At 47.3% G+C, this 54,026-nt stretch overlaps 1 protein-coding gene across 1 annotated transcript; it reads right to left on the reverse strand.

Moving 5' to 3' along the window:
* Positions 1–526: 526 nt before the first annotated feature.
* On the reverse strand, positions 527–27,351 carry LOC142596921 (glycine--tRNA ligase; the record flags this gene model as incomplete). The annotated part of the gene is made up of 16 exons (XM_075727374.1): positions 27,277–27,351; positions 23,548–23,649; positions 20,522–20,624; positions 19,267–19,408; positions 18,164–18,252; positions 16,650–16,726; positions 14,744–14,889; positions 13,566–13,715; positions 11,816–11,978; positions 10,925–11,089; positions 8,148–8,259; positions 7,464–7,605; positions 5,508–5,593; positions 3,167–3,276; positions 1,676–1,769; positions 527–751 (listed from the first exon to the last, which is right to left on the reverse strand). Coding segments are annotated over exons 1-16 (1,966 nt in total), but the record flags the coding sequence as incomplete, so codon positions are not given.
* Positions 27,352–54,026: the final 26,675 nt, after the last annotated feature.

The following is a 54,026-nucleotide window of genomic DNA, read 5'->3' on the forward strand; positions in this document are numbered from 1 at the left end:
TCTGTACTGTGCCCATACTAGCAGAGCATGCTTAGGGCAGGTGTGGCTTTTGGGCAATGGTTCACCAGCTTCACTGGTGCTGCACAGGAAATACCGGCAAGACGCAAGTTTTGAGGAGTTATGTCTGCGCTGTGCTCTGCCAGCCAGCCTGTAGTAAGCAAAGATCTTCTGCCTTTTGGTGCCTGTTGGTTCAGAGGAGCCCTGCCTCTGAAACCCAGACACAATCCAGCAAATGCATTTACTCAGCAGCCTTCTCTCAGAAAGAGGCACTCTAAAGAGCAATGCAATCAGCACAAGGCATGGCTTTCAAGTAAGATCAACACCTCTGCATCCCAGGAAAACAAAAGCCTCTCCTCACTTTAGCAGCAGGACCAGCATCTTCTGTTTGACCAGTATCCCTTCCCTGGGGATTTCTCAGAATAGCTGAATTGCCTGTGAGAGCTGGAGGCGGCTCCTGCATAGAGCAGAGTCACTGCTGGATCACAAAGAGCAGCTAATGCTCTCCCCTAGCCTGGAAGAAACAGACTTGGCTCTGTCTGCAGCCAAACCCTGCCCTTTACCTCGGCTCGGATCTGACGCATCGAGTCGCGGTCTCTCAGGGTGGCAGTGTGAGGTGTCCGGTTAACGGTGTCAAAGTCGATCGTGATCCCAAAGGCCACGCCAATCTCATCAGTCCTGGCGTAGCGCCGGCCGATGGACCCGGAGGAATCATCCACCTTGTGAGAGATGCTGTTCCTGGTGAGTGCTTCAGCTGCAAGAAGCAGAGAAGGGGGGGGATCACCAGGACTCGTTACATACTCAGCAGGCAACGTGATCCTAGCAGTGCCCTCCCACATCCTCATGGCACTACCTGGAGTGAGGCACCATGCGTCCTGGTTTCAAGCAGCATCTGGAGACCCTCATTTTGACAGAAGATCCAGTGTTCCAGTCCCTGCCAAGACTACAAGCTCAAACCCACCCCACAGGTACACCGCTACTCTCACAGCTCTCCACATTGCATCACTCGATTCTCACCCGAAGAGCAAAGTCACCGACTTCAACCCATCAATACAGTCCCACAACTCTGCTCTAACTCAAAACCACGCCAGCCTTACACACGTGCAGGGGCACGTCCAGCATGGGGAGGTGAGGTCCGGAGCAGAACTGATGCCGACAGCAAAAACCACTGTCTGACATGCAGTCTGTGTTCCTGTCCTTCATGAATTCACTTTTAGATGGTACCAGTGGGCATTTTGACAGAATGCTTGGAGGCTCAGCAGCTCTGGGACCAATTCAATAAATTAGCTGGCCAACAAGAGCAAAGAAAAAACTTTATTCAAAATAACAACCCCCCCACCAAAAAAAACCCAAAAGCCACACTGCTCCTGACAGCTTCTCCTAAGCAGTGGGAAAGATTTATTTTTGACAGAGAAGGAAAAAAAAAGAAATGTCTTTTACACTGCAAACCAACACAGGGGAGTGCAGGGAGTTGGGTGTTTTGAGGCTAGACTGAAGAGTCTGATAGATACCCAAAGCTGGCTGATACCAACCAACTCAGCTGGTTTAGCTCTATGGCTCTCCCTTTGCACATGACAGCCAGGTGATTCCAATGCTATTTTCTCCCTATAGCACTGAGGAAGAAACCTCTCCTCCCAGTGCACATCCCCACTGGAGCCACAGTGCTTAATACACTTACATAATTCCTTGACAAAAGGCATGAATTCCTGATTCTGGCTTAGAGGAAGAACAGAGCACTTGAACGGTGCTACCACAGCTGGGAAGCTGAAGAACTAAGGAAAAAAAGAAAAAGCACAAATAAGTAACAAGTTTAATGGTTAGGCCAGATTCTTAGAAGGTGAGAATAAGCTCTGACTGAGGTTGGAGGCAGGGTGAGTGTTCCAGGGGAGTAGCTGGCCTTCTGTAAGACATCAGCATTCAGGGCTCCAGCAGTAACACCTCACACCGCTGAAGCAAGATTGATTTTCTCCAGCTGTCCTCCACTCCCCCTTCCCTCCTGACAGCTAAATGTTACCTCCCCCCAAAAGCGGTCTACCAGAGCCCTCCCTGAAGAAAGTGAGCCTCATTTGAATTAAAGAAAAATGAAGGGTAGAGGGCTCTTTCCAGGAGATTCAGTCTTATGCATAGTCTAAAGGGAAGAGTGCTCACAATCATCTCACTCCGTTTGATTCCCATAGAGAGGCCACACACACAGAGCATATGCAGCTCAAAGGTTTTCAGATCCCTCCACAGACACCCTCAGAAAACACAAATGTGCCAAAAGTGGGGGTGGGGAGAGTGGGGGGAATCTTTCCTGGCAATCAGCAAGGCCTGTAAGGGTACAGACATAGTGCAATTGAGACGTACCACAATACAGAGCAGCCCAGGCTACACAGAAAGTAAATGGGTACCAGGAGGATGATAAGTCCAATATTTTAGACTTCATGAGCAGTTTGTGATTGAAAGGCAACTGTGTCCTAACTCTGGGCTCCTCAATCCTGTTCCCCCCTACTCGTAACTGTATCACATCCTGTGGCAACCAGAGCCACTAAGGACCACTGTTATTTTTCTTTTCTATAAACACAGTCTAGCAGCCAGAAACGATGAACAGGAACCAGCATCAAGCTTACAGCCAGCTTCCCACAGGCCACCTGCAATGGTGCAGAGCATCACAGTTTGGGTACTGGCTGGAACAGGCTGGCGGTCTGTATGTAACACACGCTTCCTCCTGGCCCCTGCTACAGCAAAGTTTCAGGCCAAGTTTTTAGGGATGCCCAGAATCAGAGAAGGTTGAATTTCATGGGGGACTGAGGAAACAGTTAGCCTACTGTCTATCTCGCTGCATAGAGCTACGATTCTAGGAAAAGCAAAGAGACGAAATAAAACACTGAAGAGACGCCTTTCTCTGAGTGATGGGACATTGCAAAGTGTGAATCCAGAAGGAGGAATTCCTCACCCCCTTGCCAGTAATACAGCGAGAGCCTCATAAACACACAGCCCCAGAACGCTCTCAATGCACATGTATAAACGACACGTATGCTGGCAAAACCAGCAATTCAACAGCCCACCTGGGTTCTCCCATCTCTGCTGCGTATTGTGCAGTCTTATTTTAGCCCCTCCCCTGGATGTTAGGGAAAGGCAAATGCTTGCAGCTGGTTTTAAGCTGAGGCCCAGCCACAGGAAAGCTCACCGTTCTCTGCTCGTCTCCTTCCCGGATGTGGAATGTGTGTTCAAATACTGTGTACATGATCCTCCCAATACCAAATGAGGGTTCAATTACATTTGGGATGATTTCTTCCACTGGAATACAAAAGAACCCATGTCATCATTAAAGAAGAATTTACACACACACACACACACAAAAAAAAAAAAAAAAAAAAAAAAGAGATGTGTTTGCTGAAGTTGCCTTTCTGCTCAGAAGTTATGATTACATGTTGCTGAGCACATGGAAATAAAAGGTTAAATATTTCTGCTCTAAATACAAATACCTGAAGTAGAGATTTGGACTTAGTCCACGTACAGAATGTATTTAGGCTGTAAATAACAAGTCAGGGCCCCTTCTCTGGCCCTGAGAGCAAACAGCACAGCACAACTTGCATCCACGCAGATAAACCCTCTTCCACTTCACAACAGCGAAGCCTCATCCAAACCGTTCACTGGGAACGGTCCCTGTTCCACACCAAGCCACAAACTATGTCCAGGCATTGTCTGGGAGAGTGCTACTTGGCATGGACCAAAACCGTGCCAGGGAATATGCTAACAATTAAACAGCCTGGATGATGGCAGGGTAATGTTCATTCCCTGTCCCACTTTGGTTTAACATACAGACACAGCCTCAGTATCCAGCATTCTGAGCAGAGAAGCATGGAGCTTCAGATCCGATTCAAATTCCAGCAAAGACTCCCTCTGTATTCTTGAGTCGTTCAGCTGCCTGCTTCAATGCTGCCACCCTCTTTATTGTCCATCCCCCTGCAACGTATCACGAGAGTGGCAAAGAATGAGAGTCAACTAGTTAGTGTTTGCAAAAATCCTCAGAAGACGTGATGTGCTATGCTATTATATACCCATCATTCTCTCCAATCCTTGCCACACGTCTGTCAAAGAGGCTTTTCCCTCCCTCTCCCCTCTGTGTGTGAAAGGAGCTCAGTGGACAGCTGCCCTGCTCAGACAATGCAGCTTTTTAGAAAAAGCTCAGATAGCAACTGGAGAAGAAACAACAATTATAGGCATCAGCTGCTTTTGAAAATCAAGGGTAGAATCCAGCTCTCCAGCACTGCACCCTGATTTGCCTCCCACTCTATGTCTAGAGAGCCAATCCTCCTCAATGAAGCACCTAACCCGGGGTGGGACTTTACCTTCCAAAAGGATGGTCTTGTTTTATTTGTGCACTGACCAACCAGTTTTCAAGACAAGAGAGGGAAACCATAAGCTTTGCCTCCTGCTTGCAGACAGCAGCCGAACTGCCAAATGTACAAACTTAAAGGAAAACCAGCAACTGGGGTTCTACTTGCTGGCCCCCAGCAATACTACAGTCACCAAGTTACAACTCTGATTCCTTCTTTGAAGTTGTGACAAAGCAAAGCCTGGCACAGCAGCAGCATGTGCTGAGTGAAAGACACATGGACATCTCAAAGGCTCAGAGGCTGCAAGAACAAATATATTCTGCACGTGCTACAAGTTGCTCTACTCCTTCCTAGGAGCATTTATCACATTTCCAACCTAGGGCAGGACGATCCACTAGTTAGAGTATGAACTGGGGAAAAATCTACCTCAGTCTCCAGCTCTGTCAAAGACTTCCCAAACGACCTTGGGTGAGGCGCTTACAGAGCTGGCTGGAAAGACAAGACTTCTTTGAGGAACTAAATCCATGCATTTTGGCAAGTTACCTTCTAGCCCCATTTCCCACATCAGGACAAAAGCTCTGTTGGAGACGCAGTCGCTGACCAAAGCTGATGTGATTATCAACTACCAGAGGAACTGACTGGACCTGTCAGCTTAAAGAGTCTGGTCAGCAGGGCAGCCTGGCGAGCTGGCAGATGCCGGAAGACTTGACACCAGGCAGTGGAGTGACATCAGGAGCTCTGAGCACAGAGATCTGCCTGTAGCCCTACCAACAGACTGCCACGACCCATCTGCTGCATTGCAACGGACTTGAAGATGAGAGCTCCCAAAGCTGGTGCACTCTCCCCAGCTCCTCCATCGCTACAGCAGCTGATTCTTAGCACCACGTGGGACCTTACAGATCCTAGAATATGCAACTGAAGCATCATGAATATAATATGCCACCCAAAATCTCTTAAATGGGTTACTGAACAGACAGACGAAAAGCATCAATGGTCACTGAAATCCCACTGCTACGCAAAAGCTTTCCAACTCTCTTACTGTCGAATTTCAAGGAAATAACATTTGGTATTTTTCCTGTGCCACTGTACTATACTAACAGGATAATGCAACTAATAAAGTTCACATTTAAAATGTATCCTGATGTGCCTCTTGTTTTTGATGATCAAACAACAAAGATACAAATTTACCATGTAATGTTTTCTGAAATCTCTTCACAGTAACCATGTCCTTTGTTAATTTAAAAGTTTTCCCTTCAGTTTCCACAGTGAATTCCCTGCAAAGGAAAAAAAAGTCACTTAAAAGCTACAGCAATAAATAAACAAGTTATATTTCCTTAATTGCATTGATTGGTTGACTTTAAGAGTGGGACGACAGAAGCCAGGGCAAATCCCAGAGATCAAAGAAACGTGCCATACCCATTAAAAGAAATTTACGTTAATAATAAAATTACTACAGCTACATTAAAAGCAACCATCTTCATAATCACAGTGAACTTCGTTGTGGTTAGCAGCCTGAAGCAAACTCAATTAGGAAATGGAAGGATCTCAGGATGAAGCATATACACTAAAAGAAAGAAAACGTAGGCACACAAAACAGGCGTTTGCTGCAGACTGTACCTCTTGTCAAGTGCACGGACTTCTCATGAAAACCAAGTTGTGTCAGAAGGTACCGTGCGTTTTGACAGATACCAAACAAAAGGGAAGATACAGCACAGTTATTTTATTGTTTATTTCTAAAGCTTTTGGTATTACGGTCTTCTAAGTACTTTCTCTTGCTCCTTGCTAACCTGCAACCAGCACACGCTCCTTGACGAGGAGAACTCAGGCTGTATTGACCTATCCCACTTACAGGAAGCAAATGTCTCCATTATTATGCATCCTAACAGAAAACTGCTGCTGTAAACCTGAGGGCTTCACATCATGGATTTATCCAAACATGGTCATATGAAAGGCAGGTCTAACCTACTGACACTGTCAATGTGTACTCAAGCAATGGCACCCTCCTTGTTGAAGCATTCAGATCGGCATAATACAAAACCCAACGTGTTTAAGAGACGTGTGTGCTAATCACCTGCATTTAGACCCGATACCAAATGGGCTGAAGTTTATAAAGGCTTTGCTCTGAACACAGCTACAACTGGATGCCGAGTTTCAACACAGTCATGATTTGCAGTCCACTATCAATTCAAACCCGGGATACTGCTTATAACTCATCTATTGAATCATTTCAGTGGGATTCTGGATGAACTAAGTTCACTTTCTTCTGGTTTTGACGTGTGTAAACATCACCATATTCTGCAACAGTCTCTCTCCCCATTTTGAGTGCTACTGTTTTTTCTACACTTTCACATTCCTAGAAATGTAAAAGAAATAAATCTTAGCTCAGGGGGAAAAAAACCAACCAAACAAAAAAGATGTAAGTGTTACCACTCTGGAATGTATTCTTTGCTCCTACACCTTGTACCATGTCAAGCAGGAAATAAGGTTTATTTTTTATTATTGCACCATTAGCCTTCTCATAACATATACAGCTGTTGGCCTGCTTCAACCAAATTTGACAACTGCAGAGATCTCCTACATTTTCAGTTCCTGCTTGTGTTACGAATACAGGCAGACAGGTCGAGGAAAAACATACAATTTGCTGCCCCAGTAAGTCAAAGGCTGTAACAGGTCCTAAAGCGTATCATAAAACACTGGAGGATACTCACACAAGTTTTGATTCTCATTTAACTATTCTGTTCCATCACTCACAAAATTATTTGATTAATTTTAAAATAAGGTTCAAAAACATCTGCCAGCCCTGGTCAACTCTCAAACCAGAGTAGGGAAGCTGGTAAACACTTCCCATGTCACTGAGGCGTCTCTCTTATGGGATGATCCTACTAAAGCCAGAAGCTCATTCCCAGGCAAATAAACAAATATTTGAATACCGTGGTTACAAGTTTATGTGCATATATCAGAGATGTGTTGATGGATGACCAGCAATGACTTGGCAGAAGGCACAGCACTAAAACATTTCTGATGATCCACTCAGCCTACTCTCACGAGGAAGCTGGTTTCAGGCAGCTCAAATTAATCCAGAGGCACGTTGGGAACCCTCATCAGAGGTGTCGGAGAAGGGTACCACACACACAGCCAGCTCACCCTTTCTCACTGAGCAGCTGCTCCATCTCGGTGATGTAACACTCATCACACATGGAAAGGTATTCCATCACCACCTTTGCATCCTTCTTATAAGCTTTGCCAATGGCTCCCTTATTTGCCTCAAACTGAACAATGTTGACTGTTCTGTACGAGGCAGTTAAGGAGTTTGAGACGACAGAATGCAGGGCCTGGTTCTTTTGCTATGTCAAAGCTAATTGCTACACAACACAAAGAATCTCCTCTGCTACTAGATTAAGGAACTTCAAGAGAGGGAAGGAACGATGAAAAATACTGAAGGGCAGAATGTCACAAATTTTGAAAGAATACAACTTTTTTTTTTTTTTTTAAACAAGTACAGCTAGCAGCAGAACCATGCCATGACATGGAGTAACTGGGATAGTAGCCCCACATTCACATTTAAACCATGCTTCACAGTCAAAACAGAACCTAGCATTAAGCTAGGAAAAAAACAAGCACAACAGTAAATCCCCTTTGCCCACCTGAGTAAAGTCACCCACATGCTCAGTTCTTTGCAGGTTACTTCCCAAAGTCATGCTGGTCTGTAGCTCTAAGTTTCCCTCTTTAATTTACAGATGTAACTTAAAACAGAGCTGCACAGCTCTCCAAGACATCTCACCGTCAAATCACTTTAAGTGAAAAGAGAATCTGCTTTATTCTGAAAGGATATAGGTTCTTTGAGAGGCTTCTCAGCTATAAGAGGAACTTTGGTGGCACGAGCATGGCAGGAGAGGTCATAGCAGGAACGATCAGCACAGCCAACAATCTCAATCCAACCCTGAAAAAACAAAAGTGGAAGCTTTCACCAACTCTTTTTTGTCCACTTAACCATCAAATATGTTTATTCACCCTTAAGCCCTCCCTGCTCCCATGACTGTTTCTTCTACATAATTAGCTCTGTTACAATAAGCAGCCCTCACTCACTAGCTGCTCCTTCATTTGAATGATTCCGTTTGTTTCCAGCGGAAGCGATCAGTTACCTAACCAGCGCCTGTGTTCAGGGCCACGTTTTCCACATGGCTTGGCAGAACGCAGCACTGTGCCAATAGCTTGGGGCTGGGGCCAGAGCACACAGTCCTATCACTCACATGCTATAGGCACACGAAGATACCATGCCTTCAGGGCTTTCCTGCTCTGCAAGTATAGAACAGACAGCGGGCAGCCAGCCACATTAGAATGGCCAAAAGCCTGGCTTATGAGCTAGTAAGACACAGATCATATGCAAGGGAAGCACTTCTTTCAACATTTCGGCATGTATGGCGAGGAGGAATCTCAAAACACCATTCAGGCACACGGAATTGATGAAGCCTTCCAACACTTGTAGCAAATACAACCACCACCTGGATTTTCTAAAAGACAATCCCATATAAGAACAGGCACATCAGCTGCTTTCCATTTGCTCTGCCGTATCAGGATGGACATACAGGCAGCCAGATGCTGTGTGCTTTTCCAGCCTGCAGCGATATTGCAAGGTGTCAGGAAAGGTATGTGAACAGAAAGGTATGTGCCGGAAAAACCGTGGTGTTCTAGAACACCTTGGGGAATTTTTACACAAATTAAACCATTAAGGTACTACAGGTACTTCTCAGAAGGTTTGTGTAATAACTTTATAGAATAGATTTTAAACCATTCAGCGCAGTTAACTTCTTACTACCGAGTGCTGCAAGTTGGTACAAACATTTTTGGTCAGAGTTAAGTGACAAACCAAAGCGTGAGTCTTAGCTCACAAGGTGGTTTTGTCATGCCCCTGGGATTGCCGTCTTCACCTCTGGGTTAGGCTGTTGGACATACTGCTCTGTGAGTGTTGTCCTGATCCATGACAAGGTTTGCAAAATTTATTAATCTTATTTACACGGTACGACCCACACACGTCCAGCCTGTTTTGAGTTGGCTGGGAAGAGAGGCTGTGAACTTATGGAAGTCAGCTAGCTACATCGAGAGGAAGCCAGCCACTCCCTTCAATCATTTCTACAGGTCTTTTCTATATGAAGACAAATCACTCATCCAAGCTGCAGGAATTTTTTTTTTTCTCATCTGAAGTTTGGTGGAATTTTACTGGCTGCTGTTGCTCTAACTAGCTGTAATGAAACGTCACTAGTCATAAGCCTGTTTCAGCTCCTTAAAAGAAAAGAAACAGAGAGAGAAAAAAAATAAACCAAAACAAAAAAAAGCCCCACATGGACACAAACCACCAACCACATACAACCTCCTCAGCCCTAGGCTGTAGGAGGTTCTTCCTGCCCATAACTAAGGCTGGCTGAACCATCTGAAGCCTTGACCCGTTCCCTGTGTGGTCACCTTTGGGCTGAGCATGCTACCAGTTTGGCTGTCAAACTGGTCAGGAGCATGGATGGGGTCTACTCATATAAGGGTCACGGCAATGTCAGAGACTAACCCCATAGACCTCAGCAAAATCCCTTCAATCTTTTGATCCTTTATTGGAACTAGACCACACAGAGTTCTCTAGATATTTTCAGGAATCTGCACATACCCTAGACTCCTTGGAAAGGCTAACCAGGCAGAAGAACATGTGCTTCACTACATGAGGGAAAAATAATGAAATAACTTTTTTTTTAAACTCAGATTTGACCTAAAAAGTAGATTCTGTACCCTTAAAGAGGGGAATAACTTCATAATCAATACAGTCTAGTTACTATGCCTTCTAATACATTTTTTTTTTTAAACTATCATTCCAACTCATAAACTTGGCTGAGACTTAACTGAGGAGGCTGAAAGCTCTCCAAGAGAATCTAAAATGAGTCTAAAAGCCTCACCCCTACCTACCTACTGCTGGTTTACCTGAAAGAAAAAACCCACACATTTTTCAAAATTCAGCCAACAATATAAGAGAAAAACAAAGCACCCAACAAGGCGTGAACTGAAAAGCTCTTAGTGACTCAACAGGAAGATAAAAAATCCTTGGGAAATTTTTCTCCCAGCACGAGCTGTCTAAACTGGCGGGAGGGAACTCTCATTTCTCACAGCTTGGAAGTAGGAAAGGAAGAGCAAGCATTCTAGCAGGAAGGAATCTGCCCTGTAATAATGCCTCCAGCAAAACAAATCCTTCCCCACTGCTGTTACAGGGGTTACAGTCTTTGGAAAGCACCAGGACCTTTCCTTTAATTCCAGATGAAATTCAACCAGCACCATGTCCACAGGCAGCTTCAGGCTCCACCAAAGGAGTCTGAAGCATGGACCTACAAACAAGCACAAACAGTTCATAAACTTTGTGCAAGCCCGCTGCAGGGAGCTGACCTGTCCCCTTAGTCCTGGGTTCAGAGTATTTCCACTGCAGTAAGTGTGTTCATAACAACGTGGGGCTGGACAGAAACATCAGACTCATAGCCCTAGTTTTAAAAAACAAGGAATAAAACGGAGCCCCTTCCCGCACTATCAACAGATCCAATAGGGAGTGCCACTTGCTGTTCCACTTTGCCACTTACATACGATGTTTTGGACTCTGCATCCCAGCAGTCACAGGCATAATGAGCCATCTCATTCTCCATATGCTGTCGGAAGCGCAGCTTCTCTGGGGATACACCGACCTTTGTAAGGAAGAGGTAGATTCTGCCAATGAAGTAACCAAGAACGGAGTTATTGATCACACCCTGGAAAAGGAAAAAGCAGGAAGAAAGAAGAAAAACATACAGATATTAATTCCTAAGGAAGCAACATCATGACTTATACTTCTGCAGACAACCAGACATGTTACAGACAGAACTTCTTGCAGCTGCCTGTGATGAAGTACTGTGTCTCCCCTGAAACTACTACATCTTTTTAAATTCACCTAGTGCCACTGGCAGTGTCTCCATCTGAACAAAACAGTAAGTTGTTATTACTCTAGGACTCATCACTGTCTCTGAAGATTACCTACTGGAAAATACCCCGCTGCATCCAACAGCGCAGTCACTGGTATTACAACAGTGCACGGGAATTGCAGTTACGGCTCAGGACCCCACAACAGCTGTACCCTACAGTTCACAGCTGCAATACAACAGGGGGGTGGTGTTCCCATATACTGATGGGGTCAGCAGCTGAATATTAGATTCCCAGTCACTCCCGAGCTTTTGGCAGATATTAGTATTCCTTACTGTTCCTCTCCCATTAGCTAAGTGTGAAGCTCAAACTCTAATCACTGTCCCAGCACCACCTGCAGCCTTTCAATACTGACAACAAGGCCAAGCTTGGAGCTCAGTCACACCGATTCACTGAAGAGAACCAATTCTTAAATCTGGGAGCAAACCCCAGCTGGCACCAACACAACAGTTTGTAATTTAGCCTTGAGAGCAATGTTCGAAAGAGCAAGCTCCACGTGCTTGCAAGAGGAACGTTACCTGCTGGACGGCATCTCCCAGCCGCATTACATGGGCAGACTGCCCGCTGACCTGGGCCTTGGAAGAGTACAGGAGGATGTTGAGATCAGCCACGTTCTGAAATTTAGGGTGATTTTTCTCACTGGGATCCACAAAGTGCTCAATTTCTGCCATGGTGAATTCCCTAACAGAAACACAACCAACCATCTGTATTAAATATTTTCTGTGCTAGCCACAGCCCCTCTAATAAATGATTCCGCTTCAGCCTCTCACAAGCAAGTCAGTAGCTTAAAACCATATGCAAGCCCAGAGCCAAGACAATGTATAGGCTGGAACATGAACCAGTCTCGACACTGGATTTAGTTTCATCTTCCAATTCCTAATGAAACTTTCTACAAATTCATCTAGAGATCTCCAGCCCATGGTTATCACTACTGTGATCCAGAGCACAGACTACTACCTTTGGAAATACTTCCAAAAGTTCTCTGGAGTTTCTCCAGACTGATGTGATGCCCATATGAGAAGTACACATTTCCTACAGGGTCAGTGAAGACTAATCCACTGATTAACTCAGTAGCCTTAACTGGTATTAGAGGTGCCCAAAATAGCTACATGAGGTGATAATTTCATGAAGATAATGATACAGCTACACTGACCAATGGCATACATTCTGTTTTAAGAACTTGTCTTTAATACATCTATACTCACACACTGATTCGCAGCCTTCTTGCTCAAAATCACTTTACATTGAATTAGCTTATTACCAAGAACCTTTAAAAAAGCTCTAGGTAATGATTAACCTTAAATCACAGGCATCAGGATGTAATTCGCTATGATAGCATAATAACAGAGTCTCCAATAGATGTGCCACAAGCGTATAATTTATATTTGACTGAAAATGCATTTCAATGAGAAAAGTTCTCGTTTCCAGACATGCAAGAGAGAACAGGAGGACTGAGAAAATTCCGAAGAGTTCCCTTAGTGTTAACAATGTCATTGCCTCTCAGTGACATTTATGGCACCGTATTAATCAATTGCCAAGTTTACAACGTGTACTGCCTGTGTGTATGACAGAACCACACTGACTGTGCACGGGAGCTCTTGTTCCAAATTAGACAGAAGAGACTTCTGTTCAGAATAGTTCAGTTAAAATACAGATACTATCCTTAATGAAATGCAATAATCACTTTTATCCCGAGACAGAAAGCTTTGAAAGTAATTTTCAGTAACCCTGAGCTTTTCTACTTGACTGATCTTGGGACCCAAACACATGTCCTAGATCAGGTTCTCTCCCAACTTCCTCTCTGTAGTAAGTTGCAGAACCGCAGAATCTGCAGAACTGAGGCAAGGAAATACTGCTGCAAGGTCAGTCACATTTTGATTCCAGATTTCAGTTTTAAAGTAAATCGCATGAACATAATTAAACAAGCAAAGCTGTATGTCCTGTAGACAACGCAGCTACCTTTAATATGATTCATTTAGATTATGATGGAAGCCAAATTTTTTTAGTAAAACTGAGTTTAATCTAGGTGTTTCTAATACAACAGCTATTTCAGAGATCCTACTTCTCACCAGCCAGGCTTAGACAGAATTCCACAGTTAAAACATTAACCGAGTTCTTTGCCTGCAAACCCTCAGACTCACTAGGCACATTATCAAGTCCTCTGGAAGAAAGCACTAACGTGAAACAATCATGTACAAACACTGGAATAAAAAGGAGGTGCTACCTGCTCCCAGGTACCCTTCTGCTGAAAGAGGAAATTTGCAGTACCTCACTCTGATAAGGCCGGAGCGGGGTGAGATTTCATTTCTGAAGGAATTTCCAATCTGGGCAGCAGCAAAAGGCAGTTTGCCTTGGTTAAACTCCAGAAGACGTTTGAAGTTGAGGAATATTCCCTGTGCAGTCTCTGGCCTCAGATAGCTGAAAGGAGAGGGGGGAGAGGAAAATTCAGCAAGATAAAAAGGTGGGGAAAGCAGCAAGAAAAGAAAAATACAGTTACTACAAAGCTTAAAGGTGGTACTTTTTCCTCTCGAGTCTTTTAACTCCAGACACAAAACAATGAAGCAACAGACTGAGGGGAAAAAACACAAACAAAAATCAGCTGCAGCCCGAACACAGCACTCCACAGTTACTCCCCAAAGTAAACTGGATAACTTGGCTGCTTTTGAGATGCAAGCATGGAATGGAAAGAGGTGTCCGAATGAAATACAGAAGCCAGTTACATCACGGAGGTCAGAACATACCCTCCTTGCCTTTCCTATGTAGGCCTGAGCTATAGCAGGCTGGTTACAAATGAGGATTTTGCAGGCAAACCATGACTACACCTCTGCTGTTACACAAACTGTGAAGTGGCTTTAGTGTAAGGCCACTACAACTCCTACAGTGATTTGAGACTTCCACAGAGAATACCACCTACACAGATTATTTCATATACTACACTGGAGAACACATACGACATGTATCTCCGATCCCATCCCAGAACGTATGCAAGAATCATATTCTCTTCAATAGGGGTTTCAGTTTTAGTTTTGGAGACCCCAACTCGAGACAATAGCCTCCACATTCCCATACACTAACTACCAACCCCTAGTAAATGATGCTACCACTGCATCACCCTGCTAAGTAACTTCATCCTGAAACAGGTACACTGAAGCAGGTTCTCTACAGCCATGAAGTCGCTGACAACTGGGGACCCAGCGTTGACTGGCTTTATGGAAACAACTCCAACCAGCAAGGGCATAGACATGATCCACATAGTCTGCAGTTCCTTGTTCCTACCTCTCACAAGAGTACAAGGAATGCCAAGCTGCCAGAGCAGACTGGGACTGAAAGGCAGGGGAAGGCCACTCAAGAAGAAATTGCCTATTTCAATCAAGACTTCATTTTTATTCCAAGCAATGCAGAATATGAAGAAGAGAGAGTGTAAGCAGAATGAGATTAGTACTTACCCAGGCATGTTTCCTCCAGGCCCAATGGAGGTCTTGAACATGAGATTGAAAGAAACAGGAGGGGACAGGTCATTCCCAGTGATAGGTGATTTCACGTTGTAGTTCACAAAAAGATCTGAGAGTTCTTGCTGGCCGTAATTGTCCAACTGATATTAAAACAGAGGAGAATTATTTTAATTACTAGACAAGATAACAGCAATGAATTATGCCATTTTCATCTTTTACTGAGCATGACCCACAGCTCTGAATCACCTGCCCAAAGTATTCCCTTTTAACCTAGATTTTCAAGCAAGCTAAAGTTTAAACCAATGATAGAAGCATACACTGCACATCTGCAAACTCATTTTAGTAATAAAGGTCCACGACTCATACATACCACAGGAAGTCTGAAGTCTAGATAGAAATGAAAGCACTGAGCATAAGAGTGGGTGTAAAGCAGAAGAAAAGTCATTGGGACTGCATCACCACCCACCAGTAGCTTCTTTTGAACAGTTTCAGCTAAAACATGGGGAGCAGTGTGTTGGGAAGGAAAAAAAAAAACCCAGCAATGTGAGAGAAGAAAGCTAAAATTTCTGCAGTGCTTTGTCTGCATTCATTTCTCTTTCTTCTGCTGCACGAAACACAATATTCAAGCTATGCATTAGATGCTCTCTTTTAGAGCTGTTCCGCATTTTAGTTAAATAGAGCAAATCTGCAGCACAAGGATTCTTGGTGAAAGATTTTCCATTTGCTCTGAAAACAATTTGGTAATGACTGGGCACTTTTACAAGTCGGATAATGTCAGCCCCTTCCAGGACCTCACCTCCCCCTTTCTCTGGAGGACGGGAATCAAGCAGTAGAACCACAGATCTAACTGCAACCTAACTGCACAAAAGCCACAATTTCTGGCATTATTTTGTGCGTTTATGTACTAGCCTTTTGCATATGTATATTTAAAAATAGTTTCTAGATTTAAGTACCATAAAGGATCTATACTGAACAGTACAGCAATGATTTAACACTCAAGTTTAAAATCAAATGAGCTGCTTCTCTTTAATTGTCATGATCCTTCATATATCAGAGAAAACTCAAGACAGGAGATAAAAAGAGTTTATTAATAGAGGGATTCCCCTAAAGGACAGTCAAAGTTCAGTGTTGCAGTATGGAAAACCTAGTGACAACTGCTCAGTAATGCAATACATTGAAAAAAAAAGTTGCTCTTTCTGGAAGGAAATATTCACTCTATGCATGGCTCTGGAAGCATTTATCCTAGAAGTCATGAGAAAAAAAACATTAAAAACAAAGAAAAACAAATAAAAAAATAAAGGCAAATGTCTGTACAGCTGCTCAGGAATGTCAGCCTGGAGCACCAACTATTCTCAGAATAAACAAAGGAAAAATCTGTGCAGGGTGCTAGAGACAGAGGAACAAATCTCAAGTGCTTCAAAGTCAAGACAACTTTAAAACATACCAATTCAGTGCTAAGGTGACTCAGAAAAACCCTGACAAAACTTCACATCAGTCTCCGGTCCTTTGTATCATAATCCCACAATGAGGGATTTACAAAGGTAAAGGGGGGGGGATTCAGAAGAAATAGGCTTTTTGCAGGGTGTGAGGTGGAACAGAGCAGATCAGCTCCAAGGACAGAGCTTCAGCCCTACCAATCCAACATTCAAGAGATTCATATAACAGCAATAACTCTCCAAAACAGCAGAAGGAGGGAGATGTGGTTAACCAGCGAGTTTACGGTATTTGTTAACCAATAAGTTTCAGTACGTAGGAGCATGTACAGCCCAACATGTATCTTGGAGGTAAAGACTTCTGAGCATCTTCAGAGACACAGAAGGGACATTGCCTCTGGACTCGGTGCACTTCCTCCGTTACACACACATCCCTGAAGCATTCACCTCCCCAAGCAGGCACCTACCTGTGTTAGAACATTTTCCATTTCTGCCTTTTTCTCTGCTGTGCACTTCTTGTCAGACATCAGCTTTTGCAGGTGAGCTGTAAGCAAGAAAAATATGTAGTGAGTTTATACTGCAACCCCATTACTGATCCCAATCTACAGCTAGATAGATCAGGGGAATCCTCCAGCATGAGCATAAGTGTATGTCTACCAGGTGTCTGGCTAGTGTCATCAGGGCAATTCCACTCATGTCATCAGGGCAATGCTGATCTGCAGCTGAGGAGCTGCACCAGTTTGCTGTACTGGTGTGCCACAGGGAAAACAACAGGTCCTTATCGAGTTTCTTGCCAATATTCATTCCTCTAAACCCAAGCAATGGCTTTGTAGTCCCTTTCTCCTTATTTTCTTTCTATACAGACTGGAAATTCAAAGCAACGTTTGATCTCGAGCCAGCAAGGCTAATTTTATCCAAATGCACTCAGAGACATGTACTGACTTGGTACAGTAGGGTTAGACTGCATTCCACTTTAAAGCACAACACCCTCCATGAGATACAAAGGCAGACAGCGATGCCAAAACTTCCCACTCTCATTTGAAAAAAGCAATGTGACTTTTTAGTGGCAGTAACAGCAGGTGGCTGTTCACCAACGATGGGCTGCAGAAGAGACAGGAACACTCCGGTTTATGATGCTGTTCAGCGTGCAAAGTGGGCAGAGGTTAGATAGGCTTCTTTTGGGTTTTTTTCATAAAACAAAAATTCTAACTGAATATTATGAAAACAGCTTTAATGCCAATATAGATTGTTCTACATACTTAACTTCCAAGGAAATAGCTAGAAAACTAGGGAGCACAATCCACTTAAACCTAAAGCAGTTCCTTCCTTTCACAATGGAGCTGTACATGAAAGTTTTCAAATAGATTTCTTATTTCTAAGATTCCCTCATGTGATTTTTTTGTTGTTGTTGTTGTTTTTTAAACAAGTTTTAATCAATAACCAGAAAGAAGCATGAGGACTTTGCAAACCTAAGAAATGCCTGAAGTCTACTGAGCATTCCCAAAAGTCAGCTGAGTTCTAAGGTATACGAAAGTCATCAGCTGCCATGTAATTGACCTTTGCATCGAGAAAACATGCTCTGTCCCCTTACATCATCATTAAATCATCTCTCTGTTCTAAACAAAAAGCAACTGAAACTCAAGAAAACTAAGACCAGAATGTGGCAGAGAACAGGAACCTTGTTATATAGGGAGTCCTCAGCTTAGACAACACAGTAATCTTTTATGGCCTGACGACACAGGGTTTTATAAAACTGACTCAACTATGTTTTTACCTGCACCTCATTTAAGACACTAACACAACATTTGGGTGGAACTGAGAACTTATGGGATCTTTGGTATGGTATGATTAATGAACTACCAACACAAGTATGAAAGACTGGCTACACCAACTGGCCTTCCTCAAGAAAGATACTCTTCTCCCATGTTTGTACCACTGCAAGAAATCCCCAAGCCCACCTAGCTTTGGAACAAAACCAAACCTTTTAAGAGATGATCAGCACGAAAACATTCCCCATTTTTCACATCTTTCACCATGAAGTCAGCAAATTTGTCTACGTGGCCAGAAGTCCTAGAAAAGATGATACAAAAAAGGAACATGAAAGCTGCCACCGGACAGCCCCAGGTACCAAGAGATCCCAGTGGACAGACCATTATCAAAGAGAAGTCCTTCAAACCATGCGCCCAAACTGCAGGCTCACTCTTGCTTCAGATTATAGATTCGCATCGAGCAGTAACATCCCACAGAAAATCTGATCTGTGAGAAAGCATCAATACATCTAAATCTTAAACCACATCACTAAGATGACACTTAGTGCCTTTAGGAACTGCATCGTGATCAAAGCAAGACAGAGATGCAGTTGTGAGGAGTAACCAGCAGTTCAGGTGGACAGATTCCCACTATTTTATACCAGTGATTCGTGACAGCTTCTGCCCATTATACCGTGACCCAGACACAGTAACACAGTTGACTCAGCTCAGACTCATTCCAAAAGCTCCTGACATATTTAGCAAACCTGTGGGTAGTCTTAGCGGAGATACGTGGAGGTGAAAGGGTCCAGAGTCTGAACTATGCTCTCACCCTGGAACACGGTCCCTCTACCTGGTCTGTGGATAAAAAGAGGGCTTCAATCCCCAGGGCTACAGAAGCTACATTTGCATTCAGAGCTCAGTTAACACACTGCACATTACCATCCCTCCACAGAGAAGGGAAGGATGGTCAATCAACCTGGCCACTGTCCTAAAACGTGACCCACGCGTCCCAGACTTAGGCAAGTCGCCTAATCCTTCTTCTTGTCTTCTTGATCTTTTGGAAAAAGGGATACAGCTATTTCTTACCTAATGGGACTGCTAGGGGACATAAAGACATTACACTCTCAGACATGAGTCCCACTGCTCTCCCTGACTTATGGAACAAAAACCTCTCACACTGACCTGTGCACTGATATCTAATTATTTTGCACTGCAATGGGGTACGAAATTGGGTGACCCAGTCTCAAGATCCCTGTGGGTAATTTTACAGAAGACTGTAAAAAGCAAATATGACCAGAAATTACATGCTGCAGAAAAAAAGACCCATATTTACTTCAGAACCGGCTCTGGTGTGAGCATGGTACAGTCAATCTCCAGGATTTGCTCTTCCTGAATAAAGTGCTGTCTCCATGCCTGGATGATGTTGTTCTTCAAAGCACACCCAACAGGCCCAAAGTCATACAGACCACTGACACCTGTAAAGAGAAAAAGGTAAAAAAATGTGGTAGGTGCGGGATTGCACAAACCTACATTGTTTGGAGGAAACATCCTCCCTTCTCAGTGTTTCCCTCAGTTGGTTTCAGCCATTTCAGGTCATTTTCTGAGCATGAAGCATCAGCTTCTCCGTGCTAAACAGAATATGGAACGTGTCTCACTGTAGAGAGTTTTTTACACAAAGACGCATGACATAAAGGCTGAAAGTGAACTCCATGAAGCACCTAGACAGACACTGCCCTATATGCTAACCAATACAGTTCAGTCGCAGAGTGCCCGGGGGCATCAGGTAGTGGTAGAAGCTGAAACTGATAAATACCAGCAACCAACAACTATAAAAGCCACACTCCCTCCCCCAATGGATTATATTTTGTGCAGAGTTTTGTGAAAGCAATCTACCTGAAGGAGGAATCTGAATACAGAAGCAGCGATAATGCATGTGCCAAAGCAATATGTTATTGTCAGCAATAAAGCATATCTGCCAATCACTAGTTTAGGCACAAAGATGAAAAAAAAAAAAAGCCAATAAAACAACCCAGAGTATTTATTTTAGTACTTCAGGTGAAAGAGCAGTAACCGCACAGGCACTGTGCTGCCTCCCTGAGCTGCTCAAATCTGAAGAGATTTAACAGACGCATTTGTTCACTGTTCAATAAAGTTCATTGACAAAGTTCATTAAGGTGACAGGTTCTAAAGTTCACAGTAGTTTTGAGAATCATCTTGCCAAGGAAAGCTCAGATAGAGATGAATGGTTACGAGGAAATAAGCTGATTGCTCCCTTAAATGCCAAAACACCCTACCCCTCTGCAAAGAGACCATCTTCTACAACACAATGCTCAGAACTTGCATCCTAAAGTCCACTCATATTCAGAAAGCAAAAGGCAAATTTTGAGCCCCTTCCCCACCCAAAGACTTTAGGAAGGGGGAAACTTTTGAAAGGCTTACAGACTCAAGCAGGACAGTTTAAAGCCAACTTTAAAAATTCTTTTATGTTGCATTAATGTAACATCGTGAGAGTACAGCATTTCACACAGCTAGAAAGACCAGAACATTGGCCTAAAGGGATTAAAATGTAAAATTCTTCAAATCTGTACCTCCATAAATAGAAAAGGCTTGATCATAGAAAAACCTCCTTTTGAGGGTGTCTTCCATTTTAACTCTGTCCACAATGTCATCTTTGGGCTGTAAGGCCAGCTCCTGTAATTCAAGCAAACCGAAAACAGTTAATAGCCCCAGTTTCTGGCAGAAGGACAAATCCTCTCCATTCAGCATTATGAGTCAAAAGTCTGTAAAGACCATTTTGAAGCAAAGGTATCCTGCCAACATGCTCATTTTCCGAAGAGGAATGGTCACACTGAGATTCAAGTGCTCAATTACGAACATGATTGTCTGAATGCAGCATTTTAGACACTCAAGGTGGACTCATCTGCCCTAACTTTCGGACAACTAAGTCTGAGCTAGTTTTCCTCAGCTTTCTTTACAATCAGCGAAGAGAAATGGCAATTTCTAAAGCAATTCTTCTGACCCATTTCCACCTCCCGACTATAAAAAGAGCTTAAAGTGACTAGCTTAGACTACAAACATCTAACTCTCGGTATATATGAAGCTTTCAATAAAGCGCTCCTCACCTTGAAGAATTTTTACCATGAAGATTATGAACATCATCATCCTTGTGCTCTGCCAAAGGTGTGTATTTAGCTACTTATACAAAGCATATCTATTTGCAAAATGTAGGCTTTCACAAATATGGCTGCCTCCACTCAGAAAATTTAGTTACAGAGTGCCTAAATGCCCTGACTAGATTCTGTGAACATGTTTTACAGCAGACCGTTTCACCTGAAAACCTATGATTTTTGCAACCAACTCCATTAGTGAAGTCAACAGACTTGGCAGATTTTCTTCAACAAAGACGTTTTGGTAATTAAAGCAGAGTTAAGCCAAGAAGTTCACTAAATTAATTCAGATCCTCCTAAATGGCCAACACTATCATTTTGAACAGCCTTTTGGTAACGAAAAGTATCGTATGACCAATAATTTCAAACTTTTCTTTTTTGAGCATCTATAAAGTCAAATACACATAGTCTAATTTTAAAAGCACTGTACCTCTGCTGCTCCCATGAATGAGCATAAGACTATGCTAAAGAAGGTACTTTGCACGAGAGACGGAAAAAGTCAAAGACAGAGAGCACACATGAGAGCATGCACCAGAACAGTACTTTTAAAGCACAGATAGGGAATCCATTTGTCACTCTCTGCCTAAAATCACAGAATCACATTTCATAATGACCAGGATTTCTTAATAGAAAGGATGGCTTTTGCCCAGAGGTGGACAGGAGGAGAGCAATAGTGACACATCCCAATTCTGAACTGGCAGGGAGAAATGGCCAGCAGCACAGGAGTAACTGGAGTTAGAATTCTGTGGAGCTCCTCTTCTACTACCTAAAAAGAATAGTTAATTAACTGGTGCAGAAGCCAAAGAAACAGTCTCTTCTATCCGGCATATATTCATAAACATAAATATATTCATAAGAGAAGGTGGAAAAGTGCCTGTGTTAGCCTTCAAGGGGAAGAAAGACCCTCTACAGGAGCAGAATCATCTATTGACTTAAGATACAGTTTGAGGACATAAAGCCAAGGAATTTTAAACACTCAACTGCTCTACCCTGTTCAAAGCTTCAAATTCAGAGCCACTCTGCTATCTTTAAGTAGGCATCACAGGGCTTGAAAACTGTACCAGCAGCTGCTAGCTTTAATTCACACTGCTGCCTTCTGCAAAAGTTGCAAGCACTGTGATGCATTGCTGGAAACATTGTCGAGAGAGAAAGACTGTATTGGAGTGCTGCACTCACAAGGGCAGATGCTGCTTTTGCAAGGTCATTCTTGCACCGAGAGGGATACAGCCCACACAAATTGCGTAACTGGCAAGCACGCCTCTAAGCTGCATCCTACCGGCACTCTTCCAACAGAAAGGTGGGGCTCACAGCGATACCAAGACTCCTAACCTGCCTTGCTACATCTCTCTACATCAAGCTTCCAAGGGCTGGGAAAGAGAACTGGGAAAACATTTAGAAACTATTTACTCCAGGAAGACCTACCTATCAATACAGGTTTCATGCAATGGTTTCAAAGCACAGGTCTCTATGCGGAATACTAAGTAAAAATGACATCATCTTACTTGGGTTAAATGTATGTAAACAGGTAGCCACGACACCAGACCTGAGAGCGAATACTAACTGTCCGCCTCACATGACTCTGTAGAACAAATAGGGCCAACTGGTTTCTTTTCAGGTATACTCACATTCTCACAGTAAGTTAGTTGCAAGCAGTGGTGTATTTATTTATTTTTAAGGGTACCACCAAAGCACAACTACAATAATTTTTGTATGAAATGCAAATTACAAAGAACCTTGCAGTTTCCTGGGTGAATCTGCACACCTGGCTGTTTTTATGCTTCAGGAGTTTCTTTTCGTTGTTTCAGTCTGAGAAGGGGAGAAAAGCTTGCGGGATAAGGAAGTGTATTTTTACTTGTTTATTGATCTAGAGACAAAACAAACCTGAAGTTCCATCATTTCATTTGCAGAAAGACTTTTCAGAGCACAATTGCACTTCAAGAAGCGGGCACAATTTCAATACATCCCTCTCTTTAAGGCTGAGGAAAACCATAGGCTATTTGAAACATCTCCAAAAACTTCATTTAAAGTGTAGCAAAGAAAATGGTTTCTAAAGAAACATGTTGTACGCCAGTCTGGGAATTTAAATGCTGCACAAAGAATCTGAAGATGAAACTCACCACAGTGAACAGCAGGTCCTCTCGCTGTGTACAAAAAAGATCTATACAGTAAACAAAGATTAGCAACATATACACTGAATTTCAGCTTTGACTATGAACAACCTGAACTCGTATTTATTTGTTCGCGTACTGTAATTTAATGCTAACGGATACCAGCATAACAGATCAAGAATGAAATTGCCACTAGTTGGAAACTTGCAAACTATTTCAGAAGTGGGCTAAACAATCATAGCAGGGTAGACTGTTTGGACCAAATCAATACCGTAAAAAAAGAGATTTCAAGGCTTTTCAGACAAAACTGTGGAACTCTAATTTAATTTCCAGACTCACCTTCGCTTCTAGGACCCTCTTCCGAGCTTTGAGCTCTGCTACAGCTTTGTCTATATCCACCTGGGGAGCTTTCTCTTCCTTCAGCTTCCTTACCAGTTCTCCCTAGGAGACAAAACACAAGATATAGACTCTTTCTTTGAATGCCATGGACGAGAACTCTCCTTCTTTCAGCTCCCCTGGCAATCCAAAAGGAGGGTTTTGTCCTGCCTCCCCACGCAGGTCTCAAGAGGCCGCTTCAATTGGTAGAAGTGAGAAACACTTACGCATTTACGCATTTGAGAGTTAGCAGAACTAGACATCATTACAGAAATTCAACCCCCCCCGCTACTGTTAAATCCCAGACCTGTTATTAAATCTCAGTGTGCAAACACACTCCTCCATGCACCACTTCACCGCAGATTTCCACAAATCCTAGCTTTCTGTCTTTGAGGATGAACTAAGTGCATTCTCAGATGGTGAATACAGGCTTTGTGCTCTCTTTCTTGATAATAAGGCTTCGCTTCCTTCTACCCCTTCCCTTTTCCTCAAAATTGATGACCATTTTAGACCTCTTTTCCTCTGTCAAATCTGTTCAAAACTGGCCAATAAGCACACAAAATTTTAGAAGAAGGTCTCATAGAAGACAGACATTTTCAGCTTAATGTCTAAGCAAAGCAGGCATTGCATTATCTGTAGAAACAGTTACTGTTTTTAAAACCTGTCCAGTAACTTTGGGACAGAATAGAGTAGGCAATGTAAAAAAAAAAAAAAAAAAACAAAAAACCCCACACCCACCAAAAAAAAACCCCAATGCCTAAATATTTCAGAGCAGCAAAACCCTGCCGTGGGCTTACACCAAGGTCTTGACCCAAGTCAAACCACCATCACCTTGCCATGGCTCCACAAAGGTCTCTCTGCCCTGTGGGGACAACTCTCCCCTCTCATCCCAGGGAAGTGCTCAACCCCTAAATATCCAGCAGCATGCTTTTCTGAACATGATCCTCAGCAGTCATGCCCAGCTTGCTCTTGAAGACAAATTAATTAAAAGTCTTCCTTTCAGTCCACTCTTCTTCAGCCAAAACCACGGTCTATCTTGAATTACTGAGAAGGACAAAGGAGCTGACCCAGGAGGAAAAAAGCACAGAGATGTCAATGCCTTCTCAAGTGGGATGCTCCAAGAATGGGATGCTCCAAGTTCAGCATTTTTCTTACATCTTGCACTTCTCCATTAAACAAAAAGAAGACAAAGAAGAAGAAAAAAAAAAAAAAAAAAAAAGAAAACGAGAACAATCCAAAGCGGTTACAACATTTTCACAATACCAGCTTTTTCAGAAATTCTGAGCTTTTCTGACGTTAATATTACAGGCAACTGAGAAACCAAAGAGAAGAGAATGCACAGGTTGCCATTCAGTAATCAGGTTAGAAAAGGTAAAAGTGCTTCAGAGACTAAGGGGTTCAAAGGCTAATTTTATTAGTAAAAGGAGGAAGACTCAAAAGACTGCTTTAAAACAAACACACACAAAGAAAAGAAAGAAAAATAAGAATCCTGTCAGGCTCCCTAACCCCATCGGCTACAAAGAACAGAACAAATCTGCCGTTTCCTTCCTGTTAACTAGTTATACCAAAACGTGAAAGTTTCACTCTAGGGGTGAGGACTTCAACTGCCATTCCTGGGAAACGTGGCAGAGGGAGGGATCTGATCTTTTTTTTTTTTTCTTTTAAAGTAGTAAGTCCAAATTGCCTTTGTTGAGCTAGGGGGTCGGCAGTGGAAAAACATCAAGGTAGCAGCAAAGCAGCTACTGCTGACTCAACAGAGCTATCGCCCAGCTCACTGCTGAGCATCTAAAAGCAGCATACAGCAACTCTTTGTCCTGAGCTATAAGTAAAAGAGTACTCAGACATACGCAAGGAGACAAAAAACACAACTGAAGCAAATAACGTTTGCTGACAGGACTCAATCTAATTAAAGCTATGAGGTCAAGCCCAACCCAGAGAAGGAGTGCACAGCAGCACTCGATGTGGCAAATTTTGCTGCAGCTTTGTCCCGTAGACCAGTAAAGCAGAGAGGGATCCACCCCTGAATCACGGCAGCTTATTGCATCAGGCACTGCTGCAGGAAGACACGCTGCTCACTTTCCTCTCCATAGGTTCGGAGTCCCTTAGGTTTAATTACACCGCTTCTCCGCGAGGCAACAGACGGGGTCCTCTGCATCGTAAGGTATCGACTACCCCAATCTTCGTTGCTCCCTCCTTTTCCTCTTGCGCAAAGATCTCACTGAATTACTACTGTCAGCTGTACAACACAATATGCGTGGTCCCAGCTATACAAATTTACCCACACACCTTTCCTTGGCACCCCACACTGCTGTCCCAATCCCACAGGCACCCAGAAAGAAGGGGTGCATTGATACTTTAAAGGCAAATGACAGCACCCAAGACTGAGGATTTTAAAATAAATTGGCTAGTTCTAGAGATCATCATTTTATTTACAAGAAGCTCTCCTGCCAAGGCATTATGCTGTACAATGATTCATAATAAAAACTCATTGAAGTGCTGGCGCTGGTATAATTAGAGGGCCATAAATCCACTCATTTAATGGGAAAACACAGGCACAAATCTACAACTACCTGGGACACACAAGTAGCTATGTGTGCAGCTAAGGAGCAGGCCATGGGTTCAGCCACTGACAGGAGGCACGCGGGGAACCCACACGCATAGGTCTTGCTGCTAAAGCAGGGAGGAAGGGGAACTTCATGTGCTGCGAGCAGGCTCCACTGCCGGTAACATACACAGCAAGGGCACCAGCGTCGAGATTCACTTCGGAAATAAAAAGACAACCAAATCCTTCTCAGGTGAGAAGGAAGCTAAAGATAATAGCTTCATCTGCAAAGGAGGCAGAAAGAGACTGCGATGCAGTCCCGGCTAACAGGAGACAGCTACGCATCTAGGCACATAAGAACGATGACATGGAAAACGTGCAAAGGAATTACTATGCCTTCCCGCATCAGGCAAATATGCGACTCTAAAGAATATCATCTACCTGCAGCACAAACTCAGCTCTACAGGGAGTCATCATGCGACCGTACTGGCTGAGGAAACGCGTGCAGGCTGTTCTATAAAGACGACGTGAAGCTGCGGGGCCCTAAAAGCATGCCAAAGTCAGCCCCAGCTTGGGCACAGAAGACCCCTCAAGCCCAGGAGCGGGGCGGCAGGCAGACCCACGCCCGGGTCCAGTTCTGCCAGGCCGCCCTAACACGGCCCATGGCTCCGGGGGGGGCACGGGCAGCCTCGGGGGGCCCTGCCCAGGCAGCCGCTGCCCGCCCGGGGCACAGCAGGGCCCGCCCGCGGGGCAGCGGCACCCCCGGGGGGGCCCACGGGCGCCAGAAACCCCGGCAAACCCACGGGGCCCCTGCAGCGTGGGCGCACCGCGGGGCCCCGGGGCGCCGAGCCGGGGGGGTCCAAGCCGGGCCCGCTGGGGCTGGGGGCTCCGGTGCGTTCGCCGAGAGGGGGGGGACAAAACCCCCGCGGAGCACAGCCCAGGCGAGCCGGCAGGGCGGGGGCGGCGGAGGGACGGACACACGGACACCTCCCCACGGACCCGAGGCACCGGCCGGCCGCCGCGGGCCCGCAGCTCCGGGCGCGTCTGTCACACCCCCGAGCCCCTCAGCCGGACCCCCGCCCCGCCCCCCCCGAGCCGCCGCCCGCCCCGCGGGGCTCCCCTCAGCCGCGGGCCGGGCCCGGGCGGGTTACCTGGAGCCGCACCGCCTGCCGCAGGGGCGCCAGCAGCGCCTCGGCTTGCGGGCCGTCCATGGGGGTCGCGGCCGGGGCGGGCCGGGAGCGCGGCGGGGCGGCGGGCGGGCAGGCCGGGCGGCGCAGGCGGCGCAGGAGGGCGGGCAGGGCGCTACGGGGCGGCAGCAGCGGCATGGAGAGGCGCGGCGCGCCGCCCTGCCCCCCCCCGCATGATGAAATCCCGCCCGGCGTAAAAGCGGCCCGCGCCACGCCGACGCACTTTCCGCACGGGCAGCGGCCGCCGTGACGTCAGCGCCGCCCGCCCCGCCGGCAGATTCGGCACGGCGGCAGTTGGCGGCGGCGGGCCGGTAGGGGGCGCGCCGGCGCGCCTGCGTCAGACGCACGGCGCCGCCATCGCGCGTGGGGGTGCGGGGGGCAGCGCGAGCGCCTGTGCCCCGTCCGCGCGCCCCCAGGGCGGCACCGCCTCGCCCCCGGCGACGCGCGTGCCCCCGTGACGTGCAGCTGACCCCGGGGACCACAGCGCAGCCGCGCGGGCCCGGCGGGGCGCGGGCCTGGCTGTGCCGTCAGCCGCAGCGGTTGAGCCCCCCCGCGCGGGCCTGGGCCTGGGCCTGGGCGCTGCTGTGGCGGGTCCGCGGCCTCCCCGCGCTGCGGGGGCCTGGGGCCGGGCTGAGCGCAGCGGCCGAGGCCGCATCCCGCGGTCCCCTGCCCGCAGCGGCGCGGCGGGGGCCCCGGCAGCAGGGACAGCGCTGCGCCGCAGAGGGCAGCCGTGACCGGCGCGGGTGCCACGGGAGAGCCATCGAATCCTTCGGGTCGGAAAAGACCTTGGAGATGGTCCAGTCCAACCATTAACCCAACAGCGCCAACCCACACTAAACCAGTTCAGGGCAGAGCAGCAATTTCGTATTTGCTGGCTTGGGGGTTGGATTATTTTTTAATGGAAGTAAAAACCAGGAATCATTAAGGTTGGAAAGGCCCTCCAAGATCACCAGTCCAACCATCAACCCAACACCCCCATGCCCACTAAACCATGTCCCAAAGTGCCACCTCTGCCCGTTTTTTGAACTCTTCCAGGGATGGGGACTCCACCGCCTCTCTGGGCAGCCCGTTCCAACGCTTGACCACTCTTTCCGTGAAGAAATTTTTCCTAATATCCAATCTAAACCTCCCCTGGCGCAGCTTGAGCCCATTTCCTCTTGTCTTATCCCTTGTTACTTGAGAGCTTCCCATCCCTGGGAATTAAACCCCTCCATGCAGGAGGATCCAAATGCCAGTTACACAACCCAAAATTTAAGACCAATTGAAAAAAAAAAAATTAAGACCAATTAAAAATTTAAGACCAATTTAAAAAAAAATTTCCCCCATTGCCCCCATCCTCCTCCTCCTCCTCTCCCCCTCGCCGCCTGGCGCCGGGAGCATTGGCGCTGATGGGATGTTGGCGTAATTCGGGCTGTTTTATACCTGTCTGTTGATTTGACAGCCTCAGCCTCGGAATGAACGCGCCTGAATATTCATCTGCGTCTTCTGAATGGCGTAGTTGTGTTTCAAATGCTTAATTGTTATTTTTATTTAGCTGCAAATTGCTCTTTTTATTTCGCCGCCGTACCTACTTGGAAACTAGCGCGAGGTTAACGCGGAGCTTTTCTCTGTTCCTGATTAGGTTTTTATTTTTAATTAATCCAGTGTTGATAAGAGCGTAAGGACTCTGCAGCCCTGCTCTAGCTTGTCACGGCGATCTAAAGTGTGCAGGTGGTGGAACCAGCCCCAGAAGAAACTGGATGGCGTGGAGGAATTGGGAGAGGGCAAACCAGCTGGGACCGCGAAAGAAATGTGGGCAGGACCTGGGGAGATGGGAAACCCCGGTGACCGGGAGCAGCTCGGTTCTTCTGTGCCAAACCTGGAGGACCAGGTAGCAGCGCTTGTCCAAAATGCCTTTTTTTTTTCCCCCCTCCTAGATTTCCTCCCTTTCTCCGCAGCAGAGCGGGCTTGGTCCCCAGGGCAGCACCGTGGAGCTGCAGCCGAGGACGGAGACGGGCCAGGCTGGTGCCTTGAGCCTTTTTCCCTCTGGAAAATCCTTCCATGCTGCTGACCGCAGCAACATCTCTCCTTGCAGATGAAACATGCCTGGGACCAGTTCCCAGCGCCATGGCCGGCTGGTACGGGACAACCTCAACACAAGGGCCAAAAAGACCTTCTCCCTGCCCGTTCCCACCTTGCTGGGGGTGCAGCTCTTCCCCCAAAGGACTTTAAAAAGCATCTGGCTGTGAGCACCTGTGGAGCAAGATCGAGCTGTTAAAACCTGGCCTTGTGAATAAACCCTTCATGACAAATGTGATTGCCCATGCTCCGGGCTCGCACGAGGACTGGACTGTACAGTCAACTTGAACTTTGAGAGTCATGTTGTTTTTATAGATAAAGGAATGAAGCAATAAAAGATGAAAAAAGGGAACAAAGAGGATGGTGGACACATTTCCTGAGCAAGGTTAGAGGAGAGTGGGTAGGGAGCACACAATGATATTTAGATATTTAGATTGGGTATTAGGAGAAATTTCTTTACTGAAAGAGTAGTCAAGCATTGGAACAGGCTGCCCAGAGAGGTGGGGGAGTCCCCATCCCTGGAAGTGTTCAAAAAACAGGTAGACATGGCACTTTGGGACATGGTTTAGTAGGCATGGGGGTGTTGGGTTGATGGTTGGACTGACGATCTTAGAGATCCTTTCCAACCTTAGTGATTCCTAGTTTTACTTTCATTAAAAAATAATCCAGCCCCCAAGCCAGGAAATATGAAATGAATTATTACTCTACCCTTAATTGGTTTAGTGGTGGACTTCGCAGTGTTAGGTTAATGGTTGGACTGGATGATCTTAAAGGTCTTTTCCAACCTAAACGATTCTATGATTCTATAAGGAAACCCCGACTGCCCCTTTTGCAATGGTGCTGCTGAAGACTGACAGCGTGGTTTAGGGTCCTCAGACCCAAGGCACGCTGCTGGATCCTTGTGCAGGAAAGGAGAAAAATGAGGCAGTGTTTTGCACCAAACCATAGCTGCAAATGAGAGACCATGAGCAAACTGGACCCCCAGACCTGGGTCACACCCAGGGTCAGCTGGACCCCAGCTCCAAGCCAATTTCAGTGGGAAGGGCTACATGTTTCTGGGAATTGTCAAGGAGCTAATGTCAGAGCTAAAAATAAAGCTTTGTCTCAGTGCAGAGCTGCGTGGAAGGGCTTCGTGCCTCCACTGCCAGCGGACGGTCTGTGGACCAGGGCACAGACTCTGTGCCCGTAGCATCTTCCCCATCCCCTTGGGTGCCGAGGTGCTGCCAAACTGCTCAGGCCCCCTCCAGCGCAGAGGATCTTCGTTGATCTGGTGCTGCAGAGAACCCCGTGCCTCGTGCCGGTTTGCTAAGAGGAGCCAGCGCTGGCTTCATTTTTGGCGCCCCCGTGGATTGGTGAACCACCAGCGCTCTCGGGCACACCATCGCCGCCGGTTAACATCTCATGACTGTCCAGAGCCCAGCTTTTCCCTTCTTTTTAAACCTGATCCCAGCTCTATGCCTCTTTGCGTTCAATAAGCACCTTGGGGGGGCAGTTTGAGGATGCCCGTGCTGGGTCTCTGCTCTGCAGCCCCCCCAAAAGGACTCCACGGGGCTGTCAGCAGGATGGGATCGCAGGGAGCACGTTACTGCATCCTCTTCTGGGGTGGTCTTTGAAAACCCATCTCCATTTCCTTCCCTGGGTATGAGCGGATAAAATGGGACATGTCACCCCTGTGAGGCAGGGGAGCCCCCAGCACAACTTGGGGGGGAGGATTTATTGCATGAGGGAATTTGCAGGAAGAGGCAGAGGAAAGAGGGTTCAGGCATCCCCCCCTGCCTTCAGCCTGCAAACTTCTGGGTGCAGAAACAGAGAGGTGTCAGCATGCCCTGGAAGGTCTGCGGGGTGTTAAGGAGATACGGGGACACCGAAGGGAGAACAGGAATGCGACCGTGTCCCCTGCCTTTCCTCCCCTCTGGGTCCCCATGGGTGCCAGCAGCAGGGTGGGAGCGGCGAGGCCACAAAATGGGAGGCAGGAGGGAGGCTGCAGGAGATGGGAAGGGATGGAGAGGTGGGGAGAGCCCTGCTCCAGCCACGGGGGATTTCTTTTAAGGGAGGGAAAGGAGGAAAAAAATCCTCTGCGGAGGCGTAAGGAGGGGGAAAGGAGCCGGGGGGAGCGGAATACAAACACGCAGGAGTACATGGCTCCTTGTTTAGCCTGGCTCGCCGCTTTGCAAATACATTTATGCTCCACTGCGCTTACGTCTCGGTGCATTTTCCTGGCAGATGCACAAGACCCCGCTGGCAGAACCCCCCTCCCCGAAACAGAAGCCGCCCCCCCTGCCTGCAGAGGGATGGGGTGGGGGGGGAAGGGTGTCGGAGGGGTGCGGGCTTTGCTTTGGGGGTTCCCGGCGGGGGCGGGCAGCCGGCGGGCCCGGTGCCGCTAGATGGCAGGCGGCCCCTCCCGCCCCGCTCCCCGCAGCCCGGCCGCGCTTCCCGGCCCCGCCGCGGGGCCTCCCGGCTTTCCAGCATTCCCGCTGGGTTCTTGGGAGGCGCAGCGTGGGCCAGAGTTTCCGTGTCGAGATGCTTTGCAAAACCGAGGGGCACCCGAGCCCCGAGCAAAAGGGTCTTTCGCAATGCGGGGAGACGGCGAGGACGGTCCTCCGAGGCTGCGACGCCTCCAGGCTGCCTTTCCCCGAGACAAAATCCTCCCTTTTCCTTCCCTCCCGCCCCCGGTTTTGGTTTCTTTCTGCTTTTCTGTTTTGTTTTTTTTTGTTGTTGTTGTTTTCCCCCTCCTTCTCCAAAAGGCTGCCTGCTTTTCCCTAGCTCATTTCAAGCATCAAGGTAGCAAAACCAGACAGATGCATCCCGCCGAACACAAGCTGAGCCGCAGCGATGTGCATACAAGGTTCACGATGATTTCCCAGCGCCAGGGGATTTTTAGGCTGGCAGTAAACTAAGCAGGGCCTGAGGCATGCACATACATGGCTTAACCTGGCTTTCCTCTATAGGGCTGCATTTTTTTAGCTTCCAAAACAGGGTGGCTGCATCCAGCCTGCTTCTAGGGAACAGCCCCCAGCTCCTCATTTCCCCCAAGCTGTGTTTGGGGACTGTCTGGGGAGAGCAATAGCTGGCCCCATCCAAACCCATGGCACAGAGCATGTGAATAACCACGGGACAGATGTGTCCCCAGGCCCTGTTTTCATCCTTGGGTGTAAAGCTAGCTGCAACAACCACCTCTGCACCTTTCGGTGCATCCTTTCTCCTATGAACCTTTCACAGTGTGACGTTGCTCTGCCCCTGGGCCCCAGGATGCTGACTGCAGGGCAGGATGCTCTGAGGGTGCGACTGCATTGGGGGGCTTCCACGTGCTTTACTTTTGTCACCCCCGTTCTGGATACAAAGAATTGAACTATGTGGTGGGGGGACACACACTGGATGTTACTGAAACTCGCCCCCTCCTGAGACAGGGCTTTTTTAAGACTGAAATAGGAAGCACAAACCTCACCCTGAGCTTCCTCTAGGGTTTGGTTCTTCCTAGAGGTTTCTCCTTGCCGGAAATTTCTTTTCTGCACCCCTGGCCCTGATCCAGCCAAATGCTTCAGCACACGTTTAGCTTCAAACTGCCTAACCCCCTGCGCTCCCACAAGTGCCTTCTTGGACGGGTCCCTTTGTCCCTTCTCGCCTTGGGAAAGCTCGCACCCCTCCGTGCTCCTGCTGTGAGCTGATGGATCTCCCCCTCTTGCTGCTGGCAGCAGCAGGCAGGAGTATCAGATCGCTTTGCTGCACATCAGCCGCAAAACTAGCCCCGTACCTATGCAGGGAGAGAGTTATCAAATCTACGGTGTATGCTGTGAGGGCATGTGAATGCTGCACATGAAGATCTGGGGTCCCCAAGCATGAGGACCCGCAGCCCTGAGAGCTAAGGGCTGTGGCTCAGCCCATCCTCATCCTCTCTGCTCTTCTCGTCAGGAGATGGTCAGGTAACGCTTAAACTGCTGATGGCACCCGTGAATATTTGATACTGGCTGAGATGGCCAAGCAAAATCCCACTTGCTGTCACCTTCAGGGACTCCAAGGCTTGCCCCCATGTCAATGATGTGCCCCAACACCCGTTCTCCAAGGACTGGGACCACCAGTTCATTTTGGCACAGGCCACCAAAACAGTCTGATCCATTTGGTCACACCCACCCGACAGCTTGGACCCAGGCGGTCTCCCAGCTTTGGCTGTGCAAGATCTCTGATAGAAATTCAGGCTGGTTTCCCGGCACTTCCTCTGCTGTGAATTTAAATTCTGCAAACCCTAATGCAGGGAATTGAAATGCATATTGAGTAAGGGCCTTTTATGGATGCCTTGCAGAGCATATTAAAAATAATTTAAAACTTGCATTCCAGTATTAATGACTCTTGTCTCCAGCACTTTGCAGTGATTCAGTCTTGACTTTTAATTTAAATGCTTTAGTTAAGACAAATTCCTTCAGCCAGAGAAGATGAAGTGCCCCTTCAGGTGTGTGCTGCAGAGGGGCTTTCGACCTCAAGGTTCCCAAATTTCAAAGTGGCTGTAACACTCCTGGAGAGGAGCCTCTGTCCTTCAAGTGGGTGCGTGTGGGTTGTCCTCCAAAGAGCCATTTCTTTGGACTTCCCCTCCAGGCGCCGCTGATTTGAGCACAGGGGGCTGCAGAACAAGCGTTTCGCTGCTCCAGCGTTCAAGGCGATCACAGGGGAAAGATTAATAACCTCCCTCAGCGGCCAGTAACTGCACCCGCATGCAGCACCCAGAAAACGGTGGCACCTCAGCGCTGGTGATGCTCTTACGTGCCACTTCCGACAGCACCGGTGCGTATACATGCGCCAAACAAATCTGAGCCAATTATTGCTGTCGCCAGGTTGAACAGCTCACGCCTCCTTAGTCATGTTTTCTTCTGCCTCTACATCTGATCCCAGCTGGCTTTTTCCTAGCCTTGAAGCTCAGGTCTGAAAGGGCATGTTGGCTTGAAAACATCCCCCAGAGACAATGTGGCATTTTGTAGAAGGAGCAGCAAGAGATGTCACCTTGGGGCTGCCAGGATGAATAGAGCCCAGCTGGGTGCAGGCAGCAGCTTATTTAATATTTGCTGGCTCCATGGTGGCTGACATAGGAGACGGGGGGGGGTCTGCATTGTGGTTTGGTGTAGAAGACCAAGATCTCACATGTTGTGGAGACTTATTTCAGTGTTATCTGCCTGCTCCGTGACTGGAGCCTTCAACATGGCATGGGAAGGGGTTTGTGTTCGTGTCCCCTTTGCCTCCAAGGAGAGACGAGCCCACAATAAGTGCAAGGCCCCAGATAGGTGGTGCGATGTCAGATCCAGTGCTCAGCCCTCCTGGAGCCAATGCCTACGTGGAAAGCTTGTGTCCCAGCAGTCCTCTCTCTCACTTTTGTGAACAGAGAGACAACTGCATTTGTGAATCCACCCCTTCTCCTGAGCTCTTAAAGGAAATCAATATTTTCCATCCAGTCTCTGGTGGGACAGGATATTGAACAGCAATCAGTGCCTTCACCCCCATGCATGGGCCCAGAACCTGGAGGGTAACTCCAGGGATTTCCAGGCTGTGTGGTGTCAGCGTGGGATAACAGAGTCCTCCCATGCATCGGAGGGGACCTCTGACCGTGAGAGCTAGAGATTGGTGACTGGCCATGACCTATTGCAGTTCTGGCTTAAAAAAAGCCCTCATGCCATCCACTGATTGCATGCTAAAAGATCATTTGATTTTTTACAACTACATCTAAAACGTGAACCTGCTGGGATCCACAGTGCTTCTCTCCACGAGTGGCTCTCCTATAGGTCTCATCAAAGCCACCAATCATTAGACACTTCCCCCGGGACTGAGTTATCCATCCAGGCCATCACACATGCAGTACAGCAGCACTTCGTATGTACATCCTGAGAAGGGTCACAACCACCAGCGCAATTCAGGTGGTGAACAACCATTACCCCATAAAAGGATATAAAGAGAAAATATTTTGCCAGATGCTGCAATTTTTTTTCCTTAAATATTGTTCCTTGTCTGTTTTTGGCTTCTTGGTGACTTCCTTGTCCCACTCATCGCGAAGAAAGCCCCTCGTCTTGTCAACCCAAAAATCAATTTCTTGACAACAGCTGGGATGAGACCCCCCACCTTCACTGTCCTACTCCTCGCAGGGACTCTCTTGAGGCAACGCAAACACTAAATGGACCCAACCTGATCTAGCAGAGAAGCTCCCATGTGGCAGCAGGGAACCCCTAAATTTGAAGATAAGCTCCAAATCTATTTAGGCTGAATCTGCTCAAAATAAGAACTGGTTTAATTTCATATCCAAAGGGGGTCCATGGCTCCTTTCCTCCCAGGCCATAAAAATACTGTTCCATATCTGATTATGCCATTGTCACGTTTTACAGGGCAATTGAGTCAGGCTGTGTTTCCAAGGCTTTTTGTTGTTGTTGTTGATTTTACCTTGTGAGTCACACAGTAATGGGCTTGACTCTCTGGGTCAAACTCTTGGCTGGAAACCATGGGGTTCATCAGACAGCAAAGCAAGTGTTTGCCCATGTGATGTCAAGGAGTTAAAAATCGTGAGCTAAATCTCCAAACCCCAAGCTGAGGCATCCTCCAGACCCAGTATCCTCATATTTGGCTAATTCTCTCAGATTTTCAACCAACACTAAAGCTACAAACTCCAAGGGTAGGCAAGAATGCATTCACGTATGTCTTGACTACTTAGGGAGCATGTGCAGTGCTGTAGTTTGGGTGTACGAACAGGACCTTGCCAAAGACTGCCCAGATTTTCCAAATTGCAGTGCTTTGTGCACGTGGGTAAATCTGAACATAGCCCTTAGGAAACTGGGCCCATCAAATAACTAAACACATCCTACCCTCTTCTCCTCCCCAGGCTCCAGTGCTTGCAGATGACAGCGGCATTACTGCAGGGCCTCCAGCGGGCAGTAAGTTATGATTAAAAATGGTGGTTACTTATAGTAAATGGAGCATTCAGATGGAAAAGTCTGAGTTACTCCTCTAATCATGCCCTAAGGTGGCTGTGTGCTTGGGGACACCCTCCCCATCACTATTGTACCACAGCACTATACATCATCTTCTGAAGTGATTTTGAAATTAAGTGACTTCAGTTTGCTTTTGTTTTGGAGTCAAGGAGTTTTGTTGTTCAAGAAGAAAGCAAGACTCTGGCCTCTTTTTTCTTTTTTTTTTTTTTTTTTTTTTTTTTTATTGAAGGTATCATTTGGAATATTGAAGCAAATAAGAGTGCTGGTGGTAACCTTTGCAGAGACAGTACATGTTGGGTCCCAGCAGTCAGTGCCCTCATGCCTCTCCCATCTCAGAAACACATACCCACAGGCCAGCATGCTGCTTTCCTTCTCTCTCAGGTGCTCAGCAGCAGCAGGTGTTAGGTGGCATGGAAATGTCCTGCAGGTGAAGGACCAGTTGGAGGATGCCATGCCTAAAGCTGAAGAATAGCCACGCAACAACACGTGATGTTTTCCTCCTAGTAATTCTGAGATTTTTTTCTTAAAGTCTGGTGAAAGTTTCCTGAGTGGAGATACAGCTGCATTGCTATAATCTTAGGCTTCTTCAAAACTGAGACCTACACGCAGATCCATGTTTGCTGAAGGATCTCACCTTCCTAATGACCCACGTGAAAGTACTCAACCCAGACGTACTCACCACTTAGGGCAATTCAGAAGCCAGAAGTGAAGTGTTGTAGCTTGAACTCATCTTTAATTATCTGGAGTTTGTTCACACTAAAATCAATCAATCAGAGTGAAATGTCCTACCAGCATAGCCCATAATTCATGACTGTGTTGATTTCTCTCCTAGGCTACAGTGACATCAGTAAATAACAAAAGACTGGATTCTGTCAAAGAAATCAAGGAGGAGATATCAGAGATATTGGGCAAATGCTCTCCAAGGGACATGAAAACTATAACAGGCTGCCATCACCCTGCAAGAAAAATAGAGTGAAGGCACATGAGATTTAACTCATCAAAAATGTGAGTTTAATGCAGATTTATGTTTATAAATTGTAGCATCTGGAGTTTCCAATGAGTGTGACCACATCCTCCTTGAATTCACCAAGCCTTTAAAAGTGAACCACAAAGGAAACAGAGAACTGATGTATTTAGGGAGAAAGAAAAGCTTTTGTTTTCTGTTATTTTACAGAATGCCATTCTGACACAACCCTGCTTCTTCTAGGACCTGTGCTATGTAACCAGATTCTTGTTGTCCCCAAGGACATATCCCAGTCTCCCATCTTTAAGACATATTCCACTCTCCTGTCTTTTAGACATGGTAGTAATATTTTCCTGACGCACCAGAATAGAGAGCAAAAATTAATGTATGTTTGTGGTTTTGTACTGCTAGAGCATCTGAATAGTCTGGCAGAATAAGGAAACCAGATCTCACCTGCTCTTCTGTCTTCAAGCTAGTGACAGACCACATCAGGGCATCTTCTTTGATTTTCCATCTCTCAGCCTCCAACAGCACCTGTCAGCAGCCCATCTGTTGGAGAGAAAACCCATTTGGCTCCACTTTGTAGTTATTTAAGGAAAGGGACCACAAATGCTTACATCATTTGGGAGTCTGAGTGCCGTGGGAAACCATCAGGTTTTGATTCTTAACTCACGCCATGGACAGGTAAGTCACTGAGACCAAACTTGAGCATTACCTGATGGTACAAAGCTGGTGGGATATGTGTTCCCATGGTCCCGTGGCCATGTTTTTTTTTGCCAAATCCAGAGCAGGGGATGCAGTGTTCATGGCGACTGGCAGCCTGTCCATCCTACCGGCCATCGCAGCCAGCACTGCCACATTCCCCGGCACACCAGGACACGTGGGTGCTCTTTCATGGTGGAGAGGTTTGTGGAGGGCATTGCTTTGAGGATAAGGTGATGTTTCTGATCCACTGCCTTAGCAAAAGCCTCAGAAAAAGCAATGAGACAGGATGCCATTGCATTCCCAGGGCATGGCATGGCACCATTTCCACAGCTCCACTTCCCAGATGCCATCTTCAGCAGTGCCATATAGGAACAGTGACCCTAGAAGTGGCCTTTCCCTAGAAGACAGGGTGGTGGAGATAAACACCGAGTCTTTGTGCTGGGGATGACTCTCATGAATGGCAGATGGTGCAAGAAGATGAAGAGCCAGCAGGATCAGCCAGCATTTTTCCTAGATGATGATGAATCCAAGCCAGCAAGCTGCTGGCTTCTGTCTTGCATGGCATCCAGTCCAGGAGACCAGAGACAACTGATGGCAGAGGGTTGGGCCACAAATGTGGGAAGATCTCTGGAGGAGGAAGAGCCTTGAAAGCAGGAAAGTGAAGCTCAGGGAGACGTGCTGAACTCACTCTAGACTGGGTGGGGCAGAACACCAACACATGAATCAGCTACTGAGCAATGAAACGAGGCTAGTCTTGGTCATTTGTAGCTGGCAGCCACTGACTCGCCTCTTTGCCAGTCAGTTCAACACAAGCTGGACAGGGTATGCCTGGCAAAGAGCCTGCTGAAGTTGATTAAATCACCATGCTGTTGCTGCCTGAAACCCTTCCTATACCCCTTTCTGGAGTGGCTTGTGCAGCAGTACACTAGCACCCTTGAGCATCTCCCAGACACCTTCTCATTCCTCCTGGGTAGCTGTAGGACAGCAATGGAGTGTGTGGGACCATTATATTGATCGTTGCTTCTCTACTGTGATCTTTTCTGTCTTGCTCTTCAGGATGTAAGAGCAAGAAGGACTGGAGGAGTGAACCACAGATGAGGAGAACCAAAATCACCAAGGGCTTCTGTGGCTCTCTCACAGCTCCATGGGAACCAGGAAGGATGGATCATGAGGCATGACAGTCTGCTTGCTCATGGGACTGTGGGATATGTGATGCCTCTGAATAAAACAATGTTCCAGGGAATCCCTGGCCATAGTCTGGAGCAATATATCTAGCCTAACATAGTGCTCAAGAGACCTCTCTGTGGTAGGGACAGGGCACCCCACTGGTGCCAGCATATCTCCCAGTGTCCTTGGCCTTCAGACAGATCAGTCATGACTATATGCTCCTCCAAGTCTCTAGGTCTACCCTGGAGGACATGGGTAGAGGTGGAGCAGCAGCCCCATATTCCTAGCCTGCACCAGTGACCAGTGGAGAGGTGGCCAGGAGGAACAGCTAGCTGAATCCATGCAAGCCAGGTAGCTCTGCCTGGCTCCTAATAGGAACCTGGAGAACATCAAGGAACAAGATCTCCCTGCAAGTCCTGCCCTATTGCTCCACAGAGGCTGGCCTGAGCCTCTCACTCAGGCTTACCAGCTCTACCTCATTTTTCTTTGTGTAGGTGAGTTGAGTTGCTCAAGAGTCCAAGTGTGTGGGATGCTCTTCCAGTGAGTTTCATAGGAAGGAGCACAGGCACGGACAGTCCCGTCCTGAATATAATCAGAGAGCTTTATCATGGCTGGTGGTTACAAAAAGTGGGGGAAATATGGCAGTAGGTCAGGAAAGGTTGGGCGAGTGTCCAGCAGAAAAGGGCAAACCCAAGCCAGTTTGCAGGGAATGACAGAGTTAGCTAGAGATTTGGAGTACAGAGAGCAGAAAGGTAGGTGGAGGGCTGCGGGAGATGAGTCTGGGCTGGCTGCAGGGTGTCCCAGTAGGGAGGTTGGCAGAGCAGCAGAGAGATCTTGTGGTCACAGATCTTTCAAACCATAGAAAATCTTACCAAACAATACAACAGAGTCACTTTATATTGGGTTAAAGATCTGGTTCTTGTGGCCCTAGTGTGTAGATCTGGCCCTAAAACTCAAATTACTGCACTGCCTGATGAAGATGGCTTTAGGTACTTTGACAATCGCACATATATTCTACAGCATAATTGGTCTAAAATATGTTTTCCTTGTTCTTCTGGTGCCAGCATCAGAGTCAGACCTCCTAGGTTTTGTAACCTGCTTGTTTACACTGCTTCAAGCCAGATCAGAGTCAGGCCCCTGGATGTGGTGGTGCCTTTCACTGCATTCTTCCTTTAGTCTTTTTTTCTGTCTTTTCCGCCCCATCCCTGACAGGGGAAGCACTGTTCTTTCTGTGCTCCTTGTTTCTGTTTGAAGCAGTCATAGAAAAAGTGACAATTAGGAAATAAAGAACCTTCAGTATCTGCTTTGGCAGGGGCAGCACATCCCACTGCCGAGCAGTGCCGAGTCAAACCAGCGACTGCCTGCTTGGGTTCAGACAGAGATATTACTGCCTTATATTCTTGGATCTGCCCGAGATGGCATGGTGCACTGCCACACTGCAGAACGAGTAATAATCCAACATTAAAGTCAAGGAATACGCATTTATAGTATTCCTGCAAGGAGCAGGGAGTTGGACTCAATGATCCTTATGGGTCCCTTCCAACTTGAGATATTCTATGATTCTATGATTTCAGGACACTCAATTGCAATTTGGAAAATAATGCTGATTAGAAGCAAATGGCAAGGCCAGATAACTTATTATTTGGGAGATCAAGTAACCATCTGGGGCAGGGTAACAGATACAAACTTTGGCCTTCCCAGATTATGGTTCTCTGCCAAAATGATTAAAGGTTGCTAAGCAGTGTCAGTGTATTTCCTCCAAATTGAAGGAGTGTAACAAAAGCAAATGAGTTCACTGCAGTTGAACTGAACTTATATCAAGCCTAAAGATACATAATTGTTGCTAATGATGATCTCTGTTCCTCAAAGCATGCCAGGCACCTGAAAGATTTAATGAAAGCCAAGATCCTTTCTTCATGTCATTTATAGTGCAGAAATCTTCTGGATCAGCCAAGGTGAACCTGCAACCCCCTCTCCAGGTCTTGTCTGGTTGTTGTAAGGCCCTGTGTTCAGGTGCAGGGCTGTTGTTAAATGCTGCCTCAAGCCCCCTTTTCCTTCCCTTCCAAATCCAGAGAAAATGAAACCCAATCTGAGATCGTCCTGTGACTTCTACTTCCTCCACCCCAAATGATAAAATGGAAAATCTTATCAAAGCACAACTTTATGAAAGGGAACGCAGACAAAGAGAGCGGGAAGAAAGAGAAGATAACATTCTAAACCATGAAAAAAGCCTCATTTTCCCAAGGATCCCACACGATAGCCTTTTTCTCATTGTTTTTATAAGCCAGCAACCAGCCCCTTCCTGTCAACTCATCACCTTCACATTTTGGTGGGACCTCCACCCCCTTGCCCAGAGGAGGGTGCTGGGTCTGAAGGTCCCCCGGGAGCTCCTGCTCTCTGCTAGTCCCTCCCATCCCTGCTGGACACCTCTCTCGCCTCCACAGGACACTCTCTGCTGCCTCCAAAGGATCACAAGCCTGGAGAGAACCCAAAACCCAGGATTTGCCACAAAAGGGGGCATTTCCCAAAGAGGCTCTTGGGACTATGGTAGAGTGACCAAAGGAGTCTAGGACTGCACATGGAGGCGACATGGCAAAACAGGGTTGTAGTAGCTGACAGAGGGTCCAGGATAATAGACAAGGACCTGAAATTGTCCCCTGTCACCACTTGCAGGGACACAAAAAGGAGTCTGAGGTGCTCAGCAGGAAACTATCAGTGTCACAGGGACCATCAATGCTTGCTGGAGGTTCACCTGCCCCCTCCGGGTGAGGACCGGCCGGCAGCGGAGACGTTGAGTAACACGGGGCTGGTGCGCGCTCCTTCGCTGCAGCCAGCTCCGTGCAGTTCATCTTTCCAGATTTCCTAGTATTTGTTCTCTTGTTCTGGAAAGAGGAGAGAGCTGCAAGAGGCCCATCTCACAGGGATGTTTAGAGAAAGGAAAGTCCATTGTGTGAAAGAATTTGGTATTTCAGGGTTTGTTTTCCTTCTGACACAGAACAAACTACCACCATGTCAAAACCCTCCATAAGGCAAAACAGAACAAAAAACCCAAAAAAAACAACAAAGAGTGGCGTTCAGTTTGGACATGGTCTGTGGAAGTGTTTCTCTTTGCTTTTTGGCTTTTCGATCTTAGGATACCTACTACTGCAGCTATTTCAGGAAAAGAGGGGGGAAAAAAAAAAAGGGAAAACAAAGTCCATACCAGAGCAGAGAAAGGGAGCCTTTCTGTGTGCCAGGGTCCAGCCCCGCCTCAGTGGGTTTGCTGTGCGGTGGCACCGGGATCAAAGCGGCTCCCCTCTCTCTGCCCTAGGTGGGAAGCAGAGCTGCAGAGGAGACTCTGAGTCTTAAGTGGGAAGACCAGGGAGCGGGCAGCGCAGAGACTCTGCAAGAGACCAGCAGAGTTATTTTGCACCAGCTTTCCTCGAGCAGAAGGACTCCTGCAAAGCAGTCAAGAAATTTTAGAAAGGTTGGACATAAGGGTTGGCTCCCAGCAACAAAACTGGGGGAAAGTCGCTGATCTGTGCGGTGCTTTGGGTCAGACCCTGTGCTCGTCCCTCATGTCCAGAGCTCCCAGCCCAGCTTTCCCAGCCTCCTTGATGGCCCTGGATGGGCTCGAGTCTCTCCTCATGCTTTCAGCCCCTGGGATGGTGATGTTTTGTGCTTGGATGAGTTTTCCCCCGTGGGGCAATCCAGGGTGCCGATGCCTTCAGCGGCAGCAGAGAGCAGCTCGCCACCACCTCTCTCCACAAGCGTTTTCCGAGCGGTTGGCATGGCGCCCGGCTGCCTTTCACTGCTGCCTTTTCATTCGCGTTAATTCACTGCGTTTCCTTTCTTGCTCCTTGCGAGGAACAGAGGGAGAGCTTGTTCCAGCAGACGGGCCCCATCCGCTCCACCCGGCTCTGCTGGAGCGAGGGCTGGAAAAGAGGGATGGAGGCGAAGGGGTATCTCCCACCCCTCCGGGGCCCCGCGTGCCGCCTGCGTGCTGCTTCCCAGCAAATACGGTAAGCGTTCAGCCTAAAAATGTAAGTCTGATCTCATGACACAGGGTGGCCCTGCATTCCTCACCTCTGACATAACCCGCTGGGAGTGTGCTCCGCAGAAAAACACAAACAAGATGTACTCGCGGGCTGGCGGTGGGGGCCAGGCGGCTGGCAGATGTGCTCCAGAGCCCCCACGCAGCCCCCCGGGTGCCGCAGCCCCGCTCCGGCACAGCCCGTCCCCTCCCGGGGAGAGCAAAACCGCAGCCCTTGCTGCGAGGGCAGAGCTGTCCATCGCCTCTTGCGCCAGGCGATGCAGGGGTGCGTGCCCCGGTCTCCCCCCAGCCCCACGCCCCAGGAAGGGGGGCGGTGGGAAGGTAACTTGCTGCGGTTCAGTATTACCCAGGGAGGCAGCTGAGCTCCCCTGGGATTTTGCTTGGCGAATGCCTGAGGGCGTTTTTAAGGCCCTGCGGCGCTTTTGTGGTTTGTTGGTGGTTGTTATTTTTTGCCTTGTTTTTGTTTCTTTCTGCATCTGAGTCTCTCTGGGACGGGCTCTGCTCTGGGTCTGCCGCGGCCGTGGCTGGTGCAACTGCTCTGGCACCGGCTTGCTGTCCCCGTTAGCCTCCCGCTCCTGCCAGCAGCTCCACGGCGATGCTGACAGCCCCGTGTGCTCTGCGTGCATCGTGCCCAGGTGCAAGCTGTGCCCCACAGAGCTTGGCACCCGAAACCTTGGGTGTCGCAGGGCAGTGGTTGTTCCCTGTACCCAGACGGGGCACTGGGATTAAATGATTTTCCAGGGATCGTGGAGAGAATCAGGGCAAGGTAATGATCCCAGTTCCCACTGCCATAAACACGAGGCTGTTTCCTCCCAGCCAAACCCTCTTGCAAGTACAGCCTTGTCCTGAGCAGGGGGGGCAGATCCTGCTCAGCACGGAGCTGACCTCCCATCTCACCCGGCCACACAGCACCACTTGTTTACTTTCTTTTGCAAATACCCTAAACCTTGACAACGACCTATTTTCCCTTCTGTTGCGCAAAGCTGCTTTCCTAGAAAGAGACTTTGTAACACACAGTCCAACCAGCCCTTCGTGTATGTAAAAGCAAACTTTAAATGACCAGCAGGTTTAGCTTAGCTCAAACACACCCAAAACCTACATGCAGATGAGTTGGAAGACTTGGTCAGATGCTACCTGAAACTACCCTGTGAGACTGCCAGCCCAGTTTGCATAGGAATCAGATAAGCAGTAAGTCAGCTTTCAAGTCCACTCCTCAAACTAACTTTTTCTTATTAGCGCTTTTCATCTGTCTGCTCCTGCTCCAGCATTCAACAAAGCTAGGAGAAAGCTTTTCTTTTCTCCAGACATTTCTCCTCTGTTTCTGTCCTTACCTTTCGCTGTCAGTGAAAACATCTGATTTTCTTTTTTTAATTTCACATTTTTAAAAAGGGAATTAAAAAAAAAAAAAATTCTCCCCTTTCCTCCACAATACTTACAAGTTTTCAGGATTACTACTCCTCTGGCAGAGGATGGTCTGGAAGAGAAAACAAGACAAACAATGGTAACAAGAGAAACAATGGTTCCAATTTGCTTCTTCAGAGCACACAACTTTTTTTGATCCCAGAGCAGAAGGAGAATGCCTTTGCTCATGGGTCCAAGCCTCTTTTCAGCCACCCCTTCACCTTGGGGCTCTCCATCCAGGGGGGTGCTCTGGCCATACTCAAGCTGTTGGTGGCATGGGGTTCATTCACCTTCTCCCCACACTGGTGATCTCATACAGCTCCTGCTACGATTTCTCCATCTCTCATCTACAGCCCAGCTTTTTAAGTTAACCCAAAGTCAGTGCTGGTTTATTTTAACGTGCCAGGCTGTAACCTGAAGCTAGAGACAGAAATTCAGCCTAACAAGTTCCCCTTGGCCAGCTGAGAGCACAGGGTAGAGATTAATCCAACAGCAGCAGATGGTCTGGGTTGAACGCTTGCTGCTTGCCCTTGGCTGCTCTTTCCCATCCCTTCGGCACCTGCAGCCTGGCTTGGCATCTAACCGTGCTCTCACCTGGACAGACAAGCTGCTGTATGTGAAAACAAAATGCACAACTTGAAGCCTGATGTGCCGGGGACAGGGTCTGTTTGTGAAGCAGCTCGTGCGCCCACCAACACCTACACATGTGCACACAGGCATTTTCCAGCAGTTGAAGTCATCAGACTTCAAATCACTGCCAGTGGCTCCTAAAGTCTCAGTTATCTTGACCATGCAGGACAAGGATGCTGGTGAGAACTCAGTTTAAGCTGGAGAGGCTCTTCTCCAGGTCTTATCCCCAGTTCAAACCAGCCTGAGATGATACAGTGAGTGGAGATACTGGGGTAGGTAACAGACTGCCTTGCTCCTTGGGAAGCCACATGACTGGTGTTTAGAGGAATGAGTGATCACATAAGTGACCTGGTCTTCCCTGGATGTAAGACGTCAGGTTGACCCTCTGGATGGGTTCTTGTGCCCAAAAAATAGTAAATCTCCTTTTCTCTCTCCCTCTCCCTCCCCTCTCTACCTGCCTGCCTGTTTGCACAAACCTTGTAGGCTTTGGCTCTCCAGGACTGCAAAGGTACCATCAAACGTGGTCAGAAACAATCACCTGGTCCACAAGAGGTGAACAGGAAGCAGACAGAGAAATAGCTTGATCACATCTGCCTGATTTCCTGCCAAAAATGCTAGGGACTACTGGGATGGATGTTAAAAAGCCAGCACCCTCCCAAGGTGCTGAGGAATACTTCGAGTACTTGAGTACCTGTAACAGTCTATGGCAAACCCCCAATTTTCCATGCTTCTACACCAACATGGGCACTGTGGAGGCAGCTAGAAAGTCAGCATGAGTAAAAGACATAATTTTAATTTACCTGGAGAGGTGTAAATCAGATGAGGAGGTGGTGAACATTTCTTCCTGCTGTGGACCTGATAGGACAGTCTATGGGCCATTTAGGAGCTATGAGGAAAGCTTTCCCTGGTGTGAGGGTCATGTAAGACTGACATAAGCCCTGGCATGAAGGTTGGAAATAAAATAGGGACATAACAAGCAGAATGCTGAGCTACAAGAGCAATGCAGATCAGAGCAGGTCCCAGACATTCTTGTAAGTGTTCCTATCCTGGCTTCTGGATCCACGTTAAGAGAGGTGCAAAGCTGGGCTATGGCACTTTCACCCCAATATCAGCTGGAGACACTGAAGAGGAGCAGCCTGGAGGGTAGCCAGATGCCTGTCACAGACGAAAAGGCCACTAAAAAGGCCACATGCAAGAGAGCTGCAAGTATTGCACTTAAAGGTCTAGTGGATATAAGTGCACTAAGGGGCTGTACGGATCCCCTCTTCCATCTCTGCTGGAATGAAAGGGAACAACAAATTTCATGAGTAGTTCTGAAAAGGATCACGTGGGGTTTTTCCTTTACTAAAGGCAAAACTTGGAGAGGGTCACCAAGGCATGGTGACTTCCCTGATGCCTCCTGCCTGGCCTAGCAGAGCTGCCCTGCTCCTCCAATCCTCATCCTCCAGCCCCGGACCCAGGCGGAGGGTCTCACACATGGCTGGAGAAGATGTAATGTGCTTGGAGGAGGGAGCAGCCTAAAAGATGGGTTTGTAGGAATCGTTTGACCTATTTCATCTGACTCCTTTGGGGTGAGATGAGCTGTGCCCTAAAAGGGTTATCCCTGGCTGTAAGGGGTGCATGGGATGAGTAACCCAGGGATTGCAGCTGTGGCCATCTGACTTTGTGAGCTTCCAAGCTGATGGCCTGGTGGAGCATCAGGCAGCCCATGGCAGCACCCCTCAGCATCAGGCCACTTCTGCAGGCCCCTAAGAGCTGAGACAGTCACAGAATCATAGAATAGTTTGTGTTGGAAGGGACCTTTAAAGGTCGTCTAGTCCAACCCCCCTACAATGAGCAGGGACATCTTCAAGTACATCAGGTTGCTCAAAACCCCATCCAACCTGACCTTGAATGTTTCCAGGGATGGGGCCTCCACTACCTCTCTGGGCAACCTGTTCCAGTGCTTCACCACCCTCATTGTAAAACATTTCTTCCTTATATCTAGTCTAAATCTACCCACTTTTAGTTTAAAGCCATTACACCTTGTCCTATCACTACATGCCCTTGTGAAAAGTCCCTCTCCAGCTTTCTTGTAGGCCCCATCAGGTACTGGAAGGCCGCACTAAGGTCTCCCTGCAGCCTTCTCTAGGCTGGACAACCCCAACTCTCTCAGCCTTTCTTCATAGGAGAGGAGTTCCATCCCTCTGATCATTTTTGTGGCCCTCCTCTGGACCCTCTCCAACAGGTCCGTGTCTTTCCTGTGCTGAGGGCCCCAGAGCTGGATGCAGGGCTCCAGGTGGGTTCTCACCAGAGGGGAGTAGAGGGGCAGAATCCCCTCCCTCGAACTGCTGGCCATGCTGCTTTTGATGTGTGGCCAGCTCTTGACTGTCTCTGTGTTCAAGAAGGTGCAATAGACTCCTTATATTTTTACATAGGGACCCAGAGGAAAATGCCACCATCCTGCCTGGGTCCTAGTGGCAGGACACAAAACCACTTTCAGTGTCCACCAGTTTTCCCCTGTGAAACTCTTTCCTGAAAAAATAACATGATCCCTATGTTAACTACATAAGCCCTGCCTGGAAAACGCAAGGAATAAAGGGTCCTTGACTGGAGCTATTCTTTGAGCTTCAGTAGCCCTGCAAATAAGTCTCCTAGGTTTGCAGTCATGTTTTGAATGTGGCATTAGGCTGAGATGATAAGAAATACAAATGGTCTTCAAGAGAGTGTTACCCAGTCACAGTATTTTATTTTTTGCCTGCTTCTAAATGTGCATTGAATGCAAATAAGTAAGGAGCTGGCTGGTGGGCTGATGTCTGTGCTTGCTTATACAGGGATTATTGGGCACCTGGGATTTTCAGTGTCACGACACTGATAGGGATAACAGATACTCAGCATCTTTGGGGATCTTGGCTGTGAGCAGAATCAAGCCCCTCAGCCCTTGGCAATGGACTGCTTCAGCGTCCCCATCACATGCTGAAATAAAGCATCTCTACAGTCAGTCAGCTCTACCGCAGTGGTATCTATTTTTTGTAGTTGATGAGCTGTATATGGTACTGTTGCCCATAATGATGAACAGTCGGTCCCAGCAGTCCATCTGCAGAGACAGGAGCTAAAATTTGGGTGCTATGAACAGACCAGGGCTGGGATGTTGGCAGGTACCTTTACCACTGAGACAGCACTAATCCATTTCCAATTTCACTGGTTTTCTCCACTTTAAAGCTGAAACCCTTGGAGTCAGCAAGTAGGGGAACGGCAATGCTAGAACTGAAAAAAAAAAAAATTAAAAAAGGAAAGAAAAAAACTTTTTTGGGGCACCCAAAAGGCACAGCAACCAGAGGGAAATAAACCACGTCCCAGGGTTATTATCTTGCTGTAATTCCGTGCACAGCTACAGGATAAATAGCCTATTCCTGGAATTGCTCTTTCCATGGTTGCATTTATGGGCTTAGATTTAAGGTCAGATTACCTGACTTAAGAAATTGAGGAGTATCAGCTGATCCACGGTAACTAACCAAGTTCATGCAGGAGTAATGCTGTGCCTCCTAACCTTCTGCCTGAGTTTCTGAAATCATCTCCCTTAAACCAGTAATTCTCAAACCCCAATGCCTGGGCTGTGACCCAACGGTATAAGGAGCATCCTAAAAGACAGCCCCCAAAATATTCAGGCATAAATATAAATATTCAGGAATAGTGTAGCCAGCAGAAGCAGGGAGGTGATTGTGCCCCTGTACTCGGCGCTGGTGAGGCCGCACCTGGAATACTGTGTCCAGTTTTGGGCCCCTCAGCACAAGAAAGACATTGAGGTGCAGGAGCATGTCCAGAGAAGGGCAACGAAGCTGGTGAAGGGTCTGGAGCACAGGCCTTATGAGGAGTGGCTGAGGGAGCTGGGGGTGTTTAGTCTGGAGAAGAGGAGGCTGAGGGGAGACCTTATCGCTCTCTACAACTCCCTGAAAGGAGGCTGTAGTGAGGTGGGTGTTGGTCTCTTCTCCCAAGTAGTTAGTGATAGAACGAGAGGAAATGGGCTTAAGCTGCACCAGGGGAGGTTTAGGTTGGAAATTAGGAAAAATTTCTTCACGGAAAGGGTGGTCAAGCGTTGTAACAGGCTGCCCAGAGAGGTGGTGGAGTCACCATCCCTGGAAGTGTTCAAAAACCAGGTAGATGTGGCACTTTGGGACATGGTTTAGTCTAGTCTACCCTTGATTGGCTTAGAGTAGACTTGGTAGTGTAGGTTATTTGTTAGGTTAATTGGACTGGATGATCTTAAAGGTCTTTTCCAACCTAAACGATTCTATGATTCTATAAGCTAAAAACCTATGCTTGGTCTCCATACCAAGCCTGACGTTTCCTTTCACATTCACTTCAAGGGTGCGAGAGGGAAAACACAGCCCTGTCTGTAGTTGCTGCTGGACAGAAAAGTCCCATTACTGCCTCCTCCATCAGGCAGGAAGGACCTTCAGATTGACGCTGGAAGGTCACATATTTCATTGCTATCGTGTTTTCCATGAAATGGCAGTCCGGTGCTTCCCAAGAGTGAGGACCCAGCCCCTCTGGGCTCACTTAGGAGGTGTCACGGACTGTCTGCCATCTGCAGGTTTCTCTCATGAGGAGAAGCAGCTGGCAAGTTTCTGGTCCTCATACCACTCATGTGTTTTGAAATCTATTCAGCTTTACTACAGAGCAGGAAACCAGCACAGCATCATGAGTCCAGGATGAAAATAGTGGCACTGCAAAGGTCTGGCATTTTTAATTTTTCTCTCCGATTTCCTTTTTCTAAACCCAAAAGTGATGATGATTGGGGTTTTTTCTCCCTAAGCTTTTTTCAGAGCAGTAGGCATGCAGGAATGCGGATGGAATTCAATGAGGTTTGTGCTGTTAGTTGATCCAGGAAAGGACTGATGTGGATAGCAAGGCAATTTTCAAGATAAGCAAGGAGAATTGCATGGATGGTATCATTGTGTTCAAATAGTAATTTGGTTTCTAAGCCTCCTATAAAGTGCTAAAATACTACCCCAGCCATCAGAGGACCTGGGATGTATGATGCAGAGGAGACCTGGAGCCAGCAATCCTGACACCCTCAGCTCGGTTGTGCCACATGTGACGTAGGAGGCTGGAAAACCTCAGGTAATCACTTGGACCACATTCAAACCACTTCCTATGGAGTCTGATAAAGCCTTAAACATCAGTGGCACTGGGGGACGGGCGCGAGCGGTATCATCCAAACCAGCGACAGACGCAGCGTGCTCTGCAGCCAGTACGGAGCTGCACGACCCTGTTCAAACAACCCTTAGATGGTGTTTTCATTTCTTCCCACTGATGGTGTACAGAACTAGGGGTCTGGCAGTCCTGGAAATGCAAAGTCCTGAAGTAACTGTGGCTTTCATGATAACGGTAGGTACCCAAGTCTGGAATGAGCTCCACAGCTGGCAGTTTGAGGAGAACCCTTGGTTTTACAGTGCTGTATCTGGTGGGCAAATTTCTCACAGCCCTACATGATGACCAGTTCTCCCTGATGTTTTCAGCTGGAAAACCGCAAAGAACAAAGCCTCACAGTGCAACAACCTAAGCCATTTGCTACAAAATAAAGCAATTAAGGACCGGAAACACTTTCCAAACAAAGTGCTACACAGACATGACTATGTTGTTCATTTTGTCTGGACCTGAGCCCAGGGCCTGTGACTAGACCGGTCGTATACCCACACCTTCAAAGCCAGAGCCTGGCCTGCACTCGTGTTCTCCTATCGCAGGGTGAGAGCTTTCCTGGAGCCACTGAAAGAGCCTGAACACTTTCTTCTGTAATCTGTCATGACTGTCAGGATGCCAAGAGACATGCCAGACCTAGACCCTGGGCCAAAATAGCTATGTAGACATGCCCAGAAAGGAGAGCTGGCACAAGATATTGTATAAAGTGAGATATGTGAAGCCGCAGGCAAATAGTTTGGTAATCACACGGGTAGGTTAGGCTTGGCAGAGGGCAGAGCACGTCTGCTCATCAAGAAAGGAAGAGGCAAAACTTTATCAGCTTGGAAGAGGGTTGGAGTCCTTCTTAGTCAGAACTCAGGAGAGCTTCAAGGGGTTAAACAGAAAGAATTGCCCCAGAAAGGTTGAGGTGAAGGACTCCATGATGTCCCAGTGAGGCCACAAACACCTCTTCAGAAGAGGTTTTCCCAGAAAAAAAGATTCTGATAATGAATCCCATTTCATGATAAGATTCAGGAGTGACTGGAGGAAGGAGCATGCACCTTGCTCAACGTTTGTGCAGCGGGATCCTCCACATGTCTCTTCACCTCAGTGTTGACCTGGAAAGTTAAACCTCAAAGGATGGGAGAGGACAATTCAGTCCCCGCAGTTGGGGGTAACAATGGCACAGTGAGTCAGCGAAGCAGACCACAGACACAGTGCACAAAAGCGTTGCACCTAATTAGCTCAGGCAAGATGGGCATATATTCCCAAAGAGGTTGTTACCGGTGCTCACGGCCATCCAGTCCCCTGCTGAACACTTTTGATCAAAGTCTTTCCAAGCTGATCTATTTTCAGCCCAACCCACTCAATACCTTGATTGCTACACAGCTCTTTTAGCTGCTCTTAGGTAAACATGCTGTCGCTCCTTGGCATTTTGCCTCGCTAAGCCCAAAAATACAAGTGGCACAGAAAATAAGAGAAGCTGTTCTCCTTCGCCAGGAAAAATTATGCTATTTCTGAAATAAACTGTTTTTAATACACCTCACTGGCCATGCACGTATACAGATATGTATAAATATACTTGAATAGGAGGTCCAGCTCTTGGCATCATATATGCCTGTATGGAGACAGAAACAGAAAGGGGATTATGTACATATAAACTGGACACACCTTCGGTCCACTCTGTGTCTGAATGCATGGTTATGCTCAGATATCAGGGTTTGACTCCCATTAAAGCAGGTTCACATGTACTGGTCCAAGCTCAAACCAGTGCATTATGGTCTGTTCTGCAGAGCTGCTTCTGCTGTGGCTGTCCTTTAGGGAGGGTAACCACCATGATGCCCATGCTGGGATGTGCTTTGCAAACCACAGTGCAAAGGGACTCTGGGGACCCCTCTGAGCTAAAGAGCCATAACTTCACTGCTGGTGGCTGTGCATGCCCCATCAGTGTTGTCCATTCCTGGCTCTCATCCTTGGTTCTCCATGGGCTGAGGTGGCCCCACGCGAGATGAAGCACTGCACAGGGAGCATTTCATGGGTCCTCCCTCAGTCAGCGTCCCTGGGGCTGAACCAGAGCAGGCTTGAGCAGATCAAAATCAGAGCTCAATCCACAGCAGACCTTATTTTTGAGGAATGACAGTGACACTGGCCAGATCTTGAAGTCACATTTTCTGTTTTTCCCTTAGTAAGTAAACACATAGAAGTCAACAACAGATGGAGCATCACATGGAGTTATGCAGGTCAGCACAGATTTCAGAGACCCTGTGAGTCTGAAGAAGAAATAATTTGGAGGGGGGAGCAGCTGGGAGATTATGCTGAGATTGAGAAAGCAAGCAAAAAATACTGGCGTCAACTGCCTCTTCTGTGATATTCAGCTGAAAGTTTTGGTTTTGCGGAAGAAGACAAAGATGGGCAGATAACAAAGCAAGCCAACAGCTCCTGGGTAGGAAATTTTTTTTGTTTTTTTCTTTAGCTGAAGAATAGAGAATGCAAGCAAAAAGGTGTTAAGCTGATAATGAAACGGGCAGGGGTGAAGCAGGCAAATGCAAAACAAGACGAGATCTGTGTGACAGGAGCAGGCTGAAGCAATGCGACAGAGAAGGAGAGCTTTTTCAGTAGTTTGTATAGTACTGCGGGGAGTCTGGGGTGACAAACGAGGTATTCAGGCAAGTGGAGTGCTGCAGTAATGGGCTGTTATGTGTGGAGGAAGACAGAAGGGAGGAGAGGGAGCAGAGGACACCTATTAATAAAAACCCCACATTCCATTTAAGATTTATTGATAGCTCAGAGCCAGAGAGTCTCTCATGCGATTGCAATCTTTAAGCTAACATTGCCCAAGAGTGGGTAGTGGCGGGGATCTGTTATGAGCCATTGAATTCAAGTGGAGAAGAGCTCCAGCCTTTAATATGCAGAAATGAAAAGACTTTGGTTAATAAAGATTTCAGTCTGAGAAACCTGCGCTGTAATAGCAGAATAGCATTAGTGCTCCTAAAAACACAGCTGGTCATTTTTGAACACGCAATATCATGCATCGAAGATGAAATCACTCAGTTGAGGACCTCAGTATGGTGCCTATGGATGAATTCAATGCTGAACAAAAAATTAATGGTTGCCTTGGGACCAGTGTTCACTATCTAGTGACATTCAAAGAAAGGACAGTCCCATCTGGTCGTGGGGAGAGCTGTGACAGTGCAAAAAGAAAGTGATCTGCATGGACAGACAGCAGGCCATGAGCTCACCCCAAAGGAGGGCCAGAAGGCACTGGTTTCATCTTGGAGTGGAGGGCTGAGTCAATACAGGAGGGATGCAGAGGTTGCTTCCACTCAGGGTGTTAATGAAACAGGTACTGCAAAGTTCCCGTTAAAAACAATGCTGGGGGAGCTGGGGATGGTGAGTCACCAAAATAATCTGAGCTGGAGGAAATTATCACAGGGAGAGGATCCACAAACACAAGCTAAAATTGGGAGTGGGCTTGGTTACAGCTGAGGGTCACCTGCAAGGGGAGAAGATACAGGATATGGGGCTGCCTAATCTAGAGGAGAAAAATGTGACACTAGCAGAGAGCTGAAAGCTGAGCTCCAGGCGAATTTGTATTAGAAAGGAGGCAGGTTTTTTTAACAGGGGTGGTGACAAATGATTA

This window comes from Pelecanus crispus, unplaced genomic scaffold (assembly GCF_030463565.1).
Source record: "Pelecanus crispus isolate bPelCri1 unplaced genomic scaffold, bPelCri1.pri SCAFFOLD_231, whole genome shotgun sequence".
Lineage (NCBI taxonomy): Eukaryota > Metazoa > Chordata > Aves > Pelecaniformes > Pelecanidae > Pelecanus > Pelecanus crispus.